Below are 72,089 nucleotides of genomic sequence, written 5' to 3'. Positions count from 1 at the left end.
TAACAACAAAACACAAGTAAATAGCACTATTCCGCCTAGTCTCTCCCTATATTGTTTACCATGCAACTGTAATATTCATTCTGAAATCGCATATCAGTTTGGCTTGCTCACTGCCGGACAAGCACTAGTCGCTTGTAACACATGAGGAGGCGTGGCTCTAGATGGCAGGGGAAGGAGTGTGATTCAGAGATTCATGCTATACTGTTAGCATTGTGAAAGATCATCTTTTTTTTTTTTTGTTGTATTTACAAACATAGTACAAGAGAATACATCTCACAACAGTAATGAACATAATACAAAATAAATGAAATAAAATGAAATAAATTATTTCAGTTATACAAAGTATAAACAGATGCCAGGGGTAGAAAAGTAAATAGGTAAGATAATAATTATATATATATATATATATATATATATATATATATATATATATATATATATATATATAACTTATTCAATCAATTGAAATTTACATAATGCCTCATATGTTTTTTTTAGCTTTTCTGTTTTTTTATGTTAAAATGAAAGATCACCTACTGCACCTTTAAATTCACTAGATGACCTCAAGGATGTCTGTAATTTCTGGAGATGATTGCAAAAGGGTATGACAAACCTTGGACAATTTTGCATAACAAGTGGAAAAGCCTTAAACAAAAGTACATGGCTGAAAAGTGAAAACTCGGGCATAGTGGAGCAGGTGCGAAAAGTACGTTTAATTACTTCGACGAGATGGATGTGATACCTGGACATAGGCCAGTTGTCACGTCTATATCTTCCAATATGAACTCCGGTATGATTAACATAGTTTTATAACTTCAGCTTATTGTATTGAGGTTGAATTGTGTATGTTGACTGTTTTTAGGTGTCTCTTCTGTAGACATCCATCAGGAGCCTGAAACAGAGCAGATCTCTGAAGGCAATCTTTCCTTTTACTTAATTGAATTGTTATTTTGCTGTTTAAAACTATTCTTACGAGTATCTGCATATATTAGATTAGGCCGTTTGTAATATCATTTAGCATCCATGGTATAATAACGTTTGCTGTGAGTACGCTGGTAGAGTGATGCTTGATAGTTGTTAGATGAATACTATAACATGTTACACGTATTGTTGCATAACTAATAAGTAACTGATAAATTACCCTCCCTAATCTATAGTAAGGAATTCACCAATTTTAATGCAATTAATAGGGTATAATTGAAGTGTTTCATGTATTTACTATATACTGGCTACCACCTTGACAGCGTGTAATTTTTGCAGCCATTGCAAAAATACTTATTACGTAGTTAGTTTCATGTATCGTTGTGTAGCTCAATAAATCTGTACTCATTTTGTAAGAACTGTGTTCTTGTTTAAGTGCGAAGTCATTGCCTCGAGCTGTAGATCTTGTTACCTTGCTAAAAGTTAACCCAATCCTATGTTATGTTATTATCATTGGCCACGTAAATAATATTAACAGGATTGGTAAAATACGCTGTCTTCTATTTGCAGGACAAATGGCAGAATAAGTATGAATCTTTTAATCTGACTCAATTGAGTTGAATCAATAATTCAAATCTTCAAAATCTGGTTTATTGAAATGAGCTAATAAATCCCTGATCAATCTCAAAACGTAGGTTGATCCCCTACACAGATGAGTTATAAAAAAAAAGTCCCCCCTCAAAGTTGTCATGAATGGTAATATAGTTTTATGAACTAAAATGTGGGGTGGAAGGGGGGATTCTTCAAGACAAAGATGGCTGAACTAAGATACTCTGGTTATTTATAGTGGTTAAGGAGCCGTCTGATTGGTAAATTAGTGTTAGCTAATGTGGACCAGGTGCTATCAATCATAAGCACATGCTCCTCTCGAAATTAGTTTATAAATAAACTTCACTAAAGATGGCAGCTTCACCGGTGCGGTGGTAAACGGAATGTTAGAACACAATGGACATGATGTGAGCAACAGCGAAAAAGGTATAAAAATGGTGTTGACCCTGAACTCAGACTTTTCTTGTTCAAGCCATATTTCAATAAAGACATAAGAATTGTTTAAGAATTTAAAAATTGAGTGGACTGGGCAGAACAAATTCAATCTGCGATTTAAGTTATACCTGAGGAAATAAGATTAATCAAACAGACCATCAATGGACTCAGTTTTCCTGACAAAAAAGATTGCATTAGTGTGGACAAGCTAGTCAAATCCGAGCTGCAGGAAAACATTCGCTGCAGCCTTTGAGTAAAGATCAACCATTATTAATTGTGGTGCAGACACCTTGGCAAAACTGCATTAAGAACATCCACATCCCATAGATGCTACCTACAAAGCCATAACATCATATGGCTATGCCTTTTATGCACTTCTTTTGACAAACCATATTGGAAGAGCAGTACCATTTGCTTACTTTAATATCAGCCATGAGTCAGCTGACATACTTTCCATCTGCTTGGAAAAATTTGCATACCCTGGATTTCTTCCAAGATAACAACTTAAAAGTATAACCTTGTAAATTCTGTAAGCAGATGCTAGCTGGTGTACCTCTGTAGTTTTATGCACAAATGCAACCATTAAATGACCATTTTGCATAAAGACAACAAACTGTTTACACCAATACTGATCTCATAAACGCAAACCTACAATATTGCATGCTTTTGATACTAAATTGCTTATTTCCTTATCATTTAGATCAATAATGATTGGCCATAACCTTAAGGAACTCAATGCCATTAGAAGAGTTTTTCCAAAAGTGAATGTTCTTCTTTGCTGGTTTTGTGTACTTCAGGTATGATTGAACATCTTTATTAAAAATTTTACAAAAAGATTCAAATCACAGATCTTTCACAGGAAGAACTTGCAAACTCCACACAGAAACGCCATCTAAGCAGAGGCTCGAGCCAGCGACCTTCTTGCTGTGAGGCGACAGCACTACCTACTGTGCTACCTCATTGCCCTAAATGAAAATAAAATCAAACAAAACAAGCAATTAATTTACAATTGTGTCAATTTGTGAATTAAAATCACAATAATGTAGAATTTCTTAGCAATGCACACAAATTACTCATTGACAACTACTGGGTGCACCCACACTATTAACACATATTGACAGAAGGAAATTAAAACATCAAAACTGTTCAAATATACCTTTTACAACTTCAATATGTTTAAAAATGAACCGTTCATGAAAATTATACTTACAGGTTTTTGTTCAATAGCTATGCAATACGGTAAATGTAAGAGATCCGCTTAAAGAAAAGAAAAGATTCAGTTCGTGTGAATTATTCCTTAGATTCAGTTCAAATAACGCAGTTCAAACAGTTCTGTTCAATCACTTAAATTCAAATAACAAAGTTCAGCACGGTCAGTTTATCAGCTCGGTTGAATTGAGAGTGAATCAATTCGCCAAAAAACATTTGATTCTCAGTTCAGTTCTAAAAAAGTCAGCGCAGCGGAAAAAATGAAGAAAAATGGCTCAACTTCAAAAGAAAAAATAATCCTTTAAGCAGTCTTTCAAGAGAAAAAAGTTTGTTCCACTTGCACATTTTAGCAAATAATTGGATTTTACCTACCACGCTCCTGGTTCAGTTTAACTGATTCACATCTGCATTCGTCTCGTGGGTTGACTCACCATCTTGGATTATCCTCTGTACTGAAACGTTCGGTTTTCCAGCATAAATAAAAAAAACTGACCAAAATCCAACAAAAAGAAAACACTTGTGTATATTTCTGTAATTGAGCCTTTGCTAAGCCACACCCCAAAACTGCCACCCACCAATCATAGCTTAGCAACCGTAGCTACTCGCAGGGGCTCTGTCAAGCTTTCGAGCGAGTGAACCTGGCCAAAGCGATGTGAGCATATGGATTATGCAAATCTGATACCCGGTTTGGACGGTATGGTGGAATATTATCCCTATTCAAAACCAAGAGGAGAAATGTTAGCGTAGATGAAGCTGTGTGAGGGGCGCTAAAGGAGCGGAGGTAAGTTGGATTTGTTTTGATATTCCTAACATATTGAGTGATAGACTGACAGCAATAAATCACACACCTCTTACCCTTGTTAGATCTAAACTGTGTTACCTACAAAAAACAAAGCAGGTTATTTTACAGCTGTCGTTTTGTTTTTTTCCTGCTCAATATTATGAGCACTGCTCCGTTTAAGCCTTCGCCATAGTAACGTTAGTCATACTAATAATGAATAGGTCATAATGCCTTGAGTTATTTATCCAGCAAATACGAATCTGCAAATCTGTTGCTAACTTTACTGAACTTCATATTTACAACTGTTTCAAGCAACGAATATTTGAAATTACAAATCAACAGAACAAAAAGGATGTGATCACAAACTGAGCACTTGCGATCAATATACTATACCAGCAGCTGTTTTTAATTAATATATAAAAAGCACACAAACATTGCTTGAAAAATATACAAAAAAGACTCGACTTGGACTTGGCTGTCATGACTTGAGACTTGACTCGGACTTGAGTTAAATGACTCGAAAAAAACTTGTTTTTGTTAAATACACAACCGTTTGTTATATATTATGCATTTTAAAACTAAACCAAAAGTTCTAAGTCACGCATGCGCAGTATTACCTGGATCTGGACTGTATTATTTGGTTCAGAAGAATCACTTTAAATGATTCATTAGATTCATTTAAACAATTCATTTGCTATTCGGCCATCAGACATTGCGGTGATGAAAAATGGAAGGCGCTTCACCAAAGATTTTACAGATTTAAAGATTACATTTTTTTTTACAGTTATTATCACTCTTCTACACTGTTGTGTATCCGCCTAATTTAACCAAACATCCGCGATCGATGTCGTGGAAAATCCTCTCTCGTTACTCGTTTAAACTGGCTGCAAAATATACCTACACCATTAGTAATCAAAGCATTAGCCTTCTTTAAATAATCTGTACGTTTAAATCTTGTATGGTTACTTATAAATATTTTAGAGATATTCTGTTTTTATTCCTTTTTCTGTCATTTATTTCTCATTAGCTGTATATTTTATTAATTTGATAATGTCATTAGGCTAATACATAGGCTATTTTATATACATGTCTAAAATGCTTTTGCATTCAACTTTGTTTTAAACTCGAAAGAGAGAGAAGCAGATTTGGCCTGTCAGCGGTGCACATTGCTCCTCAATAGGTCAGAGAAAGTGGATGTCTTTAAGTTTTTTTTTTTTCACTTTAACCCATTGAAAATAAACAGTGTATAACATTGTCATAATAAATGAAGTTATTGTAAAAAATTGATTATGTTTTGTTTGTTGCATAGAGATAACTATTTATGTGATGTGGTTAAATGGTGTGTTTCAATCCGGATACCACCGCAAGTATATTTCAAACCTGTAATAAGCACTGATAGTATTGTATTTGTATGCTAATGTTTAACATTTAAGTTTTTGACATGTTAGGGGTTAAGTTTAATCAAAAAAAGATTGCATTAAAACAATCTGTTAAATGCTATTCCAGATTTTTTTTACTCGCATGCATATTTTTAAAAACAATTTATAGGGGAAAAAATGAAGAATTAAGTTAGGCAAAACAAGAAACCATTTCAGACCATGGATCTCAAAAACTGTAACGTGTGTGAAATGGGCTTTATATATTATCTGGAATCTAAAGGTTCAAAATTGCCTCTAGAGTTTATTCTTAGCAATTTAAATCACTAATCAAACATTTTTTATTGGAGATATTGAAAATGTCTTCGAGGAAGATGATCTTTACTTTTAATATGATCATGTTTTTTTAAAGAAAGAAAAAATTATCATTTTGATTCAATATTTTTTCCCCCCAAAAATGTACCTTTGCACTTTAAGATTGGATTTGTCATTTAGGGTCTTGTTTAATTAATAGTATAATATTTTAATAATATAGATATAATAAGATTGACTTGAAAGTGACTTGCTAGACCAAGCTATGACTTGACTTGAAATAAGCAGTGACTTGACTTGAGTCTGACAAAAATTGACTTGCTTGAGACTTGAAGGTTATGACTTGAGACTTGCTTGTGACTTGCACATGTGTGACTTACTCCCACCTCTGGAATGAACTATGTAAAAGCACTGTCATGTGCAATTCCTCGTCGGTTAGTAACGCTATACTTCATTGCAAGACAATAGTCTTATCAGGCTTTTTGGCAAAAAAATGAGAAATCACGGTTTAATTTGTTATTATTGGATTATTTTTAAATGTTACCTCTCCTGCTGAACATGAGCTAAGCTGTTGAATTGTCAGCGTGTGAGGCGGATAGGCTAAGCTTGTAGCCGTATTTGGCTAATAAAGTGGGTTGGGCGCCAGGGGTTGAAAAAACCCTACTACAGTTTCTAAAATGAAAAATTAAGCTTCAACAGATGCCTGGTTTAATCAGGTGAACCAAATCAAATGTTCAATCAACAAACAGATCAATATATTAATAAAGAAGAAAACAAAAACAACAAGCTTTAACTTCAATAGATTTTAGTTAAACTCATAAACCGAACAAACTTACATTTTCAGGCCCGGGCACAATACCCATTAATTACCTTTTACAAAAACAATCAACGGGTGATAAATTAACCAACCATAAAGATATAAATCAAGTAAACCACTTCTGAATATACAAAAATCAATATTAATCAAATTCCCACAAACCTAATGATATTTAAAGTCTAAACCAATCACACATGATTGAAATTATAAAACTCAATTATACAAGTTTTCACATAGTAGATTTTCTAATTGTGTACGCTGAAGCAATTGTAAACTCAATGCACTTGAAATGTCTCTCAGTTCATATACGCTAAAGTAGATTTTACATTTGTGCACGCTAAATCAATCGGGTAATCAATGCACTTGAAATGTCTCTCAGTCCGTATATGCTAAAGTAGATTTTCCATTCGTGCACGCTGAAACAATTGTAAACTCTGCATTTTTAAATGGTTACTCTACCATCTCAATTAAAATTTTGGACATACATACACATTTATAAAATAGCAAAACAAGATAATCGAACAAAAAAGAAAACATTTGCTTACCCGATCACCCGTTGATGCTACTGGGCCCAGAAAACTGCAACAAACAAATCCCGATCACAGCAGGGATCAAACATTCAAACAAATAAATGAAAAACCCAAAACAAAATAGGCAACTCGAGCGCCAAAAATAAAAATAAACTCGCGCCTCACTCCACAAACAAACCAGAACGCATGATACATTTACCACGCATCAAAAACAAAACCTCCGCCAAAATAATAAACTCTTTCATTCACAAATGTCGCTGCTTCAATGTCTGCATCAAAACATACTCATACACTCGCACTTTCGATCCCGCGCCTAACTTCAAGAAACATTGCCACTCCCTCAGAGTAAGACCAACCAACATGAAAACACACATTTTGTTACAAACCGGACTCGAAAAAACATTTACGCAGCACGCTCTCTACATACACACAAGCTGCGTCCCAAATGGCACACTATACACTATGCACTCATGCACTATGTACTTATGCACTTACACACTCAACAGGGTAGTATATGTATATAGTGTCGTCCCAAATGGCACACTAATGTTTTTTTTACTAAGCGGAAATTCAAACTAACTAAGCGTTTCCCAGATGACGTTTGACGGTTGCCAAATCATTGAAGTAAACGGCCGAATTATCAAATAATACCTGCCGTGAGTATTGCCGCAATCACTATCGGGAGGCGCTATAATCACTCTCGTAAAAGAATTTTGCTTTAACCATCCAAATTAAATAAAGTTATTCAACATGTGCGTCCGATAGCTCCGCCCCTTCCGCTACGTAAGCAAACCTGCGGTCGTTGAGTGCGTGAAGTGTCCATCATTACACACTTCATTTTAGCGGCTGAATGAGTGCATCATCCGGGTAATTAAAGTGCACTTATTATTTTTAGAGTTTTCAGTGTGAACGCACTACTTACACTATTTATACTACAAAATGGCGTAGAATAGTGCATAAGTATGCGATTTGGGACGCAGCTACAGTCTGCATGACCCCTCCATAACCCGGAATCACCTGCATGCTGACTGCGTGACAAGGAATGAATGAGAAAGAGCGTGAACTAGTGATGTGAAGTTGTGCGCCGAGGCTTCAAAACATGTATCAAAAAAAGATACATCTTGCAGTGAAGCAGTGTACCGGAGCTTGATTCGTTTTGCCATCATCACGTGATCAGTGACGTCCGAAGCTTCATTTTCGCCTTTACCCACGTGACTGCTTCGAATTTTGATTCAAAGGTTTAAACACCCTCATGGGTTAGTAAAGTGTATAGCGAGAGATTAGGCGTCGATTACATACATTTCTACTGTTTCAAAGCACTGCACCTGACTCACACACCAGTAATAAAACTAAAATACAATAGTAATTTATAGTTAAAAGATTTTGAACCATACTTAAGTGTATTAGCGTATTTTTTTACAACTATCTTTAAAGAAAACCACTGCATATTGTAGTATAGTGTTTAACAGAGACCAGCTGGCGAGTGTCGCCCAAACACATCACTCACATAGCCTCCTCCTACAGCATTCGCCTCCCATGCAGGAATCACTGGTTCGATCCCCGCTTGGAACAGGATTAGTTGTAATATGATAAACTTTTGAATACCTTGGATGTTACTACAGTCATCAGTGGTGAAATGTAATATATCTTATGTGTAAAACTACAGTAATTGAGTAATTTGTTTATATTGCTGTTGTTGTATTACTACATGGATGAGTTGGTCAGTTGTGAACATTTGACATTATGGCAACACAGTGCTTTCCCACACTTTAACCAGAAGAGGTCCTCATCGAGCTCTGATTTAGAAAGCTACGAGTAACGAACCTTTTTCAAATACAATTGAGTCGATCGCTTCACTGGTTCAGAAAGCTTCATTTCACCATCACTAACGTGAACCTCCATCCAAGGCGCTCTTAATAACATTGCATCAGCTGACAGCTGTAATCCAATCAGACGTCACTCATATAATAATAAAGAAAATTCTAATGACGACTGTCACAAGCTAGCTTCAATTTTGACTGAATTATTCTCTAATCGGTTGCCTTTTATGTCGTGAATATACCCCAGTAATGCATACTGCAGTCCTTTTTTGTCTGGCTTTCTCAGATATCTCACCTGTTCGCCATAAATGACATATCCCTGGGAATGTCTGACACTGGTGCATGCACACTGTAAAAGCCGTGCCGGGCACAAAAGCCTGATAGGTGTAGCAACAGTAACTAAGGAGGACAGGGCTTAGCGAAGGGTCAATTAATCCTTTACATTGCTGTTTGCCTCCTTGCACTCACGGAGAAAAAAAAAAATCAACATGGCTTTTCCCATTAGCATCTAACGTGATGGTTTGGGCTTTCACTTAACATGAATATGATTGGATGATCAATGAAATGTCAATCAAGTTACGAACATGCTATTTTTTTGTTTTAACCTTTTTTTCGCATCATATACTAACTTCTGAGTTCAATAATAAGTTTATTTCTTAAACAACTATTGAATAATTTAATTATTATTAATTGTCAATTTTTACAGGGTTATACTGTGCATAGGAGGCAATTTGACTGTGGAGCAAAGAAATACTATAATTCAAGCAATGGCATCGATGAAATTTTGCTTAATGGTAATATTTTTTTTAAATACATATCATACGCCATAATTATTTTTCAGAAGTAATAATCTGTCCCCATTACGTGAACCTACAATACAATGACATCGTCGTTGTCGTATTATTGAAGCAGTGTAATAACACTGACACATTACCTGATAGATTCAAAAGTCCGAAGAGTTGTAAGATAGAAACAATATTAATTAAATATCAGGTTTAACAACTCTAGTAAGATCGATCCAGCGGTACATCCTTGATTAACTGTCCCACTTGCACTGCTCTCTAGGGTTTTGTGCTCAAAGCACCCGCTGACTGCTGGAGCTTAGACGCGGACATATACTGCAACATGACATGAGTGTTTGTGTGTGTGCCACGGGTGGTTTGCTGATTTTGCTGTTTGATGATGGCATGGATGACCCTAGTTATATTGTTATTTTACTATATTTATGTTGTAATTTTTCAACAAATTTCTGAAAAGAATTTTGCTTGTAAATTGTAAACCAGCTAATTTGCATTTAAAGACAGAGGCTACAAAAACAGCAACACTTTGCTTTAGGCTCAAAATGAGCATGTACTGCATTGTATAATAATTTATCTGATGGGTATTTTGAGCTGAAACTTTACTGACACATTCTGGAGACACCAAAGACTTATGGTACATCTTGCAAATATGGTCATATATGAGCTTTTAATAATGCAATCAATTCATCTTTATTTGTATAGCGCTTTTACAATGTAGACTGTCAAAGCAGCTTCAAATTGAAGATTATAATACAGTTTTCAGTGTTACAATTCAGTTTAGTTCAGTTCAGTGTGGTTTAATTTTCACTGTTGAGAGTTCAAACACTGAAGAGCAAATCCATCGATGCGCAGCTCCACAGGTCCCGAACCATGCAAGCCAGTGGCGACAGCAGCGAGGAAAAAAACTTTACCAATTGGCAAAAGAAAAGAATTAAAAAACCTCAAGAGAAACCAGGCTCAGTTGGGCGCAACCATTTCTCCTATGGCCAAACGTCTTGTACAGAGCTTTAGTCTAGTCTAGGCTGGAAAGCGGTGGACGTCTATCATGGAGAAGCTGCAGGTGAGAGAACTTGCATTAGAAAATGTTACAATATGAATAATACATGCTGTAAAACATTTTTCATGCTAAGTTCATGTAAATATTTAAATTAAATAGCATTTACAAACAAAACTATCATTGTAAAAAGTGTTAACAAAAATAACAACACAATGTGTTACAATGGTCTGTTTCCAAACACAAACTTCTCTGCAACTTTATCTTGGCAAGTTGGTAGATTTTTCCAATAGGGTTTATTCACCCCAGGTTTCCAGGTGTGCTGTGTGCAAGCTTTTTTGGGCATAATGTTGGGCAAGCTGCATTTTTAGTGAATGCATCTGTCTGGCGCCCCACCACATAATACAATTAGGTCTTAGAGAACTGCAAATTGTATATACCTTTTCTAAAAAGAACACAATACAGAAATGTTTTGTTTACAAAATAATAATGACGCCACAGTTTTGAAAACATGGACTATTGTTGTGTCCCTATTCGAATACTGTATTAATTTTAAATAGTCATCAATATTAGAATTAGCATGTCCCAAATCATAGTATGCTGAAATGAGTATAACAAAGGTTGCTGGTTCACTTATTAATTCAACCTAAATGGAGTAAGATCACAGTCCTCATATAAATTATTATTATTTTTTTTACTTAAATGGTTTGTTGCAATTGGTTTTCTCAAATGTGTTGAGTTACTTTATCTGTTTGTGTTTTACAGTGTACTCTTCTGTCTTCTAAAAGTATGTACCTTTTCCTATAAAAAAAAATGCACTAGTATAAGTTAGAAAATTGGACATCGCATGTCTGCTAAAATAAGAAGTAGCATTGACAATACTATTACATGTAATGCTCTCACAACTCAACATTAAAGAATAATTCAGCATACACCTACCAAATTTTGGAGACGGTGAAACTGGTGAAAACCACTTCAGTATAACTTTGAGCAGTTGTCTGAACTCCATTCCCACTCTTCAAATTCCAGCTCGCTAAAGGCCTTTTTCCTTTAAAATGTTTTTTTGTCTCACTGTTGTTAACCTGATGAGAAGGTCCAAGCTGGTCATCATCTGTTATCTCTTCTCTAAGGGATGAAGAGACTGAGCTGAAGAAAACACTTGAAGTATCGGAATCAGAGAGGTGCTCGAATTTCCTTCTTTTCCTCCTGCTAGAAGTTTTTTCATTTCTTTTTCTTTTCTCTCCATGCCTTGACTCATTTTGGTTTTGTAAGAAGGATCAAGCTGTTCATTACTTTTAGATGAACTGAGGGAATCATTTGAAGTATCAGACAGCTGGACTGAGCTCCTCTTTTTCAGTTCTCTACTATGAACTGTTGTCTCTTTCTCTTTTAAGACCACCCTGACTTCTCAAAGATTGGATTTTGTTGGCCTGATGAGAAGTTCCAGGCTGTTCATTTTCTCTGGATGTTTCTTGAAAGGATGCTTAAGAAAAATCACTTGAAGAATCAGAGGTGGACTGATCTCCTTTTCTGTCCTCTGACCTGTCAGAGGTCTTTCTTTTTCTTTTAAGAACCCGTCTCATTTTAGCCAGACTTCCCAAAGTTTGTATATCAGGTGTCATATTTTCAGTGTTGTTGGCCTGATAAGAAGGTCCAGGCTGTTTGTTGTCTCTGGATGTTTCTTGAAAGGATGCTTGAGTAGAATCACTGGAGGAATCAGAGAGGTGGACTGATCTCTTCCTTTTCTGTTTTCTGACCTGTCAGAGGTCTGTCTTTATCTTTTAAGACCTCTTCTCATTTCAGTCTGACTACCCGAGCTTTGGTGAGGTGAGTTTGAATCAGAAGTTGACTAAGAATCCGAATATCCAGAATGTGCTGGACTCAGTTATAGGTGTCTCCACAGCTTCTTGTGGTCTATTGGTAAACATAGGATAAAATGCAATGACCAGAGTCACCACATGATCCACATTAACGGACCAGTAATCCGCATTTTAGGACAGCAAATCCAGCAATAGATTGTATTTAGGACCAGGGGTCTGTTCTTCATACGTGGATTACTCAGTTAGCTGGATTTGGTCATTGACGATTTGACCCGATGCAGGATTGGTTCGTTCTTCAAAACTGATTTGAGAGTTATTGTCATAGCAACAGTTCTGGGGCCTCATGTACGAAGACTTGCGTGGAAATAATACTAAAACATTGCGTACGCACAAAGCTGTAAATGTGCGTACGCAGAAAAAAATTCAGATGTATGAAACACTGCGTACGCCGAATCTCACGCATATTCTTTTGTACATCCGAATGAACATGAAACTGAGCGCAACATGCACGAGCACAAAACCCCCTTCCTGCCTCCTCCCCCGTATGAATATGCTAATGACTATGCTAATGGAAAACCCAACGAAAAAGCAATGGCAAAATCAAGCAAAAAGAGAAACTTTGAACAGAATGTGAAATGGAGGTGCTGCTTTCGGAGGCAGACCGGAGAAAAGCGGTGTTATTTGCAAGTTTGTTTTCCGGAATTTATAACAAAAGAAAAAAAAACAGAGTGGGAGAGTGTAGCTGATGCGGTTAACACAGTTGGGTCTGAACATCGCACTGAGTGCATTAAAAATAGAAATAGTGTGGTTTATATCTGTAAAATGTTGCAGTACCCTTAGCAGTCTCAGTGGCACACCTCGTAAGATGCACGCAATCATGAATTGACACGTTCGAGCATAAACTCGGCTCGAATCCAGCGTCTGATGAGCTCTTTCTTCTTTATTTCTCGCTACATAACAGATTTTGCCCACTATTTATCACGAGAAAGACAAGTAGGAATCATCAATAAGTTTGTGCATCATATTTTATTTGCACATTTATTGAATGGAAATGTTTCTGATTCACGCATGCAAATTCATCTTCAGATAGTGTCTTTCTAGCAATGTGCGTGCGGTAGATCGCTCAGATTACATTGGGAAAACAGGCAACCGCTGCAAATTGTGCTTTAATGTTTAGCTGGTCAACTGTATGGTATGGAAACCTTATATACCTGCTGAACCCGTCTCATACAGCTGCCATTGCAAGGCTCAGACACTTTGTAGAGAGGAATTTAACACAACTGCCTCTAGGAGTCGCCAATGGAAATAAAACAGACACGCACAAAAAAATTTGCGTACGCCAGCCAGAAAGCTGCCGTGAAGCTGCGCACATTCCCACGTTCAGTTCATTGTTAGTAAATCCAAACGTGAGCGATTCTGAGCGTGAAACCTGGCGTACGCAAAGTTTTTGTGCGTACGCAGCATTGATACATGAGGCCCCTGGTAGCTTAAACCTGGATGGGAGCAGGTTCAATTCATATAAACAGGATTAGATCGGGTCAGTTCAAGCAAAGATAATACAGAAAGTATGTACCGAATACTAATATTTTCTTACAGTAGTAGTAGTTTACACTTGGGAAAATAGTAAATATTTTTAACTATATATATATATATATATATATATATATATATATATATATATATAGTTTGTGATAATGTTTTTGTAAATGAATTCAGCATTGTTTTTGCAAATAAAACTAAAATTCTTTAAATTATTATTTGAGTGCAGTGTGTGCGGACCCCCTAAAAAAGCAGTGGCCACCCCATGTGCTCAAAACTACGGTGATGCATTGCTGCCATGCATATTTTTTTTCCACTCAGCTATGTCATAATAACAAGATATTTTCTCGTTTGAACAAGATCTTTTCTCATTATAACAACATCTTTACTCATACGTTACTTGTACGTTTGTGAAGTGACGTGGCAAAGTCAGCCATTAGTTGACTGAGCTACTTGCTACACAGCATCTGATCACGGCAGCCTGAAGTTAACCGTTAAGTCAACTGGAATAATGTTAGCATGGAATTTTGGAGTTGTCTCCAAAACCGACGCGTTTCAGAAGACCATATTCATAGAATGCAACAGGACAAGGCAAGCTATAATTGTGCTAATGCAAACTGTAGACAGTTTTTGGGCCAGGGGTGTGAACTCAGTACCTGGAGAGCCATGACCTTGCAGAGTTTAGATTAAACTCTAATTATCTAGCTGATCCAAAAGGGGACCGGGAGGAGAGGACCTGGTCAGTTCACTTAAGTTTGTCGTGGACACAACATAGCCTACACTCATGGGAACGTCATATTATGTCGTGGTCACTAGATCATTTTGTCGAGGTAAGGACATCCTTTTGTCGTGGCCACCAGATGCTATGATGAGGGAACGACATTCATTTCTCGTAGCCTCATCTCATCAGTGTAGACTTTGGTCAGGTGAGTCTGAATCAGAAGTTGACCCACAATCTAAATCAGAAGTTGACTCAGAATCAGAATATCCAGAATGTTCATCTTCAGTGCTGGACTCAGTTATAGATGTGTCCACAGCTTCTTTTGGTCTATTGGTAAACACAGGATAACATGTATAAAGTTTTGATCAGCCTGACAATTCTGGCAAATAAGGGTCCCAGCTCACCCATCATAATTGAGTTGCTGGATTGGCAAGAACTTCCCGACCATTATGTAATGGTCCTGCAGCGTCATCTGCCATGCCACAGTCTCATCAAACTTTTGGAGAACTGTGAACATCTTAGAGCAAATGTGATGCAGCAGGTAATCGAAGCAGCTGAGACCTGCTGCAGATGTGGAGTTTTCCACAGGGATATCAAGTTGGAGAACTTGTTAATAAACACAGACACCATGGATGTTACCCTCATTGACTTCAACTGCGAGAACTTGTTTCACGATAAAGTATACAACACTTTAAGTTGTATGTATAGTATTAAAACTTTAGTGTCATGACGCATAAGATGCTAAATACAGTAGAAACAAACTGTTGTAACTCAGACATGCAAATCTCCTTCCTCCAGTCACAGAGATGTACTGCCCTCCTGAATTTTTTGAAACGGGCAAGTATTATGCACGGCCAGCAACTGTGTTTTCACTAGGAGTGCTGCTGTACGCTATAGTGTGTGTGGATATATGCCGGACCACACTGATCTGGAAAAGATACAGCATTGGCTGTGGTATCTACCGTCGTTATCAAGTGTGTTAGAACTTGAAAAAAATTGTAACAATCATTCAAAAAAATTGTCTTACAAAGCCAGCTGGCTCAGATATCCATAATCAGTAAGTGTAAAGGATGTTTAAAGTAATAGTCAAAAATAGTCAAATAGTATTCCTGTCTTTCAGAATGCAGCCATAAATGCCTGTCGATCCCAGCGAGAGGATACCTCTAGAGCAGATTCTCCTCCATGACTGGTTTACAGTACCTAAGATCAACAAAACTTGTTTTAAAATGTTTAATTCTGTTTTTTTTTTTTTGTCTTTTTTGGAAAATAAATTTGATTTTGTTTTTACTTTAGATCGCATCATGAGTTGTGGAGCAGAAAGCACCCTGTCCTGGCCATGGAAGTGAAATATTTTGTTGAAAATTAAAATAGTGTTTGTCATGTTTATGTCCAATTTTTTTGCTGAACTTTGAATTGGAGTTGGTATTAAGCCTAATAAGACCACGATTAACTGGTACATGTGTGTTTATTTATGGAAAAAGCTAAAAAAAAAAAAAACATTATTAATGGGCAGCTTTCACAAGTCACCCCAGTAAAGTATGGGGTGCCTCAAGGATCAGTTTTAGGCCCTTTGCTGTTTACAATATATATGCTACTCCTGGGAGACATTATTAGAAGACATGGGATCAGCTTTCACTGCTATGCAGATGATATTCAATTATATATTTCAACTTGTGCGTGTCTATGCTATGTGTGCGTGAGTGTCTGTGCTATGTGTCTACACTATGTATGTGCGTGTGTCTGCACTACGTGTCTACGATATGTGTGTGTCTGCGCTGTGTTTGCAAGAACTCATCAAATACTGATTGGTAAAGTTCTTACAAAAGTATTTCTCACAAACCTTAAGTGAGATCTGCTTCCTGAGGCAGCCGAGGGCGGCGATTGAAGCATGTTGCTGACAGGCACGTGGGAATGGTGGGCGGGGATGACTAGCCTTAATTGAGTCCAGAGCCCAGTGCAAAAAAACACAGCAACAACCTTTTTCCAGCTATAATAAATACTCTGATGGGTGTTTTGAGCTGAAACTTAACAGACACATTCTGGGAACACAAAAGACTTATAAATATGAATAAAAGGGTAACCTATGTGCCATTTAAATAATCTAGCTCATGTTTATCTAACCAACCTTCTGTCTCGCTACAATTTAACCTGCTCTTTAAGATCTCAAAACTCGGCTTCTGGTAGAACCAAGAATAGCGAAGTTGAGTAAAGGTAGTCGAGCCTTCTTATTTATGGCTCCTACACTCTGGAATAGCCTTCCTGATAATGTCCGAGGTTCAGACACACTGTCGCAGTTTTTGGCAAAATTTTTTTTGCAAAGCATACACAGTGCATCACATAGCGGTATGATTCATGAATATGCCCCACGCAGGTTTTTGCATCTCGTTTATATACACTATGAACAGCATAATCATTTCCACCTGGGCATAATCATCCCGAGGCCCTCAGGGACTATGCAGCACCACTAATTCGATCCAAGACCAGAGACGAGATGATACTAAGAGTTCCATAATCCTGGACCAGGCCGTATCCTGAGCAGCTGCTGTGGTGATCATGGAGGAGGAGGAGTGAAGAGCCCGAGACTGATTCCTGTGAGGCTCCAGGGACAGACGTGTCTTCTCTGAAGTCCAGCATTCTCCAGCCTCCGGCGCCTAGACTGCAGCTCTGCACAAAAAGTTTGGCCATAGGAGAAATGGTCATGCCCAACTGTGCCTGGTTTCACTTAGGGTTTTTAATTCTTAACTTTTGCCAATTGGTGAAATTTTTTCCTCGCTGCTGTTGACACTGGCTTGCATGGTTCAGGATTTGTAGAGAAAAGTTTAAAGTGATGCTCGTGACTTTATTTGTCTTTGAAGATGGACCATGCACAGCTACATTAGAATTAAAACATATAAATAAAATATTGTTTTGTGATACAATAATGAAGTTCAAATATGGAAAAGTGCAGACAAATTCCTACACTGCTTGTTAGTTGAGGCAGAAAGAACTTCATCTGCATGCAAAACAAAAAAGCATAAAAAAAACCCAAAGCTACCAGACAACAACCACAACTGTGACAGATTGTGTGGTTTAAGCAAATAATTCAACCACTGATGAGCCTTTATTTAGGGACAGAGCTGCTCCTCTTTTATTTGGTGGCCCTACAGCAGTTAGGGTGCTTTCACACCTACACTTTTGTTTCGGAACTTGTCTCGTTTGCCCAGTTAGCGCGGTTCGTTTGGCATATGTGAACAGGGCAATCGCGCTCTGTTCCGCGCCAAAGTAATCGCTCCGAGATCGCTTGAATGAGGTGGTCTCGACTCGATTGAAACAAACCCTGGAGCAGTTTGATTTGAGTGAGAAAGCGATCCGATCGGAGCACGGTTATATCACAGTGTTTTATGGATATGTAATAGGCTTACGGCTATATGAAGAGATAATTATGAGTAAGGCGGGAAATTTCGCGAGTCTCCGGATGCCCGCAAACGAGTGATGATCTCCCGGTAATCTCGCGTCTCCCTCCTGGTCCTCAAATAGGCATCGTCGCGCACCCTTCTCACCCCTCCCCACCGCGTCTCTCCTCAGACACGTCGCGCGCGCACCCTGTCAATCACCACCAAACCACCACCTCTCCTGACTGCTTAGCGGGATGCTGCAAAATAAACCCTGACACTCTGACCAACGTGAGGAGAGTTTACTCGCACGTGACTTGTTTTAGCTCTTTTGGTCCGATTAGAAACTTTGCAGTGTGAAAGCGAACCGCTCCAAGAGCAAAGAGCAAAAATGTAACAATTGTAATCTCTGTTTCGGAACAACTGAATCGATTCACATGTGCTAAAGAACCCTAAGACAGGCCTAAGCCTCCTCTATATTAGCTACAGTAGGTGAGAGTTCAAAGTGGCCATTACCGCCGGAGCTTATACCGCCGCCGTTAGAAATTGCTGCCACTCTGTTTTTAGTGTATGACTGCAGTTTGTGAATAAGCCGCCGCAAACGGACAGAAATAGCCTATACAGCAGCTTTAAATATGCTACTGTGCTTGTAAATGAGATTAAACAAATCAAAGCATTATAATTCCTTCATTAACCATTTAAAATTTGTTAACACGCTTTATTGTAAACTTGTTTAGTGCAAAAAGGAATCGTTTTGGAAAATAGAATTGAAGAAATAAAAGACAACTTAAATGAAAAAACAAACATTCAGTACAAATAAGTAGTCTTAAATAAATAAAGCGGTCCTAACCTAAATATAGAGAGATGTTCAGTGTTTGCTATTTTGATACGACTAAGAAAAGACGATTCATTTGTTTTTATTTACATGTTAGTTGTTGATTATATTTTACTATCTCATTTTATGTCTCAATTATTGTACATAATAATAAACGAATAATGAAAAATAAATGAGTTATTAAAATAGGCCTAAATAATTATTTATTTAAGGACATTGCGGCAAAACACTGAGAAACGTCAGGCGCATGGTCTAAAGAGCTTAAGTTGAATGCTACTTCATCAAAAGCATAAAAATAAATTGACCTACCTCAAGCAGATCACTAAAAGTATACTAAAAATAATTTTATTATAAAAATATTCTGTCATGCGGCGCTGCAAAAAGGGGCAGGATTAAACAAGCTTATTTGACTACCACCAAATAATAACTACCATTTACTTCCACATTTTCTCAATTCATATTTAAATTATTGAGACTAAGATTGGCTAAGATTTTCCAAATGTTAATGACAAATATACAGTCTTGGGGTGCAATATTAGCTGTGATGCATTGTTGCCACACACATAAATCTTTTTTTTATAACTAATTATGTCTTAGGAACAATTTTTTTTTCTTTTTAAAACAACATCTTTTCTTATAGCATAACCTGAAAGGAAAGTTTGAGTAGCTCAGACTTGTTTTTTAGATTGTATGATCTATTCATAAATTAATTAATGAACAAATGAATCGGTTAAGCGGAATCTCATCGATCGGTAAGTTTTTTTTGTTTTTTTTTAAGATGTCAGAAGTTTTGTCTTGGTCATTACTTTTTGGTGAACTATACCTTTAATATACAAACAGAAAATGTGGGAAATATGTACACAAGGGGTGTCCAAAGTCGGTCCTGGAGGGGTGGTGTCCTGCTGACTTTAGCTCCAACTTGCTTCAACACACCTGCCTGGAAGTTTTACCTAGTAAGAGCTTGACTAGCTTGTTCAGGTGTGTTTTTATTAGGGTTGGAGCTAAACTCTCCAGGGGCCTGTTTCAGAAAGGAGGTTAACTGAAAACTCAGAGTATTTTAACTCTGAAATGAGAGAAACTCTGGGTTTTCCGTTTCAAAATGGCAGGTTTGTTAAACTCGAGAAAGCAGGGTAAGTCCAAGCCTGTTTCTGAAAGAAAGGTAACTTTAACTCAGAGTCAGTTACTGTGGTAACTTACTCTGTGAATCTAACCTGGTCAGAAGCAGGTTTTATTCTCTAAACTCGGAGTTTCTGTCGGTCTCCTCCCCTTTTTTAAAGATGAAGTGGTATTTCTCGCCTAAGTCTTACGTTTCCACCCACCTATTTTAATGCTCATTTTGGACGTGCATAAAAACGATTGATAGAAACGTCATGATGCACATAACTTTTTAAAATATGCATAAAAAACGCGCATAACTGAGTAGGATAAACTTTTATTCGATAGAAAATGTGCGCATAAACTACGATGGAAACACTTTTACTGAACAAATTACAGTATGTACATTAAAAAAAAGATCATGATCATATGATAATGAAAATGTGTGTAATTGGACAAACCAGCAGGCTGGGCACACTGTAACATGTCTTAAATATTGTTTTAGTCATTCTAAAATGCCTTAACTGTTTCAGTATTAGTGTATATTATTAATTACCTCCGAACGTCTGGTGCATGTCAAGAGTCTCCGCGTCTCATGGCTTCAGACGCCCCCATGTGTTCATTGTGTTTCAGCATTGTCTTCTGACATCGAGGCGCAAGTACATTAATTAGGCTAAATAAAGAATTAATGGACGCAGCTTCTTCTACCACAGTAAATTCAGTTTTTACTGTTGATATTTGGTGCCAGTTTAATCAGGAAGTGACGATTTTTTTCTCTTTGACTCGTTGGATGGAATTTTATTCGCATCTTTTATGCAATATTCCAGTTTTGCACATACATTTATGTAATATATTTGGATGGAAACACAGCTATTGCCTACATTTTAGTCAGAAGAACTGTACGAGAATGGCTTATCCTTTTTTAATAAATAATTACATTAAATTCACCTTCGACATGCATGTAACTAGATTAATGGGATTATTATTCTTTCTAAAAATTATTTTTAGTACTCCTTACCTTCTAAATGTTATATTAACCTCTATAACTTGATCAATTAAAAAGGCAGACACACAAGTGCACTGTTAAATCATTTTAAACTAATAAATGTATTAAAAAGTTTAGAAAAAATATATAAACGTCACAAATTACATTACTTATTTTATTATACTTAAATATTTAAATACTTAAAAAGTGAAATTAGGCATTAACTTGAGCAGCTGTTTTCCCACGCTAACTGTCTCTTCTTCACTGATGGTTGCTACTTTTCAAATATATACGCTCATATTTGCTATAACTTTGCATGAGAACATCAAGTTCAGCTGGAGAAAGAAATGGTGATCTCTTTTATAAGATATTGCCATAGTCACTCGTAATGTCTGCGCTCCATTGATAATGCCTTTTTAAAGTCACGGTGTGCGCGCTTAACTCTGAGTTGGTCTACTCGAAGTTGATTGACCCAACTCAGATCAGCTGTTCTGAAACCGAAAACTCTGAGTTTTTAATCTCTCGGTAAATCAACTCAGAGTTCAAGTTTAAACTCTGAGTTGTTTGAACCTCCTTACTGAAACAGGCCCCAGGACACTCACCCTCCAGGACAGAGTGTGGACACCCCTGATGTACACAATATTCAGAACAAAATTACTTGTAATCAAAAGACTAGCAAACAAAAGTTTTTTTTTTAAAGTGACCTCTTTAGCACCAAGCAACAGCTTGAACTTTATTGTTGAGTCTTTACTGAAATTATGTGCCATTTAATATAAAGCAACTTTGAGCCTTTCTGAGAGTTCTTTCTTAGATTTAGCATGTTCTATCTTTCTTTGTCTCTCCAGCAGAATTTCATACTGCCTATACTGTATATAATACTCAGGTCTGGACTGTGGAGACATTACACTAGCATTTCTGCATTCTTTCTCAAATTAGATTAATATTTATAAGTTTACTTTGACTTTTAATTCATTGCAGACAATAAAACAAACATTATTTAATGTGCTCCTCATGATTTTTTTTATAAACATGTATTCCAATTTTAGTTCTTGCAGAACAGTTTAAAAAAAGTAGGAACAGTAAAGCATTTACCACTTTGTAATGTTGCCATTGGTTTTCACAACACTTACAATATGTTTAGGGACTGAAGAGTAATGAAAGTGTTTTAGGTGTAATATTTTTTCATTCTTCTTGCAAAAGAAGTCTTATCTGCTTAGTATCCTCTTCCTCCATAGCCAGGATTTTGTAATGTGTGCAGAATGTGGTTTTGCATTGTCTTGTTGAAATATATGCATGGGCATCTTTGGAAAAGAAGGTAGCATATCCGCTTGTTAAGGGTGACATCACGTAAAGCGGCTTCCGGGTCCAAGCGCTCTATTCAACTGAATGGGGAGACTCATAAAATGCTAATAATAAACGTTTACAAAGCGATTTAATTCTTTCGAAAATCACGATTGCAATATATATGTCCATGCCTAATATCCAATAGCCAGAAAGTGATTCATTTTTTTATAAATTGTTACAATTTTAGCATTTGTTAAGCAGCAAGCCCAGAGATTGTTGTGTACACTATGACTTTATATAAAATTACGTTTTTGCGTGATAGGAATAAAAAGTGATCATAAACTAATGATTATAACGAAACAGTATTACTTGCGTCACCACTTAACAAGCGGATTGTTTTTTAAAATCTGAACGCACTTTTCAGTTTTAAAGGTGGGATCACAGAAGAACGAATAATCTTCTTGATGCAATGCTGCCTGAGAGATCGGAATCATGGTGATTGACTTTAGGTTAACACCCCTGTCCTTTACGCTGTTTGGAGGTGAAATATCCAAACATCTTTCTATCTTTCTTTGAGTAACATTGTTTTTAAACATTTCATTAATTTTCTCATGTATTTGCTGGCAAACTGGCGATCCTCTGCCTATCTATGCTCCTAAAGGACTAGACCAGGGATGGGCAAACTCAGGCCTGGAGGGCCGGTGACCTGCACAGTTTAGCTCCAACACTAATCAAACACACCTGAACAAGCTAATCAGTGTCTTCAAGATCACTAGAATACTACAAGCAGGTTTGTTTGATTAGCGTTGGAGCTAAACTGTGCAGGACACTGGCCCTCCAGAACCGAGTTTGCCCACCCCTGGACAAGACCTTTTTTAGATACTGCCTTTGAATCAAATCATAATTACAATCACCTGTTGATATCATCGGTCTCAAATCACATCATCATTTAACCAATTTACATGATTACTAGCCCTAAACTGCTCCTATCCCAACTTTTCTTAGGAATGTGTTGCAGGTCTGAATGACAAGAAAGGATGCATATTTACAAATTAAATTAAGTTGACCAGACAAACTTGAAATACAAGTAAATTTGGAAATCACTACTTACTTTCTTTTTATTTGTGTTATTCATACTGTCTCAACTTTTTCTGATTTGGGGTTGTTATAGCTAGCATGTTGTAGCGTGGCTCTTAATTATGTGCACAAGTTCTTTTTACGGCCTACATTTTAACCTTTCAATTACAGCAGTTTAAATGACTTAAACATGGATATTGTGCTGGATTGCCTTCATGTAATACCCTAATTATATAAAAGAAACCAGAATCCTCTCTATATTGCTTAGCTAGTTTGGTTAAAGGACTATCTTTTGTAATATTGTTCAAAGGAATAAATCAGTATTCATAATTTACCACACAGGGTAACATGATTGGTTCTGCAAATGAAGCCAATGTCCACTCCAGTGAAGAAAATAAAGTACTCTTTTATTAGTAAAATATATTCCAGTGAAAAAGTAAAAAAAAATACAAATAACAGAAACAAAAGAGGTGCTCTGTTAAGGGCCGTCTTGTCCCTGTATGGATAGAGTAGGAGTCTGGTTCGCATTGCCAGCAATAACTCAGACTTGTTTCCAGTGCTTGTTGGACTCTGGCAGGGCTGCCCTTTGTCACAAATTGTTTGTAATTTTTATGGACAGAATTTCAAAGCGCAGGCTTGTGCTGGAGGGGGTCCGGCTTGGGACCACAGGATTTCATCTCTGTTATTCGCAGACAATGTTGTTCTGTTGGCTTAAACGAACATAGACTTTCAGCATGCACTGAGGCCCCGTTTACACTAGTGCGTTTTAGTTTTAAAACGGCGTTGTAGAATAAAAACGATCCACGTCCACACTCGCGTTTTACCCAGCGTTTCTGAACAGCTCTCCGTCCACACCAAAACGCTGAAAAAACGCACATCACGTGACCACACACACACTCTCGGGCAAGCGCTCCAGCATTTCTACCCAGATGAGAGCTCTGCTTGTCGGACTGCTCATTAAGCATCTCCCGCTGGATCTAATCTCACTATATTTGCTAAACGTGATATTTCATTCATGTTGTTGTCTTTATCTAACGACATAGGCCAATTCCCTGACTTTGGTCATTGGAATCTATTAAGTTACTTGTTCACGGGTAACATGTTTTGGTTAAGCGCAAAGATAAGTTAATGATTAATCCAGGTACATTGACTGATCGCTTGCCTTTATTTCCTACAATGTATAAACTTATTGTATGTTATACTTTTATAATTATCGATTATTAAAACTGATATTCAGCAAAAGAGAGGGCGCGTTTCGTATTTTCACTGAAATTGAAAGGAGGCAGTTGTTATCGGCTCCGTTTTGTTATAAATATCCACACAGTGAAGATGACGCTCATATATGCAGCACGGCGCCTCAACATTTCTGCTGTCTGTTAAGTTGCTAATATTAAAAAGAAAATAGGCAGTTCCTTAAATCATGTTTACATTTTATTGTTGAGAAAGTGAAACAACGTAGCCAAGGTGATGTGAATGAAGTTATAAAGTACACTGTTCCCTTTGAAGATTTACCCGTGTCCTCAGGATGTTTTCCATATCAAACTGAGAAGGGGGAGACTGCAGCCTTGATCAAACTTGCGAAGTCTTAACTTACAAGAAGAGGATGTGAGACTGAACTGTGTGTGGGCTACTTAATATTGAGGAAAAGCCCCAATCAGATAGGCGAACGTTTGCAGCCCCGCCTCCGTTTTCAGATGTCTCCGTCTTTCCCCATCCACACTGAGACGGAGCAGCAGCGTTTTAGAATGAAAACAGCCTCTCCAGCGTTTTCAAAAAGCTCCGTTTTCGGCGCTCGAGAACTCCGGCGTAGTGTGGCCGGATGGCGTAACCGTAGCAATACTTATGCGTTTTCAAACTAAAACGCACTAGTGTAAACGGGGCCTGAGGCGGTTTACTGCCAAGTGTGACACAGCTGGGATGAGAATCAGCACCTAGTCTGAGGCCAGGTGGTTTGCCATCTCTAGGTTGAAGGAAAGTTCTTACCCCAGGTGGAGTTCAAGTATCTTGGGCTGAGTCCGCAACCGCATACTTCCATACTATACAATAATCTAAAATCAGTATATTCTGGAAGCACAGAAATTGGAGATTTTTGGAGGTGGTGGTTTGATGTCGGGGACACACCAACGTCTTTTCTTTGGAGGTAGAGTTCCTGGAAATCTAGGACACGCAGATTTTTGGAGGTGGTGGTCTTGAAGCTATGGTTTCAGATGCCTTAGAAAAAGCACTGTGAATCCAATTACCAAATCCTTGCTTGATCACGCAGCAAAAGTTCTGAGGTCTAGGACAGAACCCCGCAAACCACCATGAACCACACTTTGACCACCCTTTTACCACTCTTTCTCTTTGTTTAAGAAAATGTATTTTAATACTTTCTCTGAAAGGCTGGATTGAAAGGATGTCACCTTTCAAATCCAGCATTGTGATTGGATATTCCTGTTAGTTGGTCACTGGGAGGTGTCAAAATGTTTTCTGATCCATGTGTTTCCGCATCTAAGACAAGGTTGAATGTTAATTGGATCAAGAAGCTCTTTTGCAAGTTCTGGGCTCTTAACACCTTTGTCTTTCAGATAAACAAAAGACAGATGGTCACTGTCTCAATTGCCACTTTCTGATAAGCTTAAGAAAAGGGTCAGAGTTTAGTGTTATCTCTGCAGCATTTGTTTATATTGAAAAAATAATTTCCACAAGTTAATTTCCACAAGTTCCTGGCTTTACCGCTGATCACTACACTGCCAGTGCTAAATCATTTGCCGTCGGTACTCAGGGTAGGGTTTTATAGTCCCCAAATTTTAGAGCTGTAGGCTTTGCTAAGCTTACTATGTAAAAGCCAATGTCTCCCTTTGCAATGAACTTTGAGTGTCTTACATTCAGAGATGTTGTTTAAGTTCACACAGTTACATTACACATGAACTAAGTTTTAAAATATATTGTAGTGGACTACCCCTTTAAGTTTAAACAGGATTTCAATAGGTTGGCTTTCACAAGCCAGCCTAATAAACATAGTAATAAATACCAACTAAGGATGCTCAGGATGTCTTGCATTAGCTCCATAAATGTAAGCTGCTCATAATCTTTAAGTACTGAAAGGCATTGTTTGGCTTAACCAATCATGTCAGCACTTGCAGATGACCAGAAGAGGAAATAAATAAAATGTAATCATTTGAAAATCATCTGAAATGCCAACAAACTTGCATCATTTAAAATCAGATAACCAACAGTTTAGAATGTTTAATTTTTGATTAATTCGTTTTACATTATATGGTAATAAGCCTTGCCTTGTGCTGCTACTGTGTTCTCCATGTGTGTCAATATTGCTCTGTAGTTTTTAATCACTGTGTTAAGAGATTTTCATGGGGTAGCCACCTTGTTCCTCTTAAATTAGTGGGCTTCCATACCTTTTGTTCTAGCACATTTCCCACCACATTTCCAAGCTTTAGGAGAAAATGATACTGCTTATATAGCCCTTTCAGCATATCTGTCACCTGCAATAAGTAATGTTTGTTAGGCTGTATGTTAATTGTTAGAAGAAAAAGATGAAACAGATGAAAGTAGCATTACTTACTCTCTTCATTTTTACATGAGCATTGATTGTATCAACAGCAGCAAGCTCTAATATATGTCTTAAACAGTGGATATTAATATTGTGTGGAACATCTTGCCTCAGCAATGTTGCAACACCTCCATGCTTTCCCACAATTACAGCTGCTCCGTCTGACCCAAATCCAACCAACCATTCTGTCTAGACGAAAAGATCTGCTTTCTGAAGTGCTGAAGACAAGATGTCGCTAACATTGCATCATTACAACACATTTATAATAATAAATTATTTATATTCCACACCACAGGCCGCTTTTCTAAGACCGAAAGCGCTTACATTTCATTTATTTATTTATTGCCATGTCAGCTACTAAGGCTATTTTCATGGCAAGAGCATTTCAGTAATTAACAAACATCAACAGTAAAAAAATAAATAATTGAATATACAGTTTAAAGTTTATATAATATACAGTTTTAAATAAGATTTTTTCCGGTAAAAACATGTTTAAAATTCTAATACTTTTTCTGGTGTCACTTTGTTAAAAATGTCCTTAAGAGAGTTCTCATCATAAAAAGTCTATCTGGAGTCATTAAAAGCAGAGCAGTCCAGTAAACTGTTTTACGGTCCATGGGGTTTTACAGTGCAAACATTGGGTAGGGTCTTCATCTTTGAGTAAAAAGTTATGTGTTAATCTTGTATGTCCAATACGACATCTGGTAAAAATGACTTGATCAGCACGTTTCTTAAAATGTCTTATACCTCTGTGTGTAATTTCAGGCTGGATTTCATGTAATTTATTGTTTTCCAGAGTATCCCACTCCTCTTGCCACTTGTTTAAAATGTAATTGTTAATAAAAGGTCTCATCTCTGATGGAGAAGTTTGACATTCGTTCACAGCTTGTTTTAAAAACAGTTTAGCAGCTCGTTCATTCCCTGAAAGTCCAACATGTCCTGGTATCCAGCAAAAAATGATATGGTAAAATTAGTTTTATAGGTGGTGAACTTTAGTTAAAATATTTTCATTCAAGGGATGATCACCATCACCATCTGAAGATTCCATCTGTTGAAGGCATGATTTAGAGTCTGTAAAAATAATCCGAAAGCGCTTACAAGACAGTAAAAAACAACAAAGCACAGTAAAACAATAAAAAATATATTCAATAATAATAATTCAATAAAAATGTGTGGCTGATATGACAGCAACACGTGAGATAAGAAAAGTAAAGAAAGCCTATGTAATGAAGTTGCAATGTGTGTGTAGAGTGTGCAAGTGTATGAATGAATACAAATGAACTATGGTTACTGAGCCATGGCAAACAACGTCGATCTGCACAGGTCCACCTTTTCATGCGAATTACAGACCCCTTTGCACACAATGGCTAGTGAAGTTGCCTGGTCACCATGTCCACAATAACTTCCACACCTCAGTCTTTGTCTTCACACACTCAATCGTTGAAATTAACAGCTCTCCGCCTTTATACCTTTCTTCTCCTCTTTTTCCAATCCTTCACCACCAAACACACGGACCGAAACCAAAAAAAAAAAACTTCCCTTCTCCTATTCTTTACCTGACCTTCCTCTTCTTCCCGACCCCGGAAGTATTGTCTGAAAAGCACTAGGAAGGACAGGTCGGAGCAGCGCCCCCTAGTGGCACTTGAAAAAAATGAAAGCATCACATCTCGCCACAGTGTCTTTGAATAATTTGCCATAGTTTTCCTCATACGCTGTTGATTAATTCCAACCAACCAGGTTAATCAATGTGTTGTTTTAACCCTTATAGCAGATAAAACCTTGTGTATGTGTCTGAAATGTATGATGTCTGGTACTAAATAAAATCTAGTGACATTTGCAATACATTGGTGTAAATAAAAAATTAGAGGTTCAAACAGTAACCCAGAACGACAGCCACTCACGAGCAAGTGAATTTCAAAGACGACACCAAAGCGAGTCAACAGCCAATACGGAGTGCCATGCTTTCCCAAGGCCAGCCTGGCGAGGTAAACTCAAGACTTCCAGCAAATTTGCAAAAATGTCTTTTGCTGATCTGGTGTAGATTGATCTTTAGCAGTTAAAGATAAGCCAAATCTCTGCTGTTGTGGTCTCTCAGGTGTGAGTCTAAAATCTAGTAAGAAATACTAGAATTAATTTGGGATGGTTGTCAACTCATTTTGCATCCTCTGAACTGCCTCTGTGTGTATGTGTGTGTGCATCTGATTGTTGCTTGCTTATTAAGTAGTTTATGTATCGTAGTGTAGCTCAATAAATCTTTGTTCTCATTTTGTAAGAACTGTGTTCGTGTTTAGGTGCTTCCAAGTCATTGCTTCGAACTGTAGATTTTGTTAACATGCTAAAAGTTGACCCAATACTTTGTTATTATTGTTGGCCATGGAAATAATATAAACAAGATTGGTAAAATTACGATGTCTTCTATTTGCTAGACAAATGGTTGATAAAGTGTGAATCTTTTAACCTGATTTAGTCTGACTCAATTGAGTTGATTTCGAGATCTGATTAATTGAAATGAGCTAATAAATTCTTAATCAATCTTTTAACGTAGGTTGATCCCCTACATAATAAACTTCCAAATGTTTTTGAAAACATCTAAATCGGTTGATTTTTATCAGTTCTGCTCAAAATTTTGGGGCCCAGATCTAAGTGGATTTGATTGTTAAAAACAAGTAAATGAGAAAACACTTGCTGTGGGACCTTGGCCATTTTAATTTTTAACATCTCCACATTGCTCTTTATTTACATTGACCTTACATTTAATTTAGCCATATTGGCTGAAATAATAGCTTAAAGCTGCCAAGCATAGCGCCAGCAGATTACATAGCTTCTTTACAAAATACAATCATGACTAGTTTGTGCTTTGCTATTGACGATGAGTCATCAAAAAAAACAAAAAAAAAAAAAAAAACATTACAAAACATGTTCATTCTAAGTTGTCTTTGTTCCCCACCAAGTTGATCCAAATGTGCAGCAAGTTGCTCAAAAGGTTGCATTGTCCACAGTGTAATTATTTTTGTGGTACTGCAACTCTCTCTGGCCAGTCAACCATTGCTGCCCCTTGCACTTGTGATGTGGACTGTTCTTGTTCAGTCGGTGCATCAGTTCCATCTGCTGGCATCCTCACATAGGTCCCTGGTCTGTCTAAGTATTGCAGATGTTACGTGTTTAAGATGTTAAATAATTAAATGGATGAAACGGAACAATCATTGAGTCTACTGATGCTGGATGAATGAAAACACAGCCGTTGTAAAAGGAATCAAAAAGTAAGTATTTATTAACAAATGATGTCAAACAATGAATAGGAAATGTAATGTATATGTAATTTTAAATAATCTAATTAAATAAAGAACACTAGAGTGTTGCCAAAACAAAGAAATAAATATAACAAAACGATCTAACTAAACCCTAACTCACTAAACTGACTGATCAAAGAAAAATGCAGAAACAAAACCGTAATCTTCAGCACGTAACTTAACTAAACTTCATAACTCCCAAACATAATTACACGTGGCAACACCCCCATTAACTAACTAACAAATAATTATACTAAGCTGCTCACATTACTAGAATTCTAGTAAAGTAAACACTGTTAGCCATTAGCAAAACAAGATCTCAGGTAATCCAATTCTCATAAATATCATTCAAATTCTCACTAGACAATAAACTGAGCAGCACAAGTTTATCTAATAAATCAATCTCTCAATAAAGAGAAAACTATAATACAGCAATCTCAATCAAACCAAGCGAAACAAACACAAGTGAACAGGCCAGCCGACACAAGTGAGGAGACTGGCTGTGAGCCAAGCGCTCCTCCAGAACATCGCAAGCGCACAGCTTTTATACTGCGTGAACCCAATCCTTATTGACACGCCGATTGAGTGACAATGGTGATTGACAGCTCACTCAACCAATGGTTGCACACCTGAAACAGGACAGGATCCACAACAAGAGAGAGAGAAGAGAACGCAAAACAGAAAACAAACAACAAAACACCACAAAACATACGTGAAACGTAACACAGAACACAATGCAGTCCCATTTTGACTGCATCATCCACACCCCTGTTTGCTCTGTAGGCAAACTCAAGAGTGTCCAGTGAGGGTTCAGTGATGTCCTTCAGGTGGGCCAGCGCCAGTTTTTCAAAGGACTTCATGACCACAGATGTCAGCTCCACCGGTCTGTAGTCATTGAGTCCTGTAAGTTTGGGTTTCTTTGGAATAGGGATGATGTGGAGCGTTTGAGGCAGGAGGGCACTTCACACAGCTCCAGTGATCTGTTGAAGACCAGGGTAAAGATTGGGGCCAGTTGGTCAGCACAGGATTTTAAACAGGCTGGTGTTATAAAATCTGGGCCTGGTGCTTTTTTTCTGTTCTGTTTCCAGAAGACCTGATGCATGTCTTCTTCACCGAACTGAAGTGTAGGTATGGAGGGGGTGGAGGTGTTAATGGTGGTGTGAAGAGCAGTTCAGAGTGGGTGTGGGGGGTAAAAAACTCATTCAAGTCACTTGAAAGTCGTTCGTTGTCCAGTAGTTTGTGATGTTTTTTAAACTTTTCCACATGGATGCTGAGTCGCTGGAAGAGAACTGACTCCTTTGTTTTTAGGAATAGTTCCTTTTTGTGACTCAGTGTGTATTTGGCCTGCTTACACAAGGCCACATCCCCATTCCTGTAAGCAACCTCCTTGGCTTGACGTAGCTGTCTAAGTTTTACAATGAACCAAGGTTTGTCATTGTTGTATGCGAGTTGAGTCCTGGTAGGAATGCACATGTCTTCACAGAAACTGATATAAGATATTACAGTCTCTGTGTGCTCATGCAGATCGTTTGCAGCAGCTTCAAAAACACTCCAGTCAGTAAGGTCGAAACAGGCTTGTAGATCCTGCTCTGTTAGTGGATCAGAAAACATCAGAAAACCAGATGTTGCTTTCCTTTGTTTTAGTTTGTTTAAATAAATGTTTGTTTGGCTGCATCTGGATCCGCACCTTTGATTTTTCCTAGCTTTACGCCAGACGTGACAGAACTAATGACCAACCATGGATACAGCAGCCAAAATCGACCCAGTAGGTGCTCTTTGTGCCATATTCCAAAACGGTTGCTCCTTGGAAAAATATGTGGAGGAATTCATTCAGTTTAGCCACCTTCTTCCCCAGAGTGAGACTGATGTTAAAGACTTGTTTTGGAGCGGTTTAGATGCCCACATTATGTTAAACCTTCCAGAAGAAGACTCTACAGACTTAGACACATACACAGCTACAGATATATAATCAACACCTAGCCCCTCATCCCACGCCTTCATGTGTTTTCACTCACTGAAGGGGGTAGGCAGGTCTGTGACCAGTGCTCTTTGGCTGCAGGACCGTATGGCTGCCCGCCCTCATCGGACTATATCCACATCCCCTGTTACGATGTCATGTCTATGTCTGTGTTTATGTGCTTGACTGCTGGGGCTTTTTTATCTCCCTGCTCTCACACTGCCCTAATTCAAGAGCAAGGTGAGAGGGAGTTTTTTTTCCCGCCTCCTTCTCCTATAATGTATCTTTCTTCCTTTTGCTAAATGCTACCTCCTGTGACCTGTCTTCCCCTGAAAATAGTGATGTTTGTGTATGGTCGAGGAGGTTCAATTTCACTATACGGAAGTGTATGTGATAAATAAAGGCCTGATTGATTGACCTCCAGGCTGATCGGCTCCTCTCCTATCCAAGTTTTGCGAATATTAATGACAGGGTGTATCGAGTGACCCAAAACACTCAAACAAAGAAACATACAACCCAATTATTAGTACCAAAGAGCCGTCGGGAAATGCTTTTCCAGGCGGTTCACTCTAATCCCATGAACGGACATTTAGGTCAAGTAGCCACTCTAAATAGCCTCATGACCCAATTCTTTTGGCCAGGCATTCACGGTGATGTCAGCACATGGTGCACTGCATGCCAAGAATGTCAACTGGTGAACCCACCGGCCACCCCAAAAGCACCACTGCGCTCTTTACCAATTATGGGGAGAGATTCACAAGTGGGCACCGCTTTGCAGTAGTCCTAGTGTATTATGCAACGCAGTACCTGGAAGCAGTAGCGCTCTGTAACATCTCGGCAAAGAGTGTTGCGGAAACTCTGTTAAGCATGTTCACATTTTATTTCAATACGAGTGCAACATATTAACATTTTAAGAGAGTTTAACATTTCTGTCCCGATTTTCATAAAATTTGCCTATGCAAATTCCGCTGCCTCGGACAAAGCCCCATAAACCCATGTTTCAAGGAAGTTAGCTTTTAATTGGTCAACTTTCCATAGAGGGTGGATCCGAACCCACTCTATAAAGCTTAGGACCAAAGCTATGCCTCTTCCTCTACTCTCTCTCGCTCTCTCTTTGAACCACAACTCTTGAACCTCCCTCTCTCTCTCTCCCGGCTCTAAAGCTCTCTGTTCTGAAACTCCCTGCAACGTTTCAAGCTCTTTAACCTCTTCAAACTCGCTGCAACTTTGTCAGAAAGAACTCTTCTCTCTGCAGCTCTCTGCTCTGAAACCTCTTCATCTGCAACGACCTAAGAACGAGACCTAAGCAGAGAAACCTCCAAGAAAGCAGGTGGAGACCCAGACGGAAAGGGTTAATCGCACAGCTCGGACATTTCACATCCCCGACACCTTCTTTTCTTTATTTTTCTATCAAGAGTCTAGTTAAGGTTAATGCGTCGCAAATCAATAGTCCTCACAACTAGCCCTTTTTGCCGCTTCAAACTTGAAACTATGGACTCCCCCCACTTCAGGTCTCACGAGGAACAAAGGAACAACCAGCCGAACCACGTGCTCAACAACGGGAGCTCTGACATCACGGACAGACCGCAAGTATCCACTCTCTTCCAACATCTAAACTGGTGTGAACTAAATTCAACCCTAAAAAGACAATAGAAGGGTGAATTTGATTATGTTTGGTTCGCTTGGTTTGTTCTTACAAACTCTGAGGTTCTCCCATCATTACATCCTCTTAACTTTTTACTTTACCTTGTTTACTCTCCTCTACCCTTGTATGAATGTGTGTTTGTGTTAGGTTTTAGTTTCTGTTAGATTAGTCAATAAAGTTTAATTTTGTATAAAGAAAGGTGCCGGTGTATATTTATGAATCTAATGTCTTAAACTTTGATCTTGTTACCCTGCTCAAACTTAATGGGTTTATTTTGATAGCATCGCTGGACAATTCGTTTGTTCGGATCTAAAGAGTCGATTTATTTGAAGCCCTGTTCAAATGAATCCTCCTCCCGTTAAGCTAGTCCGCTATATAATGGTCCAGAAGGTACGGGAGCACTGTAATCTAAATCATAACTATTAACATTATAACGGCGGAAAAGGCGCGAGAAGAATAACCTTGAGCTAATTTACTACAGTAATAATGGTGTAGATATGTGAGCACTTTAATCTACATTATAATTTGTTACAGATTATTAATGTAGATATGCGTGCAAGTTAATCTACATTGATGTTATAATTTGCTACATGTTTATTGGTGGAGAATAAACGAAGCATTAAATATTTTACAAAACAGTGGAGGGAGCCAGAGGAGGTAATGCTGGCGGCACTTGTCACCAGCGAGGATGATCTGGGATCAGAGAATGAAAGCCGGAATGGGACAAGCACTCTGGTCACTGGAGGTGATCATCTTTTGCCTGCGCAGCTCACCGACATCCGACACCTTCAAACCAAGTTTACAGATGTGTTTTCCCCCCTAACCAGGTGCACCAACTTAATTCAGCACCACATTGAGACCGAACTGGGCATGGTCCTTAGGACCCGACCGTATCGCTTGCCTGAACACAAAAAATGTGGTTCGGGAAGAATTGAGAAAAATGCTGGAAATGGGTGTAGTAGAAGAATCCTGCAGTTACTGAGCCAGTCCGATCGTTTTGGTACCCAAGACAGATGGGTCGGTCCAGTTCTGTGTGGATTACCGCTAATTAAATGCTGTGTCGAAATTTGACAAGTTTCTTGACCGGTTAGGGGCTGCTCACTATTATTCAACATTTTTATCTGACAAAGGGGTATTGGCAGATCCCCCTATCTCATTTACCCGTGAAAAAATGACCTTCAATATGCCGTTTGGCTTACACCAATTCGTGACGCTTCCTTTTGGGTTATTCAGGGCACCGGCCATGTTCCATCGCTTGATGGATAAAACACTGGCCCGTCACTTGGCATATGCTGCTGCTTATCTGGATGATATAATTATATACAGTAATGATTGGCAGAGGTATATGCAACATGTGCGGGCGGTGTTAGCGGCGCTGAGGCTGGCTTGACTTACAGCCAACCCAAGGAAGTTCGCGATTGGGCATGTGGAGGTGAGGTATCTGGGCTTCCACTTGGGTCATGGGCAGGTGCAGCCCCAAATTGATAAAACTGCAGCCATTGCAACCTGTCCAAGACTAAAAAGGAGGTAGAACAGTTTTTGCATTTAGCGGGATATAACAGACAGCTTATGCCAAATTATTCGGACCTTGTTAACTCCCTGACTGACCTTACTAAAAAGGGGGAACCAGATACCGTCCAATAGTTGAAGCCGTGCCAACAGGCCTTCACCAAGATTAAGGCTGCACTTTGCGGGGGGCCGCTATTGCATACTCCTAACCTTGCTCTCCCCTTTCTTTTACAAACAGATGCGTCTAAACGAATCTGTGGGCGGTTCTCTCCCATAAGCTTGAGGGTGCTGTAGGCCGGACGGTTGCACGACCTAAGACAGGTGGGGGTATGTGGTGGGGACAGTGTGGCCGAATAGAAATAATTAATAACACCTGTTTTCTCTAGTGATTGGGCCAGAGAGACACATTCTTTAGGGTGCGAGAGAGATCAGTCGGGAGAGAGAGCTGAGCAACTACCAGCACATTTGAGCCTTGTGCTTAAAACACTGAAAAATAATAACATTTTCACTTACCTTATCTCCGACTCTATCTTCTTCTTCCCACAACAAAGAACCTTTCTACATTAAGATTTTTCTTTACTTTCTAAAACACTATTGTTCTTCATTGACGGTATGTTCGTTATGTATAACGTGTATCCTAATTATATTGTATATTTTGTTGATCAGTTATCTACAACATAAACAAGAAGAACGAATAACATCTGAGGTGAAGCACTTTAAAACAAGTTTACTATATGTTTTAGTGCCAAAACAAGCCATTAAACTGTGAGATAAAATTGGTTAAAACACCGGCGGAAATAATCACGATCTGCGCATAACAGGGTTTTTTATGCGTCCCTCAAAAGGCGATGTCAAGAGTGTAAACTGCACACACTTGATTATGTGATGCATGCTCACATCTCACAGCACAAAGCATAACTAAACCTTTAAATGTCCATGCCCAATCAGTCATCGATAACAAGCTCTGGGATGAGTTCTCGCGAGTTAAGCTGAGCTTAGATGAGTAAGCTATCATATCCAGCATGTTTTTTACGCAGCGGATGCCCTTCCTGCCGCAACCCATCTCTGGGAAACATTCACACACACACTCATACACTACGGACAATTTAGCCTACCCAATTCACCTGTACCACATGTCTTTGGACTGTGGGGAAAACCGGAGCACCCGGAGGAAACCCACGTGAAGGCAGGGAAAACATGCAAATTCCACAAAGAAACACCAACTGAGCCGAGGATCGAACCAGCAACCGAGCGACCTTCTTGCTGTGAGGCGACAGCACTACCTACTGCGCCACTGCCTCGCCCTAATATGCTTTATACGTTTGTAAAAGTTATGTATTAAAAATACCCTTTAGAAAAAAAAATATATATATATATATATATATATATATATATATATATATATATATATATATATATATATATGTGTGTGTTTTATTAGTATTTTTTTCCAATGCTTTGAAAAATAAGTTACATTTTTGTATACTATTAATATATACATGTACAATATATAATTTATTTAAATATGTGGGCAACAAATTATAGATTAATTGTATAAAAAAATTATTATATTATTATTTCAACTATAGGGGTGCGGCCAGGTAGGGGTCCTTACAAGACAGTGTGCCCAGGGGCCCCTGAGTTCTTAATCCGGTCCTGTTGATTAGTGACTTTAAAGTATACTTTTTTACTTCATTAATTAATATATCAAGTAAATAAGGTATATGCAAAGCTAGTGTTTCATATATTTTTATAAATACACCTGAATAATTTTTTTTTCTTTTCCAGATTTGATCAAGGACCAACAACAAAAATAATCAAAGTCATTGGACTGCATGAAACTGATGAGGAGCTCACACTCTTGCTTGAAGATTTCAGTGAGCTGAAAGCTTCAGCTAAACTCTTTGAACTGTCAGGAGATGAACTCATCTCCCAACTGCCGTTTATTGCAGAAGTAACTGAGCAATTGGGGAAAGCCATCGAAATCAAAAGGATGACATTTAATGAAGTGTAGTTTGAGTTTCCCTTGAAAGTGATTTCAATGACTTTCCCCAATTGCTTAGTTCAGCCAGTTCAGAGGGCATGTCATGTTTTTCAGTTTCTGACAAATGTAATTGTTAATTTATATTTAGCAGTTTTTCAGTATGTAATATATTACACTTATGTATCACTTTTCAATAAAGTTGTATCAGTTAAGGTTTGTTTATGCATCAGTTAACATGAATTAAGAATAAACAACACATCTGCAACAACTAAAACATTGATTTGTTTAGTTAACAGTAACAGATTAAATAAGTATTACCCTTACTGTATATATTTAAAAAGTAAATTTTGGTGAAAATAACAGTCTATTTATTATTTATTGTAAAATACATTTTGGTGAAAATAACAGTCTAATTATTTATTTATTATATATTTATTGTAAAAAAAACATTTTGGGGAAAATAACAGTCTTAATTATTTATATATTTATTGTAAAAACACATTTTGGTAAAAAAACAGTTTTAATTATTTATATATTGTAAACACGTTTTAGTGAAAATAATAGTGTTTATATATATTTATTCTAATTTTTTGTGAAAATAACAGTGTTTAAATATATTATAAATATATGTTTTTGTGAAAATAGTCTGGTGTATATATATATATATATATATATATATATATATATATATATATATATATATATATATATATACACATATACATATACATATATATATATATATATATATATATATATATAATTAATATAAAACTAAATTTTTGTGAAAAAAAAACAGTATTTATATATATTTTAAAAATACAATTTTGTGAAAAGTCTATATTTATTTATTTAATATAGAAATGCTTTTTTGTGAAAATAGTCTGGTGTTTATTTATTGAAAAAAATACATTTTTATGAAAATAACAGTATGTTTATATATATTTATTGTAAAAAATATATTTTTGTAAAAATAGTCTGGTGTATATTTATTTATTATAAAATTATTTTTTGTGGTGAAAATAACTATTTTTTAAAATTGTGTAAATAGTCTGTTGTTTATTTATTAAAAAATAAACTTTTGTGAAAAGTCTTCATATTTATTTAAAAATAAATTTTTGTGAAAAGTCTGTTCATATTTATTAAATACATTTTTGTTAAAAGTCTGTTCATATTAATCAAAAAATACATTTTTGTGAAACAGTCTGGTGTTTATTATAAAAACATTGTGAAAATAAAAAGGCTGGTAATATTTGCGTATATATAATCATAAAAAGGCATAAAAATCATTAGATTTTTGCAGATAATCAGGCTTAAAATATGAAATTTTGTTTTTATGTGTATACAATTATATAGATTGTACTTCATTCTTTGGGTATGTAATTGCATATTTGACTGCTTACAGTAAGTCTGGCATACACTGAAAAAAGTACTATATTGTGTCCTATAATGTTCGAGTATCGGGAGCCTCTATTAATGTACAGGGTAATCAGATTGCTTTGTGAACCCACTTTTTTTTTACATGCACTTTCACTTCCCCAATACACATTGTTTTTAATTACTAAGTTGACTAAAAAAAATCTTGATTTTCTGCTTATGAGCAAAAGGGTAACCTGTCCTGGATTGCGTTTTTTCAACAAAACCACACCCACAGTTTCTGACCTTATGAGTAAATACTTTTTAGGAGGATTGATGATGTCACTTCAGCTCTACTAATGATTGGTAATGTTATTAATGAGGATCTGTAAATTGATTATACCATTATATTGAAGGTTTCGTACATTTAATGCCCGAGTAACGTTGCCATCAAAACCCAGTAACGTTACAAAAAATGTTACATTGTGTCTGATGCTTTTTATTATTTAGTTCAAATGCAACATTCTACTTTCAAACTTGATCTGGCATGGGTTTCACTAAGTGGAAACCAAAATAGAAAAGTAGTTTCATTATGGCATAAACGTTAAGATAACCATAAATTTGATTTAGGCTTAATAGTAGTATGGTTTATAGTGTGAAGTTATGAGGTACATTATGTAAAAGCTTGGGTAAAGGGTTTTATTACAGAGTTTTTGAGCAAGTGCGAAAAAGCTCTCCTTGCTTTGGTGAACAAAAGTTCTGTGTTTTGCTACATAAATGTGTTATAAAAGACTGGTTTAATATTAGCAGCAGTAAACAAAACATTTAATGTGAGCAGTAGCATTTAATAGATCACATAACTTAAAGGCATAGTTCACCCAAGAATGAAAATGTATTTGCTGTTCAAGTGGTTCCAAATCTTTATGGTTTTCTGTCTCCTGCAGATATTTTGAAGAGAGCCAAAAACCTGTAACCATTGACTTTCATGGTCGGAAAAACATACTACTTCCAGTCAGTTGCTACAGGTTGCAAAGATATGTTGTGTTTGACAGAAGAAAGAAAATCATAAGGGTTACATGCTAGAATCATGCTAATTCATGTTAGAATCATGCTAGTAAAATGCTAATTTATGTTAGAATCATGCTAACAACATGCTAATTCATGTTAAAAACCAATGACTGTAAAAAAATATGGACGACGCGACAGCCCCTTTTCCCATTGAACGCCTTGAGGGCAAAACGCCTGCTTGACGGGCACAAACTGTCGCAAAAGACTGCTGAAATTGGAGCCTTGACATGCGCAGAAGGACTGTCTGATGAAGCCAGAGGAGGAGCCGCGAAAATGAGCGGAGTCGAGCTTCCAACCAAACGCTTTATGTAAAATCAACCACGCCCCCCGAACTTCTCAGCATGCGTTTGCTGTCATATCAACACAAATGGATGTAATAACGTTAACAAATATGAGGGTTTTATATATTCAATCGCGCCAGCTACGGGCCGCAGCGCATAACCTACTCGCGGCGTCGCGGGCTGATTCCGGCTCGCATGCGGCAGCGCCGGCTCACTCGGCCGCCGCATCTGGCTCGATTGACTCGGGCTGGAATCGGGCAGTGAGTCCAGGCATCCGGAGTAGGTCCAGCAGAGGTAGTCAGTCTGAGCTCTGAGGGGTAAGTCTCCGGCAGGCGAGAACTGGCCCGAGTGTATTTTGCTATCTGGGTGGATAGGCGTGTATCAGCAAACTAATAAAGCCCGAAAAAAGCTCTGACCTTAGCGAATAAACAGTGTTCCACCAGGATCATGTATGTCAGAAACTGTAGTTTACTGCTGAACTCATTTTGTCATGGTAAAATAACACAGAAATCGAATAATAACACTTCAGTCTCCTGCCGAAGCTCAGACGCGCTGCTTTGAGAAACTGTCAATCACAGCTGTCAATCACGATGACACGCCCAGCATTAAATTACTGCTAAAAACAAACTGTTTACAAAAATGAAGATCTGCACCTATTTCAGCACAATAACCAGTGCCTTAATCGACCAGAACCATCTTTCGGGACAGTTTATTGCAAGTGTAATAATTTTTTTTATTTGGGCTCAAGTCTCCTTCATTAACACGGAGGAGGTGGGCTTTATGACTTGTACTGCAGCCAGCCCGCAGGGGGCGATCTAACGGCCGAGACCTTCACTCAAACGCAGGCTTGCAGCACACTTGTTAAAAACACGCTAGTAACATGCTAATTCATGCCAGAAGCATGCTAGTAACATGCTGATTCATGCTAGAAACATGCTAGTAACATGCTGATTCATGCTAGAATCATGCTAATAACATGTTAATTCATGCTAGTAACATGCTAATTCATGCTAGAATCATACTAGTAACACTTTAAAACCACTTCAAACATTCAGACTCGGCTCTTCAAGCCACCATAAAGTTTGTCCTCAAACTTTACTATGTAGTTTTTATTTACTTTTCTTAGATGTGTCTGTTTAACAGTGATGTAAATCTGTTACTATATTACTATATGCACAATAAATAATTTGCTAAATTGTAACACTATTGCATCCTCAAATAATGTAATAATTATGGTTTACACGTGATTAAAACGTTATAAAGACATCCTAAGTCAGACCTGATTGCATTCCTCAGCTTTAAATATTAAGTTTAATTGTTATACATAATTAGGCTATTAAAACACTTAAATTATGCAGCTACATGTCTTATAAACAGCCTAAATAAGGCACAATTGTCCAGCAGATGACATATTTCGACGTGCTGGAACTGTATAGAAAAGACGTGCAATTCACGGCTAGATGACAAAAGACGTTGGGTTAGATTTTCAATTTGGAATTACTTTTCAACCATAATGGGCCATTTCAACAGTAATCGAACGTCCAAATGTTTGCTTGGCTTCACATATGTCTTTTAAAACTGTAAAGCGTGGCACAAAAATACCTTTTAAGAGCTAAACAGATCTTTTAATGCCACCTGCTTTGTGCACGAATATGACTAAACACATTACTACAGAGAAATGTTAATACACGGCTTTCAATCAATCAATCCCTATGTCACGTTGCGGTCGGCCTCACAGGGTTCATACTGTCATGAAAAACCTGGAAAAGTCATGGAATTTTAAAATGCCAATTTCCAGGTCTGGAAATGTTTTGGAAAAGTCCTGGAAATTTGTTTCACCATCTCTGTATGTTAGAATACTGCAGATAATTTTGGTTAAATTCCAGTTAACAAACACACGGTCGGTCAGGTGGGGTAATGGCGACTTGCAGTTGTAGCCAGCGTTAACATTAACTCAAGTAAACTAAAACAATGTCAGGGAAATGCCGATTTAGGACTAAATGGCTTCATGATGAAAAGTAAAAGGACTGGCTCAAGAAAGATCAGGACCCAGGACGTGCAAAATGTGCATTGTGTAGGAAAATGTTTAACGTTTCAAACATTTGAGAAGCAGCAGTGTCTAGCCATGCTAAAAGTGCAAAACACCAGTCTGCAGCTTAGTGCTCAATGGCTCCCAACGTGGTCGCTGGATTTTTCACTCGTGGTCTGACTAACGTTACACCCACTCCTAGCTGTGGCACTTCTCTCACTCCCTCTCTGTCTGACCCTGTATCGGCTTAAGGCACTTTTTTACAACAGGATGACATTTTTCCATTTCTTGGGTCCAAATAGACTGAAAAGACCTATTAACTTCTCATTCTCCTGCAGTGAGGAAGAGAAGCATGATCACAATGAAGAAAGACACCGGTGCAAGACAAGGAAAGGAACGTGTGCAAAGTTTTAGGAAGGATAACAGCACAAGGAAAGACCTACCAGGTAGATGAAGATGAGTTAAGATGAAGAGTAAAAGGAGAAAACATGTCCATTACATTGCATGTCCAAAACATTGCATACATTTACATATAAAATCAGTAAAGTAGTACCGATTGAAAATAGTTTAAAGTCTGAGGTATATGGGTATGTATGTGTGTGTGTGTATATATATATACACACACACACACATATATATATATATATATATATATATATATATATATATATATATACACACACACACACATATATATATATATATATATATACACACACACACACACAAGTCTCTGAGATTTAATGATCCTTCAACATCTGCTATGCAGCTGAACTCACCAAAACTGGATCCTCCGATGACGCAAACTTCATTAAGCCATTCTACTCAAACCTTGGGAGAACATGCAAACTCCACATAGAAATGCCAACTGACCCAACCAAAGCTCGAACAAGCAACCTTCTTGCAGTGAGACGACAGCACTACCAACTGCGCCATCGTGTCGACTGATTATGGTCATTCGGCATCTTTTTTTTTTTTAAACCTTTTTTCAAAGAATCTGCTGCTGTCCATAGTGTTGAACCTTCAAGAGTACAGTTTGACTTAACCTGCTTAATGACATAACATTGTTTAATAATTTTAACAAAGCAGTATGTCATTTTCCTAATTGTAGATTTTCTTATGTTTGCAAAGACACCCACCAGAAATCCGTTTGCCCAAGATGCTTTTGGCTAGAGGAAAAGCACCTCCACAGAAAAAACTCTGAGCAACCATCTTTCTGCTCCAATTGATGTTCAAATTCACACTTAAAATCTATTTTCCCATCCTGAGCCAACTTTTGTAGATGGTTTCATTACTGGGTTTTCGGGTCAGGATCTTCTCATCTATGTCTTGCTCAAATGTTGCTAAATATCTGCAGTCAGCTTTAACTAAACCAGAGGTTGTTTTCTCCCTTCTCAAGAGGAAATTGAATAAAGGCTACTTGATTGGACCTTTCAGATCTCCCCCTTTTTTGGTGTTATATACTCCCATTATATATGTAGTGATGCTGCCAACTGCATTAAGCATGGGGGGGGGGGGTGACGTCATCTCCAAGGTGTCGTCTGAAAGGTAGGACCTGTTTGTGTGATGCTACTGTCAGCTGGTTGAGGGGTATTACATGTGATTTTGATTTCTATTTACAGGCCGTATCCTAAGCTGATGCTGTGGTGGTCATGGAAGAATGGAGTCCATGAGACTGATTCTTGAAAGACAAACGAGTCCTCACATTAATCCTGTGGGCCAGCCTGACTTCACGGCGGTACCCTACTCACACCTGCAACTTCTCTACAATTGACATCCAGCTTCTCCAGCCTTCGGCTCCTAGATTGCAGCTCCACACAGGAAGTTTGACCAGAAGAATAATGGTCAGGCCCAACAGAGCCTGGATTCTCTAGAGTTTTTTTCCCCTTCACTTTGTCAATTGGTAAAGTTTTTTTTCCTCGCCACTAGCTTGCTTGGATTGGGACTTGTGGAGCTGCGCTTCAGTGAATTTGCTCTACAGTGTTTGAACTTTCAGAAGTGAAGTTTAAACTACACTAAACTGAACTGCAAATCTGAAACCTCATATACGTAGACTTGCATGGAAATCATACTAAAACATTGCGTAGGCACAAAGCTGTAAATGTGCGTACGCAGTAAAAAATTCAGATGTAAGAAACACTGCATACGCCGAATCCCACGCATATTCTCTTTGTAAATCTGAATTAAGGTGAAATTGAGCACACGTGCACGAGTGCAAAACCCCTCCCTGCCTCCTCCCCCTTATAAATATGGTAATGACTTCACTTTGGCAAAACCAAACGAAAAAGCAATGACTAAAGCAAACAAAAAGAGAAACTTTACTGAAAGTGAATTGGAGGTGCTCCTATCGAAGGTAGAAGAGAAAGAGGAAAAACTGCTATTTGCAAATTTGTCCTCCGGAATTAATAACAAAAGGAAAAAAATAGAGTGGGAGAGTTTAGCTGAGGCAGTTAACGCAGTGGGGTCTGAACATCGCACTGTGAGTGAATTAAAAAAGAAATGGTCTGATGTAAAGATGCAGGTTAAAAGGAGAACAGCAGTGCACTGTCAAAGTGTGGACCAAACAGGTGGAGGAACAGGGAATGCTGCACTAACACCCTTTGAGGAGAGAGTTGCCTCAATTGTGGGAGACACTTTATTGTCGGGAGTATTATCCGTATCTGTGGGAGACACGGATGTATTAGAGGAACCCCAAGAAGGTAAGTAACTTCTCATTTTATGTCTTAACTTTGGTAAATAACCAGTTTGCATTTAAGTTTCCAATACATTCAATGTAGGGGAGAGCGGGGCACAAAGTGGGCTAACACTTTTTGTTTTTGGTCAAATAATGAACAAAGTAATAGGGTTAAACAAACCATTTTTTTAACCAACAACACAACAAACAAACAAAGCCTCTCCTACAAATGAGCACTGAAAGTATGATCGCCAGAACTATAGTTTCTGTGCAGTATTGCCAAAAGTGCCAGGAGTAAAAATGTTACCATTTACACCTGTGGGGCAGATTGCAACAGACAGGGGGTTAGTTGTAACACATGCTTAAAAAGGAAGATTTCACACGATTAATTTAAATTCAGTTTACATTTAAAATGTAGCCATATTTCCTCAGTAATTGGCTCATTTATTTTTTTATTTTACATACAGTAGCACAGTACAGTATATTTATTTCTTTGAATAAACACATTTAAAACTATTTGCATTATTATCCATTATTATAAAATGCATTTATTTGCATTATTAGCAATAAATGTTTTTCTATTTAAAAAATATTTTCTAACAAAAAACATGTTATTATAAAGTTTAACAGTACACTCAAAATTAAAAAAAAATATATTTTGTTAGTTTAGTAGGTGTCCAACAGTGTGTGGCTTAATTGTAACATCCTATTACAACTAACCTCGTTGTGTCATGTATTCCTCAAAACTGGCAGTCACGGAGTTTCTTACATCTTTCAAAATAGACTAGAAGACGGTAATTACAACATTGTAAGATTTTACGTACACTTTCACAGATAAACAAAAAAAACATATATGTAGATATATATGCCCTTAAGATATATATATATATATATATATATATATATATATATATATATATATATATATATATATATATATATATATATTAATATATAACACAAAGATAGATAGATCATAATAAAAAATACTTTTATGCTGCAAAAATTGGTGTTTCTCATCCAAATTTTGCCAAACTTTTTCTTCACTCTGTGTTACATTCAACCCCGCGTTACTTTGTGCCCCGCACTCCCCTATCCATTGCATTTATAAATATGTGTGTACCGATAAGAAATGGACTCAAATATCAGTTAACGTGCTTGTTTTTATTTACACTTAGATGGTGCAGGAACATCTACTGGCACGGACTTCGTCCCTCCTGAGCAATCAGGACCCAGTGTCTCCGGTGCAACTCCCAGTGCTTAGGCTGTCCGTCAGGCCGTTTCCTGATGCATGCTGTTCTGAGTGTCACAACAGCAAATTGATAGGGCCATCGGTGATATTAACAGTCACCTAAAAACATAAGTAATGCACTCACAGACATAAGCCAGTCATTAAAAGAATTGGTCAAAAAATAAACTTCGTCTCTGATTACCTTTTTTATATTGCCGCAAGCACACGCTGGCGGGCTTGAATGGCTTGTTGGTTGGCTTGTATACACACTGGTCCTGGGTCATCTGGCGGTGCCACTGCCTCACCAATAGGTATGCCATGTCTGTGCGCAACATTGTGCAGCAAACCACAGGCCAGCACGATGCGGCACACTTTGTTAGGGGGGTATAGCACCACCACGGTATAGCTTATCAAGGCAGCGCCACCGGCATTTCAGCTGCCCAATTGCCCGCTCTACAACTGACCGAGTGTGAGAATAGGCATCATTGTATCTGCGCTCTTGGCCAGTTTGTAAGTTGTTAAGGGGGGTTAACAACAATTTCTTTAATGAATAACCATGGTCTCCTGATATACAGTTACATAATCACGCTCAAAAAAAAAAAAAAACTTAGCTAGAATAATATCTTTAAATACCTCACTCACCAAGAAGCCACCCATCACGCACCTTGCCACCTTGGAGCCTCATCTCAATCATGCTGTTTGTAAGGATAAATGAATCATGGGTTGACCCAGGCCATCTTGCCACAATATTTGTTAAGCACGTTTGAGCATCACATATTATTTGCACATTTATTGAATGGAAATGTTTCCGATTCACATATGCAAATTCGTCTTCAGATGGCGCCTTTATAGCAATGTGCGTGCAGTTGATCGCTCCGATTACATTAGAAAAACCGACTATCTCTGCAAATTGCGCTTTAATATTTATTTGGTCAACTGCATGGTGAGGATACCTTATACACCTGCTAGACATGGGGATGATCCCGTCCCATACAGCTGGCATTGCACGGCTCAAAGATGACTGGCTTAACCCTGAGTGGTCTGCCAGTTCCCTTTGGAAAGAACCAGTTGCCAGGAAACCAAGTGTTGTCAGCACCTGTAAGGGAACGGGTAATGCATGGCTCCTCGCTGTCTTTCTTTCCAAATGTGGACCCAACTCAGCACAGAGCTTCAAGACAATAGCTCTTGGAAATCTGAAACGGCTAATAAGCCAGTCATCATCGTGGGCCAGAAAATCAGAGTGATCTCTAAAAACGCGTTCCCTTCGGATTCGCCCATTGACAATGTCCTTTAATAAGGCCAACACTGCCATTGCCATAGACTTAAAAGGTTGTATGCATTTCGAAATGCTTTTATATGTTCTAAATCACATAATTAGTATGATAATATTGTGGCAATTAACCCATTTTATCAATTATACATTAGTAGCAATGTTTTTCACATGTGTTAGTGCTATACTTTGTAGTGTGCATTTTGACATAATTGCCACTAGGAGTCGCCAATGGAAATAAAACACACACACACACAGGAAATGTGCGTACGCCAGGCATGGAGTTGGCGTGGACCTGCGAACATTCCCACGTTCATTTCATTGCTAGTAAATCCAAACTTGAGCGTGAAACCTGGCGTACGCAGTGTTGATACATGAGGCCCCAGGAGTTTACTAGAACTATGTTAAGCTGCTTTAACACAATCTATATTGTGAAAAGCACTAAATAAATAAAATTGAATTGAATTAAGGTGGCGCAGTGGATAGCAAGTTCGCCTCACAGCAATAAGGTCACTAAGTCGAGCCTCGGCTGGGTCAGTTGGCCTTTTCTGTGTGGAGTTTGTATGTTCTCCCCATGTTCGTGTGGTTTTCCTCTGGTTTCCCCTGCAAGTCCACAGACATGTACAGTACAGTAAAATTGGGTATGCTAAAATTGACCGTAGTGTGTGTGTGTGTAAATAAGGTTCACAGAGATGGGTTGCAGCTGGAAGGGCATCCGCTGCATAAAACATATGCTGGATAAGTTCACTCTGCTGTAGCGACCCCAGATTAATAAGGGACTAAGTTGAGAAAAAAAATGAAAGAATTGAATCGATTGTGACTTGGGGAGCAGTAGACTGAAATAGTTAAGTGAGAGGATTTTGCACACCATCAGCGGGTGTGGTGGATTTCCACTAGCAGGTATATATTATTCAGTATTAATTTTGGGGACGGTGTCCAGTTGTGTTGTGGTTTCAGTTTCACTTAAAGAGCACCTTTGGTGAAAAATCTACTATAAACACACCCAGTGCTTTTTTTTTTTTTTTTTAACAACATAAAATGTTAAAAAATATTTTCAATTTAATAACATAAAATGGTGGACCAATTGGAGTGGTTTTGAGACAGACCGCAACTTGACGTAGGAGTACGGTCTCCCTACCCACCGAATTGTTTGACAACTGCATGTTAACAATCTCTGTAGTAACATTTATTCACAAGTTCACACTCACAGATATTTGACTGAATATAATATGCGTATTTGGCATGCTGTCTAGGGAGAGGGCTCTGAGCTCGGGAAGACACCCTAAAGGCTGATTAATACTTCTGTGTCAAACGCCGACGTATGCTACGGCGCTGACGCATAGCCCTTCGCCGTGGCCGTTGGCGTCACTGACATGCACCTCTCAAAAAATTTAACTACACGTCGCAACAACACGTAGCGCAAGCTCTGTGATTGGTCAGCTTGGTATCGCTGACGAGTCTGGGCGGGACAGAGAGCCGCACAAATGGCGCGAGCGATTGTTTACAAGTGTGGAGTCCCATGAAGGAGCTCCGGATGGAAAGTTATGTTTTGTGTTTACGTCATAGTTAAAGTTGTTGCACGTCCGCCGGTTCCTGCCTCAAATTGAGCGACTTTGAGTCACTTGTACATCCAGGAAGTGTTCAGGAAAAGCAAAACAGCAGCGAAGAAACTCGACACAGAGGAACATTTACACCTCACTGCCAACTAGTGTTTCGGAAGTGTTAATGCAGACCAACAGAGACAGGGCGCAGAAGTATAAATGCACAGCTGTGTGCGTTGCCTGCGCCGTGAGTTACGCCAGTCACTTGACGCAGAAGTATAAACCAGGCGTAACTCATATTATTCTCCTTATCAGGATAAGAGAGATAGGGTCCGAGTGCAGTGTCTAGCCCGGCTCCAGAATGCTCTCCTCTCAAATTTAAATAGGCATCGGGTTTAATAGTGTGGAGTTAGGGTGGTGGAGGGACGGTGAAGTCAAGAGAAAACAGAGGTATGAAATGTTTGACTATTTATAGGGGTTGCTCTTGAGCTGATTGGATAATAGAATGATTGTGTGTGATGAATTAGCCTCATCAAAAACTGATCGTGCTCCTCCCGAATTGTGTTAATAAAACATCACTAATCATATCAACAAGACAGGATGGACGTGCGCAACGCAACCGAGAATAAAATGTTTGTTCAGTTTGCTAGGATGTGATCAAGAGTGAGTTTTACAACTTTAAAATGTTTTAAAACAGTGTGTGTTTGTAATAAATTACAGCGATTTACTTCAGATTTACTTTATCAGCACAGCCGCGTGTCAGAACAATTATAAAACAAGACGCTTCAACATGTCATTGTACATGTCTAGAGACTGGAGCTTCCAGGGGCCTGAAGTGAAAACTCAGAGTAATATAACCCTGACATGAGAGAAACTGGGTTTTCTGTTTCAAAATGGCAGGTTTGGTAAACTCGAGAAAGCAGGCTAAGTCATTACTGTTTCTGAAAGAGAGGTAACTTTAACTCAGAGTCAGTTACTGTGGTAACTCTGTGAACCTAACATGGTCAGGAGCAGGTTTTATTTTCTAAACTCTGTTTGTTGGTCTCCTCCCCTTTTTTAAAGAGGAAGCGGTATTTCTCGCCTAAGCCTTACGTTTCCACCCACCTATTTTAATGAGCATTTTAGAGATGCGCATAAAAACGATTAATGGAAATGTCATGATGCACATAACTTTTGAAAATAAGCATAAAAAAAAAAACACTCGCATAACTGGGGAGGATAAACCTTTATTCGATAAAAAAAGATGTGCCTAAACTACAATGGAAACACTTTTACTGAACAAATTAGTGTGCATTAAAAAAGGTTTGTTATAAGAGATCATATCATGATGAAAATGTGTGTGAATGGGCAAACCAGCAGGCTGAGCGCACTGTACACATCTTAAGTGGTGTTTTGATCATTCATTCTAAAATGCCTGAACCATTTCAATATTAATGTTATTTTATTAATGACCTTCAGAGCATCTGGAGCGTGTTAAGAGCGTCTGTTCTCTGCATCTAATGGCTTCAAACACCCCCACGCGTTCATTGCGTGTCAGCATTGTCTTCTGAGGCGCAAGTACATTTATTAAATAAAGAAAAGATTGACGCAGCTTCTTCTACCACTGTAAATTCTGTTTTTACTTTTGATATTTGGTGCCCGTTTAATCACGAAGTGACGATCTTGTTCTCTTTGACTCGTTGGATGGAAGCGCTGCTTTATTCGCACATATTTTCTTTGTTATTATAGTTTTGCACATAAATTGAATTAAAATATTTTGATGTAAGCAGCTATTGCCTACATTTCAGTCACACAAAGAACAAAGTCACATACGAGAATGGCTTGTCCTTTTTTAATGAATAATTAGCTGAAATTCACTGACCTTCGACAGGGACATGTACTGTATCTAGATTAATGGAATTTTTATTGTTTGTAAAAGCCATTGTTTAGTTCTGCTTACATTATAAATGTCATATCAACCTCTATCACTTACGCATTAACTTGAGCAGCCGTTTTCCCGCACTAACTATCTCTGTTTCACTAATGCAAAGATGTTGTCTTTTTAAAATATATGGTCATATTTGCTATAACTTTGCATGAACATATAAAGGTCAGCTGGAGTAAGAAATGGTCTTTTTTTTAGGTTGTTGGCAAGGTCACTCATAGTTTTATAGTCGTGGTGTGTGTGCTTAAAGCTACGAGACCGTATGAATGGAAGTCTATGGGAGGAAAAGCCCAGTGGGACCACTGCGATAGACTTCCATTCATACGCAAGCGAATGCGCAAGACCGGAAATGCAGGGTCATGCGTCAAGTTTCGCAGGTGGCTGCGTTGCAAAGTTCAGGCTTGGTGAACTCTGACCTGTGAAATCGCATCACTTGACTGCGTGAGACTAATCGAGGATCAAAACATGACATCTCTGGACAGAAATTTAAAACATGGAGCAAAATCGCTCGCTTTTTTAAATGTCTAATAATCTTGTTTAAGCCCACCCCTTTTCGCAGCGCCGCTTAACAGAATATTACATGCTCAAACTCTAATGTGACCGCAGCTTAACTCTGAGTTGGTCTACTCAAAGTTGATTGACCTAACGCAGATCAGCTATTCTGAAACCGAAAACTCAAGAGTTTTTAATCTCTCGGTAAATCAACACAGCGTTCAAGTTTAAACTCCGAGTTGGTTGAACCTGCTTACTGAAACAGGCCCCATGACATATGAGATGTCAGATACTAATGTTTGTGTGATGTGTGCTATTCACAACAGGCACACACTGTTTAGAAACTAAAAAGTTTACTTTATTCCTCTCCTAGTTAAACAGACACTTTTATGTTTTGTAAGAAGCTGAAGATTGTGTGTGCTAAAAATTTAAGCCTGATTTACACTTCTGAATCAAGCGCACTGGTATGGTCTGGCACAGCCTACACGCGTTTGTGCACCTCTCAAAAAATGTAACTACAAGTTGCAACAACACAGAGTACGCTCTGTGATTTGGTCAGTCTGGTATCGTCACCTGCATTTCCGCTGTAGCATCGCACACATTTCCGGCTGGCGCATATCTACCCACATTTTTAAAAATCTGAAATTCCACGAAGACAAATATGGATCAGCTGACAGAAAGAATTATAGAAGCGGTTAGGAAATACAGCCATCTGTATGACTCATCATCAGCTGAATACAAAGCAAATTCCTTCTAACGTAGGTTTGGAAGTCACTGAATGTATGAGGTGATGCAAGAGTACCAGAGATAAATACGTTTGCCTCCAGAGAAAAATGGCCACGATCGAGTTGCGGTGATCCTAGAGGAAAAAAAGCTCCCTGCATTTTATTACTTTCTTTGGTGGCCGTCACCTCACATGAAACACCGGGACATACAGTCAGACTACAATGATAAGGTAACTTGTTCTTTGTGAACCCCTGTGTAGTGTTTAGGTTAGCTATCTATTTATGTACTAACAACAAAACCCAGCAGTTAGCTATGCTAAAACCTATATGAGTAAAAAACAAAAATCCATTATATTTGGTTTATCCTAGCAATATATCCAGCAAAGCTACATAGAAAATATAAGAATGTATTTGTAAACATAGCATGCCCTTTCTGAAGTCCTTTGTCATGTTTAGGCTAGCTAACGTATCAGTCTATATACAATTAGCTAATGAGGCTAAATAGTAAATATAAGCATAAATATTAGGGTGAATAATGTTATAGCACCTTGCTTATTAACCTTTCTTTTATGTGAGCTAGCCAGCTATATAAGGTACTTTGAAATTCTGATTATTTAAAAAGAGGAAATATAATTTAAGCATGTTCCTTGTTTTTATCCTACATATCATTTTAATCGAGCATTAAACTGAAAGAATTAGCAACTTTTCCACATTGTAAATGGCATTTGTTACATCCAAAGATTACATTTCTTTTTAAACAAGGATGTATGCATGTGTAAATGGTATGCAATGGTAATATACATGTAAAATCAAGTTAAATGTATGTAGTTTTTAGAGCATAAAAATACTGTATATTGTTTTCATTATTGGAAAACCATATTCATAGCTCTGTTCATAAACACTGAATGCATCAGCTGTATGAATAATAGGCTACAAATTTACAATATTTTTATCTCATAACAGGACAAAAGTGATTCTGGCACAAATTGGTGAGACCTCCAGCCAACGACTAATTATCGACTCAGTCCGCACAGTCCTTCTCTACATCCAAGCAGTCATCACCACTGTCCACGCAGTCCTCATCTACATCGACGCAGTCATCGTCACTATCCCAGAAGTCCTCATCTACATTGCCACCGTCACCACCTCTTTCTCTTCAGCCATCTCCTCTATCCCAAAATCCAGGGATGGCAGAGAAAATAAAAAGGAAGAAAAAGGATGACTGGTTACAGCTGAAAGTGGGGGAGTTGGAGGTCAAGTTGGAGAAACGCATGATGGAGCTGCAACAGAAACTGGCCCAAGAAAGTGATGAGAGCAACAGGTTTGGAGGCACGTGTAACAGAGGCCTGCTAGTGAAGTGCTGTGCAAGGAAACCTCACTCCTGACCTCTAAAGGTGCTCTAGCGACAGATGCTACAGGCCATGGTCTTTAGCCTTCTTGGTAAAGCAACTGACTCCCATGTGGAAGCTTGCCGGTTCGATCCCAGCTCAGGGGGTTGGGTGGTGTGGGACCGGCGGGGTTACATACGGATATAGATATGCTGCGACGGGAGTCGGAGGAGTACAAGTCTGGCCATATTCTACTATTACAAAGTATTATTTTAGTGACAGCAAAGGAAATACTTTAAAGTGCTGTTGTCAATTTATTTTGTAAATAGTTCAAATTGTTTTTTTTGCATCTTTTTTTGTGCAGCAAAATTGCCATATCTGCACTTTTAAGCAGTATTTATCTCACATTATAATCTAAACTCCACTTAATTTTTTAAATTGTTTACTTAACTCTTTTATATTTATGCAATATGTTAAAATAAATTTTTTTTTACAAAAAAAGGTGTGTTTATTTTTAGTTTTCCCCTAGCACTTAAAGTAAATTACGGATTTTGTAACACTGCATGTTTATCTTTAAGTTTCCACTAGGGCTGCACAATATATCTTTTCAGCATTAATTTTTATATATTTGATTCAATTTATTTAAAAAAAAAAAAAATTTTTAAATGTTTGCTTTTGCAAGCGTTTTTAAGAGTTCACACTTAGGTGAAGATTGATTAAAACAAGTTTGGCATACATTCCCAAGAGAGACCCCGGAGCTCCCTCCCATTTGCAGGGCGAGAATGAAGCTCTGAGCCCAGGTAGGGCTTGACAACCCCTCCTTATTTTGATAAAAGCTGATGACAGATTTTTTTTAGGAATTAGAACTGGTGACATTCTTGCTGTGAGGCAACAGTGTTAAACACTGTGCCACAGTGTAGCCCTTTGAAGGGAAAGATGGAGGAGTAAGGTGTGGAAGGAGGATTCTTCATATCTAAAAGGATGCAGTGAGAAACCCTGGCTCTTTATAGGGGGTAAGGATTCGTCTGATTGGCAAATCATACATCAGTTAATGAAGAACCAGCCGTGTTCAATCATAATCACATGATCCTCTCAAAATTATTATTATTTTTTAAACTACTTAAATACATTAGGGCTGGGCGATCCTGCAAAATTTGGTATCGATCCGTGTGTGCGTTGTTGTTGTTTTTTTTTTTTTTTATCAGGTAGTTTTTTTCATGTATCATAGTTTACCCTATTAAGGTTTTGTTTCAATTTGTAAGTATGCAATCTGTAGATTTTGGTACTTTGCTAGATTTAACCCAATACTAGTGTTATGTAATTATCATTGACCATGGCAATAATATATGAATGAGAATGGTAAAATACAGTGTCTATTTGCTGAATGAATGATACCAGTGTAATCTTTGGATTTCATTCAGTCATGTGAGTCAATTAAATTGATTAAAACTTTGAATTTGATTTCTTAAAAAGAAAAAGAGCTAATAAAATCCTGACTTCATTTAAAGTAGGTTAATTCCCTACAATATGATGACAGCAGTGGAGGTTATGAACCCAAGACAACCCCAACCCTCACCCTCACCTGGGACAATAACGTTTACCTTATTTTATAAATAATAGTCACCTCAGAGGATCACAAATGGTCACCCTAAAAGTACCCAGGTAAAATGAGGACCACCCCAGAGGATCCTGAAAAAGCCATCCACGCCCCAAAGGAATCTGTAAGGGTAACTGTAAGTTTACACCGAATGCGGCAAGAACGTCAAAGTACCCGGAAGTCTTTCATTTTCAATGGGAGCCAGTGGCAAGAAGCAGCGCAGCGCGTCTTTGCTAGTGTGGGCGTCAGGGAGAGTTGAAATTAAGTCAACTTTATGGTAATGAGCCATAATCCAGTTCGGCGGCAAACAATCGGAATGTAGAAGTCCACCGTTTGAGTGGATCTCAGAAAACACAGACCTGGGGCCTCATGTATCAACGCTGCGTACGCACAAAAACTTTGCGTACGCCAGGTTTCACGCTCAGAATCGCTCACGTTTGGATTTACTAACAATGAACTGAACGTGGGAATGTGTGCAGGTTCACGGCAGCTTTCTGGCAGGCGTACGCACATTTTTTGTGCGTGTCTGTTTTATTTCCATTGGCGACTCCTAGAGGCAGTTGTGTTAAATTCTTCTCTACAAAGTGTCTGATCCTTGCAATGGCAGCTGTATGAGACGGGTTCATGTAGTAGGTATGTAAGATTTCCATACCATACAGTTGACCAGCTAAACATTAAAGCACAATTTGCAGCGGTCGCCTGTTTTCCCAATGTAATCTGAGCAATCTACTGCACGCACATTGCTATAAAGACACTATCTAAAGATGAATTTGCATGCGTGAATCAGAAACATTTCCATTCAATAAATGTGCAAATAAAATATGATGCACAAACTTATTGATGATTCCTACTTGTCTTTCTCGTGATAAATAGTGGACAAAATCTGATATGTAGCGGGGAAAAAAAAAGTTCATCAGACGCTGGATTCGAGCCGAGTTTATGCTAGAACGTGTCAGTACATGATCACATGCTTCTTATGAGGTGCGCCACTGAGACTGCTAAGAGTACTGCAACACTTTACAGATATAAACCACACTATTTCTTTTTTAAATGCACTCAGTGCGATGTTCAGACCCAACTGTGTTAACCGTACCAGCTAAACTCTCCCACTCTATTTTTTTCTTTTGTTGTTAATTCCGGAGAACAAACTTGCAAATAACACCGCTTTTCTCCGGTCTACCTCCGAAAGCAGCACCTCCAATTCACATTCTGTTCAAAGTTTCTCTTTTTGTTTGATTTTGCCATTGCTTTTTCGTTGGGTTTTTCCATTAGCATAGTCATTAGCATATTCATACGGGGGAGGAGGCAGGGAGGGGTTTTGCGCTCGTGCATGTTGCGCTCAGTTTCACGTTCATTCAGATGTACAAAAGAATATGCGTGAGATTCGGCGTACGCAGTGTTTCATACATCTGAATTTTTTTCTGCGTACGCACATTTACAGCTTTGTGCGTACGCAATGTTTTAGTAAGATTTCCACGCAAGTCTTCGTACATGAGGCCCCTGAACCTTGGTTTCGACCACAGTTGTTCCTAAGCGAAATGGAGTAGACATTGATTATTGAGGTCGCCAGATTTCCAATAATTTACGACGTGTCCCTGTTTCCTTAGCAAAAATGAAGAAGAAGCATGTGCAATAATGTTAAAAAATGTTTTAATTAAAAAAGCGGGAATCTTATGATAACTATAATGACAGTACAAAATAGTACTGCTGCTTCAGAATATTTCAGACAAGAACCTATATTGGATTAAATGGGTAATAGGTGTTGACAGAGCTGCAGCAAAATTGTACTATTACAAATTATTTATATACACACACACACACACATATATATATATATATATATACACACATGTATATATATATATATATGTGTGTATATATATATATATACATATATATATATATATATATATATATATATATATATATGTATACATATATATATATATATATATATATATATATATGTGTGTGTGTGTGTGTATATATACATACATATATATATATACATATACATATATATATATATATATATATATATATATATATACACACACACATATATATATATATATATATATATATATTATCAGAAAATACTATATTTAAAATACTAATGTGTGTGTGTGTTTTAGAAAAAAGACATTTATAGTAAAAAAAGTAAACGTAAAAAAGTGAACGTCATTAGGTTTCAATACATACGGTCGGTGATGCAATTTTACCTACAGCTACACTCTCTCAGACAGCTAGCAAACAAGTTATTCAGAAATTAGGTGTTTATGTTTATTGTGCATTTTCTATTGTCTTTTCTCTAGTGGATGAGTGCAGAAAAAGATGGAAGTCTCCAAAAAGAGGCAGAGAGGAAAAGGAGTGGAGCAGGAGCAAACAGTGTACGGCGATGGTGGTACAGTGGGATCATGGGCGTCCTCAAACCCTTCCTAGAAGAGTGACCAGCAGTAATAAGTTGTCGAAGCCCTAAAGCAGAGGAATGATGCCATGGCAAACAACGAGGCAGCAGTGCAGACCACACGAAACATAAGAGAGAGCCAGACCAGTGAGGCAGGACCATCAAGTTCAGCAGGGTCCAGCAGCATTCAGGCAGAAGGATCAGCATAGAACAAAGCAGAATTCGAAGAAAGAATTATGACGACTTTGAAGGCTATATCGAGGAATACTGTTGCTCCTCAGGAGGACAGTGACACTTTGTTTTTTAAAAGCATACTGGATGACTTTAAGTCCTTATCAATAAGAACCAGGCAGGACTTAAAGTTTTTAATTCATCAGCTGATATACGAAGCCAAATGTATGGAAACTGATATGACTGATACCTGAGGAGAAAGAAACGGGGGGCTGCTGACAAGTCTGTGAGAGGTGTTCGTAAGCTTATTTTTCTTGTCAGCTGCACCTTGTACTTTCTCCGTCACACACACACACGCACAAAAAAAAAAAAAATTGTTGTTTTCCTGGTGCTTAAAATTATTCCTAAATTATTTGTTTTCTTTCCGTTTTGTTATATGTTTTGAGGTTACTTGGCAATAAATCAGTTGTCTACATCTCTTGGTTAAATGTGTTTTTTAATATTTTAAATGAGCCATATTCTGCCATATCGACTTGAAATCATGTAGTGGACCAAGGTGAAAAAGCATGTGCACATAATGTATTAAAAGTGCTAATATATATATATATATATATATATATATGTGTGTGTGTGTGTGTGTGTGTGTGTGTGTGTGTATGTAAGATAATCTTAACCCTTGACTTGTTAAAAACCAGTTTAAGTTTTTGTCTTTTTTCATCAAAAAATTGTATATTTTTATTTCATATTTGTTACTATGGAAGTCAATGGTTATAGGATTCCAATATTCTCTAAAATATATAATTTTGAGTTCAACTAAAAATTGAACACAGTGGTTGTTAAGATGGGTACTTTTTAGATGGTTTTACATAAGGTTTTGTCTCTGTTTTTCGAATTACCCAGTGACAATCGAGTGTTGGCACTAGATGTGGGAGTCCGTTAAAGTTTATCAAATTACACATGCCACCCTCACTTTTATTGTAATGAAAAATTAAATGTGACTCTTCTATCCATTTTTAGTATGTTGTGCAACTATTCATGCAAGGCCACACTAATGTACAATAATAACAATAACTCTCAGGTTGACTCAGAAGTCAAGTTCAAGCTTAGTCAAAGTACTGTTAACATTTGCCTGCCATAATTTCATGCCATTTTATTTCATTTACCCACTTAATATTGATTAAAACTTTACAGTCACTTAATTGTAAATTTATATACACCAAACATCATTAAGAATAGAATAATATTTACATTTAAATTAAAATAAGGTAATGAAAACAAATACAAACTACAACATTTCACGTAAATTAGTATTTTTTATGTTTATGTTGATGTTTTTTCTGTTTATTAAAATTTTACTTAAAAGGGTGATCCACTACGATATCATATTTTAAACTTTAGTTGATGTGTAATGTAGCTGTGTGAACATAAACAGCATCTCTGAATGTAAAAAGCTCAAAGTTCAATGCAAAAGGAGACCTTGCCTTTTACAGAGTAAGCTTAGCAAAGCCTACAATGAACGAATTTTGAGGACTACAAAAAATACTTCCAGGCCAGTAAAAACACAAACACACACACTGCGCAGGTAAGGGGCGTGGCCAGAGGCGCTGTAATGTTACTGCAAAGGGAGCTAAAATGCGTTCAAGCGATTTACACAGAGATTCCTGTTTCAGTATTTGGGCTTCTAAATGACACGACACAAACACAGAAGTGCTTACAGTTCAATATCAAGTATGTTCCAGAGAATTATAAAATACATAGCAAGCATGATTTGACAAAACACAGCTTTCAGAATCTCCTAGTTTGGTGCTGGATTCGATCAAAATCTCATCAAAGAGGGAGCAGCTCCAACAAGCAGAAGCTGTAGCCTTTAAGTTTTTATTTGTTAAAATTGATCAAGACATGTACAGTGTCTAGCTTCAACGGTATGTTGATGTAAACAATGGGAAATGCTGTTTGGCACCGCTAACAATTTGTCTACAAATTCATATTTATCAGTCAAACGGCTGTAAATACACACACTCACACACTTCACCAGCGTGTGCGTCTCTCTCTATAGGCAGCTTTTCCATGCAATTTACATCTCAAATAATGAATTCGCAAAAGATATGTGAACGATTAATATTACATACACATGCATATTTCGAATATATGTGGAAAAATGTACAAAGGAGAAAAAAAAAATACAGGAGAGCTCACCTAACCCATGTAACGTTAGCAGCAGAAAAATAAGTCAAGGCTCGCACAGATCGCATCCCACATCTTGTGCTTTATTCTTCTGTAAACAGTGTCACTGCATATAACAGAGAAATAACTTAATCCGAGCATAAGAGAAAAGTAAAGATAAACATCAGTCCCGCGCATATGCATTTCTTGTGTTACACGCGTCTACAGACAGTTCACACCACACAGACACACAATAGCGATCTCTCTTAAAGGAGCCGCACCCCATTTTTACTTTTCACACTTGTCAGATATTATTTTAGAGAGCGGGCATGAGGTTGACTGACTGTTTAAACAGCACAAAAGCGTGTCACATGTGAGTGTACGGGCGTAACGTGGAGCGGATCTGAGAATCGCAGCACATTTGGCAGATGACCAATCTAAGTCACTTGAGGGCGGGCCTTTCAGAGGAACTAGGAAATATGACAGTCATTTTCATGATAGCTGAATAGCTGTATATAATCAATGTGAGATTTATGGAAAAAATAACACGATTTCCTTTTAAGTGAAACATGAGCACACATTGCTTTGCATCTTATAAACACAACCAAGCCTTAAAATTACATTCTGGACCACCCCTTTAATGTTTTCCCTCCACTTATTCAATTGGGTGTATTAATTTTTAGACTGATCTTCAGTTTATTTGTTGTTAGATTAGTTCCAAATTTTGCTTTGGTACTGAATAATCTAATGAATATGCACAAACATATAAAGCATCTGTAGAAAATATTAATTTAAAATATTGATTTGTGAGGGGTGTACTTTGCTATATATGTAGTATATGAATTACACAATTTAATATAGAAAATTATTATTAGTATTAAGAAAGCACTGAATGATATAGAGAAGTAGGCTACATTTCTTGATCAATGATTTAGAGGATCAAACTCTGAGTGGAATAATCGGGAGATGAATCCGGGCCGAACAGTTGCCTCTCTATATTATAAAGATATTTTCCCACGGGCTGCGGGAAACACGTGTGAAAGGAAAAGCAGCATTCTGCAGCAGTTTTGGCAGCAAATTAAAAATCCTGCCGCCTGTGAATGCACAGCTCATTGTTGCCAATATTTTAAACAATGTGCTAAAGTTAAGCACAATTTGTAGCCTATGTTACAGTTAGTCTGCAATGCATTAAAACTTTTCCTTGCAAGCAACTCTGTCTCCCGCACATGTGCACGCAGTAAAGTACAATTTCAATGTATAGTGACAAATATTTAATTTAACATTAACAGCCCAAAATAAAGGTCTATTTTTACTTGAGACAATCTGCAATTTCATGTCAGCTTCTCTCTTGCCTCGTTGTTATATTTGTGTTACGTCCAGTAATTTTGTTTATTTTGATTTCTATATTGCAGTGTTCTTTTTTTTTCTGTTTCCTGATTTCTTTTGTTGGCAGATTGTTAACACCTGATTCCAATCTGTGCAGCTAATTTCCTGAGCTATATAGACTGGCTGCAGCTAAACAGAAGTCAAGAGAGAGGGGAGATGACACGTCTCACTTTAGCTGCTCCAGCCCTAGATACAAGGGGCTTGTGTGCATGCAACTTTTTTTTTTTTGAATTATTATTATTATTATTATTTATTTATTTTTTTTAAACTACTTTTATAGTATGAATTAATTTATGATGGTATGAGTAACGTGTGGGGTGTCCTTTTATATAATTTTTTTTTTCTCTCCTGTTTGGGTGGGTAGGCAGGGAAACTGGGAAGAGGGTCGTAGTTGTTCTTTGGGGAATTTTTATTTTGTTAGGGAAGTTAATTTTATCTTAAATTAGTTATTGAATTGTTTTGTTTCTTTGGACCCCCATATCCTAATTTTTTTTTTTTTTTTTGTATTATGTTCTTTATAATTTAAGGTCCATTACTTCTGATAACGAAACAAATCAACGATTGCCTGATCTCAAAATTCACTAGGAATGTGTTGTCTGATTTTGGAGGCAGTACTCCCCCCACCCACCCACCCTTTCTTCATTTGTTTCTCCCAGTTATCTTTTTTTAACTCTAATCTTTTGTAGAATCGTAACCTTGGTTTAAAAAAAAAAGTTACATCTATGACACTGAAAAGTTCTTTTTAAAATTAAAACAATATGCAAGAATAACTTTTATGTGTATTTATTTATTTTTTAGTAATAGTCTATTGGGGTTTAACCATAGAGCACAAGGGTTAATGCAATCATTAAAGGTTGTGTAAACTGCACTTTACTACAGTTGTAAAAATACTAGTGTATTAACTTAGAACTGTACAGTGCCAATTAGTCATTCAGTGGCCAGACAATTCTCTTAAGCACAGTAAAAGAGCAAATAACTTGCTGTTACATTGATCCTCCATCAAACCTGGCCAGCAAGTAAACAACAGTGGCAATTTAGCAACCGTTTGATTGGCAGCATGTCGAACCATGTGGCAAATGTACTAGAATGTTCAATATAACAGCTGTGTCCAGTAAAACATGGCAATTATTCATTTGGTGGTCAGGTATTTTGCCTAAGCACGGTAAAATAAGTATTTAACCCTCCGTGCTTGGTTGCTTTGATCCGTTCATGACTGCAAGTACACTGTAACAGTTTGACTGACAGCTTGTCACAAGTCACTTAAATAGTTAATGAATTGGTGAAAGCGCTTTCCAACTAGTGATTTAGCTCCTCTGAAAATGTAGGCATCTGATTGGGGCTTTTTTTTTTTTTTTTTTTTTTTTTGTCAAAATTAGGTAGCCTACACACAGTTCAGTCTTGCAAAGTCTAAACTTGGAAGGAGAGGATGTAAGTTTGATATGGAAAACAAACTACCTCTCTTCCCCAGCGACTGCTAAGGGGTGGAGCGGACTGCCTCTTGACGTGCCTGTCAATAAATATGGGGTATGGGCAAGATGGCTGGAGCCAGACAGAATCTGCTGACATTTACTTTCTTTATTATTTCTTATGCATTTAGTTTTATTGGCTGTATTCCTGAAAAGTGAATGGGTGCAACTTTACATATAAATATTGGGCTGAAAACATCAATAGCTGACAAAAACACTTAATTCACTTGAAGGCGCTAGATGTCGTCAGTGGGGTTAGTGAGTGGCAGTCCAGATGCTCTCAGGAAGAAGCAGCCTCGGTCATTTGCTTCTGCAGCCTGAGCCTTCAAGCAGAATGGCCGGACGTGCCTAAAAATGGCACTCCAGCCACTGCAGCAAAAGAGAGTGGTGCATAGGTTACACGAGACATGTTATACTTTACAATACACATGGTCATCAGTTTAATTATGAAAGGGTTTTACATTCGCATTTTTCACCAAACTTTTTTTTTTGTTATCTTTGGTAAGGATCGACTTGCCGCCTCTTTCTGGCTCAAACATACCGCTGGGCGGCATCAGGATGACAGTGTCCCCCTCTGCCCGCCTGCCCTACCATTCCTGCACCTGTGCGTTAAGAGGGTTCAAACAGATATGAGGCCTGGCACAGGGCTCAACAAGCGAATGCATGCAAGTCGTTGTTTTGAGCATATCTTAAATGCGTCTCTGCTGGCCTTACCTTGAGTTCCTTAATGCTGCAAGAACCCAGATGATGAGGCCACGCAGCAGCTGCTAAATTCTGTGTAGGTCTTGTGAGGCAACTCGCACCACTGGCTGAGGTGATGGCCTACCTCCATATTCTTCTCCATTGAGGAGGGGTAGGGACTCCTACTGGATGCCACATACGTCCGAAGTTAAGCCTCGAATTGATGAGGGTAACAAAAGAAGAATAAAAAAAATAAAGAAATTCAACTTCAGTCATGGTTAAAAATGTATCAAAATGCCCACTGTTGATGATATTAGACTGTAGTTTAAATGACCAAAAAAAATATATATTTCATTGACTTAGGCCTCGGCTATGCATGTGCTATTATTAATTAGAAACTGAGTGGACGCTTGGAAATGCATCAATTGTCATTTGCATCAATGTATCAATTGCTTTCATGCGACTCTCTGCTGTTTTAGAATATTACCAATTGTTTGTCATGTCAAAATTGACTAAACGTGAGAAAGCTGAAGTCATTCCATACAAAACGATTAGTCCTCATTTCATTACTTGGGTCATTTATATGCAAAAATGTTGAACTAGCTGTCAGAATCAGTCAAGCAAATGTCATAACATTTTAAATCTTTTTTCCTATTTTTTTTTTTTCCTGGAATGATTTACAGACCCCGTGCATGCTGAAGGTTAGGTTCCATTATGCACCGTGATATTGTTTACAGCTGCGCACAGATGTAACCAAATGGAGTTTACATTTGTTGTAAATAAGTTTTTTTTTTACTCTTTTGCACAATGCTGTGAATAAACTAGAATTGCAAAGTGCATACGCAGTGAAAATGTGAAGCCCACACATCCGGTGTCTTGTACTCTAAGACCGCACTAAACGCAGCAATGTGTAACTTTGCTTTATAGTGTCGTCCTGAGCGTTTTTAGAAAGCATTACCAAAATCTGACCTTTTTTATTTATTTTTTTGCACTCAAATGTACAGGTTATAATAACTTGACAGCCATTTGACGATCTCGTTCATAAACAATGGTGTTAGGACTCTTCATCTCAATGACAGACACTTTCCTCAACATGAACACTTGCTTTTGAGGAATGAGCTATCCATTTTGTGTGAGTGACACGCTTTTGCAGGTTGTCAACTAGGTTTTGCTGTTTGTACTGATGGTTTTGAGAAATGCATTAACTGTAGAGTAGATGTAAATAGTATGGTGACATGCACCAAAGGGAAAAAAAAAACTGTCAAGTGTGGCCCCCAAAAGTAAACCACCATTCACCCTCTGCTCTCATGCCTAAATACCGGACGGGCTGCTGCTCTAGACGAGGAAGCCCTTGGCTCTTAAGTTCTCAGCCAAGGAGCCGCAAGTGGGGTCCTCAAGTCCTCGCACCTCTGCTAGGTCTATCACCCTCCCCTCTCTGATAAACCTGGCACATGACTCCTCGGCACAGGCCACTTTCTCCGTCTCAAATGCAATCCTGCCTCAAATGCCTTCCGAGGTCTTCTTGAATCCTCTGGCACTTGAGGCAGTGAACACCCCTTGACCATGGTGAAACCTAGAGCATCTGGGCTAATTCTCAGCACTGGATATTGTGATAACTTTTAGGCGACATCATGCATGCATCAGCACTTGCATTGGAAAACTTCCATCTTTGTCGGTCACCTTAAAACAACAGCAGGGGCAGCATCGTCATGTTCACTAAAAATGCTCATCAATGACAAGGTTATTCAAACAGATGGATCAATTTTAAAGAGGCAGAGTCAAACTTTCTCATTGCATTTTGTGTTATTGTGCCCTATTAAAAAGTTACACTATACAGATATAGAACTTGCAAACAAATGCTTTTCTGAAATGACAGCATTAGGGAGAACGTCTCAATGTGTGACTGGAAAAGTCAGCTCTAACATTACCTCAAGTGCAAATAAATAATGCAGCTGAACTAAATAGATGGACAGTATCAGGAGATTGCAAATCAGATTACTTGGAAAATATTAGGGTCGTAGAGGAAATGTGGTTGATGTAGAGTTGAATTTAATTCACAATATCGTCAATTTTTAAAGAGTGACAACTTATGGCGCAATCCATACATTGTTGATCATCATTGAAAGAGTTTTAATATGGAAGTGATGTTCAAAAAAAGCCAGGAGGTAATGTGCTTATCAAGGTATAATTGTCCATCTTTGTATAATTTGTCCGCTGTCATGACTGCCCATTTTCCTTCATTTTCTGATTGGAAAGAGTTGTTTTCGATGTTCGAGTATCCTTTGGATATTGTTTGTTGAGACCGTAAGCTGTACCTTTTTAAGTTGTCTGCCTTGTTTTTGAACCAGTTCTTTGTGTTTTTAGTGTACAGATTTTGCAATGATTGGACGCGAGCGGTTGTTGTTTTGTTGAAAGCGGATGCGATGGACACAGTGAAAAGTGATGCTTTATATGGTTTCTGCTGGTAGTTTGAGTTTAGTCAAAGTCCTTGATTTAGTTTTTCGGGGTCATCTGGGGTTTGATCTGGGATGCCTTTGAAAACAAGATTGTGTCATGCTGTGTGCTTGTAAGTCCAAAATGTTTTCTTTCATTGATTTTTGTTTTCTTTTTTATTATTATTTTATTTTTTTGTCGAGTCCAGAAAGTTTTTTTTTTTTTTTTTTTTTTTTTTTTGTGCAATATATCGCTTACCTTAGTGCAACTGGATGGAGAGGTTGGTGTTGAATTCATACTATCGAAGCGAAGTCTCTTGGAGTTTAAATTGGAATTTTCTTTAGCTTTTTGTGATTCTCACTGAAACATGGTATCAGCTGGTTTGGCATTAATGTTACGCTCAACATATTTAAAAGTAAACAAAAAAAATGTACCACGATTTAAATGTAATATAAATTCATTTACTTTTTTGGAAGTATTTGTATTCATAGTGTAGCATTATTTATAGAGAAAGTGGTGCTTATATCAGAGCCTTAGCATTAAAGCTCTGTAGGATAAGATAATGATGCTGCTCAACATGAATTTTTATTTTTTTTTACTTTTTAATCCATGTTTCTATTCACCTATATGGTGACCTAACATATATATATATATATATATATATATATATATATATATATATATATATATATTGGGAGATTGGAATAAACAGTGTGATAAAGTCTGGTGTCAGATGAAGAGAACACAGAGTCGAAGATGCAATTAAAAATGAAAAATTTACTGAAGATAGTTTGCAGTTCTATGGCAGAAGGGTTTCGCACTCTGAGCTCGCAGGCCGATCTGACTTGCAGTACAACAATCCAACAATTATACTCTTTACACATGTCCAGAAAAGGTGGGATCCAGGTAAACAGTTCTTATTGGTTACAACAGAAATGGACAATTCTAAATGCAAGCGTCAAAGAAGCATTGTATCTAACTCCAGATATGGATGGTCTTAGTGCGTGTGTCAAGAAAGCATAGTATCTAACTCCAGATATGGATGGAGACATGATGCCTAGGGGTGAGGTCACCCTAAGTTATTAGGAGCTGATCTCCGACCTGTAAAAAAAACTAAACCAGGGATGCAAAAGACCATCTGTGTTTAAAACTCAAGGATGTTTCTTGTACGTTCAGCTGTGTTATCAGACTGGTTTAAGACTGTTTCCATCAACAGTCTGCTACAATATCCTTACTACACACAGTCTATCTCCACACAAAATGAATTATATTAATTTATAATCAAAAACAGATCAATCAAACGGCTATAATATTGTTGAAAATATCAGGACAACTAGAAGAGGTCAGGTGTCTTCTCCTCTGCATTGGACCTCCATTCAGAGGGACAGATGGAGAAAGAGGGAGAGATCTTCATGACCTATGACCTGGTTTGTGTGTGTCTCCTGAAAACAAAGTTAAAATAGACAGGCAAAAAGAGAAAGTAAGCAGTTTCATTAGTCAAATCAATTCAAAGTGAAATACTTATTCACATTATCAATTAAATATATATTCAAAGAAATGAGAAACATGATGTTGAGAAAAAGGATAAAAGTTGAATAAATTGATGGATTTGAAGGTAGAACTCCGACTCTTCACACACCTGTTTTTGGCCGAAAGTGAAGAATCCGCTTTAGGTCAACTAGTGAGGTCACTAAAGAAAGTGGAAGTAATGACTTGTACTCCCTGAGTTAGGTTACAGTTCCTTCGCCCTTTCTTGGACATGCTGGAACCTAAAAAATTCCAGTCCCCAAGCTAAGGGCTCTTCCCACCTTCAACTCACTCAATGGGGTTCGTCCGTGTATCAGTCAAGCCATCCGGCTTTGAAGACTGTTCGTCACTGTCAGTAGATGTTTCTCATCGTCAGTGGGATTGAGTGTCCTGCAAGCAGAAGTGAAAACATGCGAGGAAAAAAAAACAGCGGACCAAAGCCCAGACTATTAGGAAGATAAATAAAATCCCTATAATCCCTCCAAAACCATACAAGACGTACTTCAAAATTTTCATGACTATGCTTCCTGATACAGCCACAAATTCTCCCCAAACTTCTTCCACAAACTCTTCTACTGATTCAGTCACATCAGTGAACACCGCTCCAACGGTAAATGCAAACATCACAGCTAAAGATAAAGCTGAGGGTGCCTCAGGTTCATACAGAAAATGTGATCCAGTTGATCTGGGCCAAAGAGAATTCAAATACTCATAACCAGAAAAGGCATCAGGACTTTTAATCTGCTTTAGAAAAGCATTAATGTATTTTCCACTCGCCAGATCTACCTAATTCCTGTGCATAATGTACATTCCTAAGCTCCTGAATCGATGGGACTGGTCGCAAGAACTGTCTAAATTGCTTCTCTCGAACCACTCTGCGACGAGCTGAAAGCAGCCACTTAATGTCCACATGGGGGTGATTGTATTTATATATAAAAAAATAAAAAAAACGCATCTCAATCGTGGGAAAAAGATAAAGAAGGAAGTGTTTGTTCAACAGGAAGAGAGCATGCTGAGCTTCGGCTAGGAGCTCGGGCAATGTTGGCTCAGGCTGAAATGAATCGTCTGGCTGAGAGACAATGTGTTTGTTTGCTTAACTCCTGTAATCTCCGGACTGGTTAGCTGATCTAACTTTAATTTGTAACTAAAACAGACGACGATGCAGTACGTCTACGGCACTACAGCAACTCAACTATTTCTCTCCATGTATGGTTTATGAGGGAATGAGCAAAAGCGTGCTCTCGAGTGAAACATCAAACTGTTTGAACGAATTGTGAGCATCTGAGTTGCGAGAACTGAATGAATCATTGAATTGTTTGAACAAACTGTGAGCATCTGAGTTACTGAAACAGAGTGAATTATTGAACCGTTTGACGAACTGTGAGCATCTCAGTTAGAACTGAATAAATCATTGAACTGTTTAAACCAAGTGAATCATTGAATTGTTTGACCCGAGTGAATCATTGAACTGTTTGAACAGTAATGAATGTAAGGTTCTAACAAATTGATTTGAATCAGTGGTTTAATCTTGTGCATGGATCAAGTTAATTCCAAGTCGACAGAGGTACCTCTTTATTTGGTTTATTATTATTTTGTTTTGTGCATTTGATTGTGTTGAATTATTCAAATGCTTTTTGGAATGGGTTTGACACTTTTTCTGTTGTAAAACATGTATCTAGTGTTATTTTGAGGTTGTAAGGAGACCTAATTGAATAATAGTAGAATGCAATTTAAACTGGTTTAGTCTGATTTATTTTGTCTTTAGCTCTATAAAGGGTTACTAGGGTTATTGCACTGCTAGTGTATCCCATGTAGCTCTGACTTTATAAATTATTATTTTTTACTTATAAATATACAAGTTGGCACCCCTACCCAGTCAGATCGCTACATAAATATTGGCACCCCAGATTTGTCTGGCTTTCACTTTCTCAGGTCGTCCATCATGAAGTTAAAGGCCCGCTGCATCCCCTGGCCACTCGGTCCCCAGGCCAAAACGGACCCAGGAAGTGACCAAACTGCTCCCAGTCTCCCACACGCCGGCATCACCGCTCCCCTCCAGCCCGGCCCGCGACGAGTGCCCCCAGAGGGGCCACGTACACGTCCTCCACCGCTGTCCGAAGGCAAAGGCCTCCAGCGGCCCAAGCCTGGCCTCCACCGACTCTCTCCAGCCCATCCTCAGCGTCAATATCTTTTTAATTACAATCAGAGCACGTCGGTCTGAATACTCCCCAGCCCCACTCCCTCGGGCTTCCCTTATGCAAGCCTTGATTTTCTCCACCATGCACTGCCCAAAACCGTGCTCCATTCCACCGGAACTCCAGCTCCCCTGCCAAACTGCCTCTGGAAACACCCCGCTGGACGATCCGCACAGCATTGATCCCAATGTTGGTCCTGTCTTTTATGTTCAGATCCGTCCCAAACTGCCTCTGGAAACACCCCGCTGGACCATCCTCACAGCATTGATCCCAATGTTGGTCCTGTCTTTTATGTTCAGATCTGTCCCAAACTGCCTCTGGAAACACCCCGCTGGACCATCCTCACAGCATTGATCCCAATGTTGGTCCTGTCTTTAATGTTCAGATCCGTCGCCATCAAGCAAAAAAAGGCCCATCGTCTTTCATCCAGCCTCTCCCTGCAACAATAATTCACTCTGCCTAATGGTGGATTTGTTTTCCAGGTAGCTTCACAAAATGCAGCCCTCAGGCTACCCTTTTCCCCACGACAGAAGTCTTTTTCTCAGCGCAGCTTTTAAAGTTCGACGCTCGACTGACCCACTAGATTGTGGTCTAAATGCGATGTGAAAATGTTGAGTTATTACCTTCATAACATGTTTCATCACTTTCCCTGTGAAGTGTTTACCCTGGTCAGAGTTAATTTGTAGTGGTATGCCCCATCTGGGGAATACTTCAGTCAACAATGTTTTGGCTTTTGCATCTGCTGTGCAATTTCGAAGTGGAAAGGCTTTTACCCATCTAGATAACAAATCAACACTCATGAGTGTTCAAAGTCTCCACTAGGGGGCAGAGGGCCAATGAAATCAATTTGGAGATGTGTCCAGGGTCCCTGTGGATGAGGAGCATGTCCCAAAGGAATATTTAACTTGGAGGGAGAGTTCACCTTGACATTAGACACCTCTTACAAAAATCAGCGCAAGCAGCTCTCTGCTTTGGCCACCACCAAGTTTTGGAGATCATTGCCTGTAAATTCTCAGGACCTGCATGAGCCTAACCATGATACAGAGACATTAGTTCAGTAAGAGCAGAAGATAAACAGACAAATTTATCATGAAATTTCCATAAACCATTTAAAGCTTTGTGTGCCCCTAATTTAACCCATTGTTCAAGTTCTTCGGGGTCATCTGCACCGTAAAGCTCAAAAATGTCTCTGCTGTGCACCTTCTCCTCCTGGGGAGAAAATGCCATTACACTCGTTTGTTTTGCAGCCCCTCTGACAGTAGCATCTGCAGCTTGATTTCCCTTAGCCTCCAGAGACATTTCACTTGAGTGTCCAGAGACCTTGATGACAGCTCCTGCAGCCGGCAAAGTGTATGCCTCCATCAGTTCCATGACCTGTTTTTGATGAGAAATAGGGAGACCAGCAGTAGTTAGAAATCCCCTGCGTCTCCAGACAGGTCCGAAGTCATGTACAACACCATAGGCGTTGCAGCTGTCTGTGTACACATTGACTCGTTTTCCTTTAGCCAGCTGCAGAGCCCGTGTAAGCGATAACAGTTCTGCCACTTGAGCTCCCCCACCTGAGAGCCCCAATCCACAGTTTCACAATGCTCATTTACAACAGCTCAACCGGTATAACGATTACCCTGTTCATGAAAACTGGAGCCATCAACAAAACATTTCATGGCGTCAGGCAAAGGCTCTGTGTCCAAAGGGCTCCGAATGTCCTCTTCCAGTACTTGTGCACAGTTGTGGGCAGTCCCTTCATCAGGCAGCAAGGAAGCTGGGTTAATTGTAGTGTCAGAATCAGTATGAATGTCAACATTCTTGCTAAAAAGAGACTTCCCATTTAGCCCTTCACTGGTTGGAAATTGATCCTAAACGGGTGTTTGTGTGCAATATCACCTTTTGATAGCAGACGATGTCCTCGGTGGTTTTGACAGCCCACTCACGTCCACCCACGTCCACAGGTGGAAGGGTTTTCTGGCATCAGTATGTCTAAGAGCAGGGCAAGAAGAAAAAGTCTCTGATACTCACAAACGCCTCCATCTCCTCAGTCCAGTCGATGCTTTCCTTTCCAGGCTTTCCTCCTATCAGCGCTTCTGTCAAGGGCTCGTGTTCTGTATATTCAGACACATACTGGCGACCAGTAATTTAGCAATCCCATTACCTGTCGTAGACCAGTTACGGTGTTGGGTTTGGGCAACTCGATGATTGCTTTGATCCGTTCGGGGGTGATGCGTCGTCCATGAACTCCGACAATCTGTCCCAGGTATGTAACCTCAGTTTGTGCCAGTTGAGCTTTCTATAAATTAATCTTGAAACCCCCATCACTAAGGGCTTTCAACACAAGCTGAACAGCAGTCAAATGTTTATACTGATTAGGGCTGGCAATCAAAATATCATTCACATATTGGAGAATGACGAAACCATCAGTTTCAATTTATTTGCAAAGAGGATCAATAAAAGATGCCAGAACCTGGTGAAACAGGGTCGGTGAATTGCAGAATTCTTGTGGAAGTCGACTCCGTCCATTGTTGCCCAGCACATGAAAAAGCAAATTTCAGTTGGTCATCTGGAGCTAAAGGGCAAGTCCAAAAGCCATTAGAAATGTCCAAAGCAATGAAATAACAATTCTCAGAGCCAAGTTCATTAAGGATAGTGGCTGGGTTGGCCACCAGGGGGTGCAATTTAGCTGTTACTGCATTTAGAGCTGTATAGTCAATTGTCAAATGCCAACTACCATCAGGTTTTATAACTGGCCATATGGGGGAGTTAGTGGGACAAGAACAAGGAACAATTATCTCCCATTGATGTAGTTCCCTCACTACCTGTTCAGCCCCCTCTCGAGCATCATTTTTCAAAGGATATTGACGTTTTGCTTCATGCAGGGGACCTG

General features: G+C 38.2%; 4 long non-coding RNA genes across 4 annotated transcripts; 2 read left to right on the top strand and 2 right to left on the bottom strand.

The window, feature by feature from the left end:
* Positions 1 to 5,653: 5,653 nt before the first annotated feature.
* LOC147842847 (uncharacterized) lies at positions 5,654 to 12,764 on the bottom strand. Its single transcript, XR_015498539.1, has 3 exons — positions 11,544 to 12,764; positions 7,975 to 10,664; positions 5,654 to 7,424 (listed from the first exon to the last, which is right to left on the bottom strand). It is a non-coding gene; the product is annotated as an uncharacterized LOC147842847 (long non-coding RNA).
* A 6,744-nt stretch (positions 12,765 to 19,508) lies between these two features.
* LOC147842846 (uncharacterized) lies at positions 19,509 to 23,540 on the bottom strand. The gene is made up of 3 exons (XR_015498542.1): positions 23,120 to 23,540; positions 21,567 to 22,937; positions 19,509 to 19,908 (listed from the first exon to the last, which is right to left on the bottom strand). It is a non-coding gene; the product is annotated as an uncharacterized LOC147842846 (long non-coding RNA).
* Positions 23,541 to 31,271: 7,731 nt separating this feature from the next.
* Positions 31,272 to 37,478, top strand: LOC147842845 (uncharacterized). Its single transcript, XR_015498534.1, has 4 exons — positions 31,272 to 33,905; positions 34,457 to 35,603; positions 37,071 to 37,236; positions 37,346 to 37,478. It is a non-coding gene; the product is annotated as an uncharacterized LOC147842845 (long non-coding RNA).
* Positions 37,479 to 63,903: 26,425 nt separating this feature from the next.
* On the top strand, positions 63,904 to 67,946 carry LOC147842844 (uncharacterized). The gene is made up of 3 exons (XR_015498516.1): positions 63,904 to 66,059; positions 66,396 to 66,460; positions 66,513 to 67,946. It is a non-coding gene; the product is annotated as an uncharacterized LOC147842844 (long non-coding RNA).
* The last annotated feature ends 4,143 nt before the right edge of the window (positions 67,947 to 72,089 follow it).

This window comes from Danio rerio, chromosome 8, assembly GCF_052040795.2.
Source record: "Danio rerio strain M-AB ecotype USA chromosome 8, GRCz13ab, whole genome shotgun sequence".
NCBI lineage: Eukaryota > Metazoa > Chordata > Actinopteri > Cypriniformes > Danionidae > Danio > Danio rerio.
The sequence above is the reverse complement of the archived record's forward strand: the minus strand, read 5'-3'. Positions and strand labels throughout refer to the sequence as shown.